General features: G+C 45.4%; 2 protein-coding genes across 3 annotated transcripts in view; both read right to left on the bottom strand.

The window, feature by feature from the left end:
* Positions 1–198, bottom strand: part of SFT2D2 (SFT2 domain containing 2) — a 17,854-nt gene extending 17,656 nt beyond the window's left edge. The window contains exon 1 of one of the 2 annotated variants that reach the window (XM_049633870.1): positions 41–198. In XM_049633870.1, coding sequence (XP_049489827.1) covers positions 41–103 — 63 coding nt within the window. In that variant the 5' untranslated portion in view covers positions 104–198. The remainder of the gene's footprint in view (positions 1–40) is intronic. The other variant, XM_049633869.1, reaches the window with a different exon arrangement.
* Positions 199–17,356: 17,158 nt separating this feature from the next.
* TIPRL (TOR signaling pathway regulator) lies at positions 17,357–49,864 on the bottom strand. The gene is made up of 7 exons (XM_049633867.1): positions 49,652–49,864; positions 42,928–43,107; positions 41,644–41,743; positions 34,562–34,693; positions 24,242–24,337; positions 19,850–19,912; positions 17,357–18,934 (listed from the first exon to the last, which is right to left on the bottom strand). The coding sequence occupies exons 1-7, from the start codon at positions 49,753–49,755 to the stop codon at positions 18,791–18,793; spliced, it is 819 nt and encodes a 272-aa protein (XP_049489824.1). The 5' UTR covers positions 49,756–49,864; the 3' UTR covers positions 17,357–18,790.
* Between the last annotated feature and the right edge of the window lie 22,000 nt (positions 49,865–71,864).

The raw sequence follows: 71,864 nt of genomic DNA, 5'->3' as shown, positions 1-71,864 counted from the left end.
CCTGGAAAGGTTCCCGCTGGCCCGCAGCGGGCGCGCTCACCTCGGCCAGGCCGCCCCGGTCCTCGGTGTCCTGGCCGCTGAGCACCTTCTTCAGCTTGTCCATCCCGGGCCCGGTCAGCGCCGCGCAGCCCCGCTCGGCCGCCTGTTGCGCTCGAGTCGGCGGCTCTTCCGGGTGCCGGGCCCGCCGCCGCCGCCCGCCAACCACGGCGCGCCCCGCCCAGGTACCTGCCCACCTGGCGGCCGCCCGCGCAGGCGCCCCGCGGCTTTTGGGGCGGGGGCTGCGGCCGGGGGTAGGGGGCGGGCCGCTCGGGGGTTAAGGGCCGCCCAGCCTGGCTCTGCGACCAGGCGTCGCCCCGCGAAGCCAGCCGACTCCAACCCGCCGCCCTCGCGGCCCTCGTTCCTTCCGCGTTGATTGAGCACCTACAGCATACGGTGCACAATGCCAGATGTTTGACACACAGATGCAGAACTGGACCGACACCATCCCTGCCTTCAAGGACCTTTAGAGACCCCCCTCCTCTCCTGCCGGAAGAGGAGGGAAGGAAGCACTTGGAGTTGGCTGTGTGACGGGAAGGGGGAGGAAAGCCGAATGTTGGACTTTGCAACGGAGCCAATTTTACTAGTTCTGCAATTAGGCGGGTAGTTTGGTAATGTCCGAGGAACATTCTCCACGAGCGTCTTAAACGTACCTTTCGCTCCCCTTTCTTCCCGGGGCTGCTGATTCATTCTTTTAGTTGGTCGGTCATTCACTCCAAAAAACATTTATTGAATTTCTATGCCAATGAAGAAATACGCAGTTCTGCTCTCCAAGTGGGTAAAGTTCCAGATGCCAGTCTGGATGAATGGATAAAGACTATGTGGCATGTCTGTATAGAATGGAATATTACTCGGTGATCAGAAAGAATGAAATCTTACCATTTGCGACGTGGAAGGAACTAGAGGATATTATGCTAAGTGAAATAAGTCAGTCAGAGAAAGACAAATGTCATATGATTTCACTCATGTGGAATTTAAGAAACAAAACAGGTGAACATAGGGGAAGGGAAGCAAAAGTAAGATAAAAACGGAGAGGGAGACAAACCAGAAGAGACTCTTAAATGCAGAGAACAAACTGAGGATTGCTGGTGGGGTGTTGCTGGGTGGGGTGATGGCCTAACTGGGTGATGGGCATTAAGGAGGGCAATTGGGGGGTGTCTGGGTGGCTCAGATGGTTAAGCAACCGACATCGGCTCAGGTCATGATCTCATGGTTTGTGGGTTCAAGCCCCGCGTTGGGCTCTGTGCTGACAGGTCAGAGCCTGGCGTCTGCTTCCAATTCTGTGTCTCCCTCTCTCTCTGCCCCTCACCTGCTCTCTCTCTCTGTCTCTCTCTTTCTCTCTGAAAAAAATGAATAGACATTAAAAAAATATTTAATATGCAATATATGACAAGGTGTAATGCATGTGTGTTGATATACACACGGGGAGAATTGTTCTTTTTTCTGTAATTACTGATGGTTTTCTGAAATGCAAAGAGTAGGATTTTTTTTAAATATTCTTAGCAATGTTAAATATCTTGGTCTTCCTCAACTCTGTTCATGACGCCCTGACCTGACCCTTCTATGAGCTGCATACATGATCTGGTGATGTGGTCAAGGTACCAGGGGTCACACTGTGAAAACCATGTCTGTGACATCCATACGTCTGAGAACCACTGGTCCCATGGACCCCTCTCAACAACCAGCTCTTCTTGAGCTTTGTTTCCTTTTCCCAAAGTGGGAGTTTCTCAAGGCTGGGTTATCTGCCCTCTCTTCTCTCCCTTTCCACACTCACCTCCGGAAAGCTGATTCCTTTCAGGGTTTACAACACTTTTCTCCAATCCTTTACAGCTTGCAAAGTCCTTTCACTGGCGTCAGAGGATATAGGTTTGAGTCTAGACTCCTCCCTTTATTAGTTTTGGGACCGTGGGACATTTATTTAACCTTTCCAAGACTTGGTTTTTCTCATTTGTAAAAGGAGAGTAATAGTCATACCTACTCCTAGAGTTTTAGGGGGGAGTAGATGAGCTAATGAGTAGAAAATGCTTAGCATATTTTTTTTTCGACAAATGCTGCCAGGACGGTGAATGTCCGCATACAACAGGATGACGTTGGACCTCCTTCTCTCACCATAAGCAAATGGACATCAGCTGGTGAATGGATGAATGAAGTGTGGTAACTCTATACAATGGAATATTATTCTGCAACGAAAAGGAGTGATGTAATGTACACATGCTTCAACATGGATAAACCTTGGAAGCATGTTGCTAAGTGAAGGAAGGCACACATTAAAGGCCACCTGTTCAGATTTCATATATGTGAGAGTTCCATAATGGGCAAATCCAAAGACAAAAAGCAGATGAGTGGTTTCCACAGTCTGGGGACAGAGGGTCACGGGAAGTAATAGCTAATGGATAGAGGGTTCCTCTGGGGGTGATGAAATGTTCTAAAATCAATCGTGGTGATGGTTGCACAACTCTGTGAAAACACCAAAACAAAACAAAACATTGAATTGTACACTTGGAGTGAATTTTATGGTATATACATTTCATGGCAATAAAGCTGCTGAAAACATGCTTAGCACAGTGCCTAATGGGTGTTTCCCAATCCATGAATGTTATTTATTAGAAAATGTAACAGATGTTCACTCTTCTCTTGCCCTAAATGTATCTGAGTTTGAACCCAAAATATTGGACTCCTAATTTATCTACAGAGCAGGGACCCATGTACAAGGTGACTCATCGTGACATTGCTTATAATACCTAAAGATTGGAAACAAGCCAGAAGTCCATCAGTGGGAGGAGTGGTTACGTAAATTATGATACATCCATTCGCAAGAATACAAGGCAGTCGTGAGAAAGAAAAGAATGAGGGGCACCTGGGTGGCTCTGTTAAGCGTCCGACTTCGGCTCAGGTCATGATCTTGCGGTTCGTGAGTTCAAGCCCCGCATCGAGCTCTACGCTGACAGCTCCGAGCCTGGAGCCTGCTTCAGATTCCGTCTCCCTCTCTCTCTACCCCTCCCCTGCTCATGCTCTATCTCTCTCTCAAAAGTAAATAAACATAAACAAAAATTTTTAAGAAAGAGAAGAATGAGGAAGCTTTTTATATATTGATATGAAACTATCTCTGAGATATGTTGTTAGGAGAAAAAAATCAGATCCAAACAAATAGGTAAAAGGTAGATAGGTAGATGCATGACGGATAGGATATGTGTGTAGACATATCTGTATTTACTTACATATACGTAAAATACATCTGGAAGGATAGAAAAACAAAACCAAGAATAAACAAACAAAAATACTGATGTTACTCTTTACCTCCAGGGAGGGAAACCAGGTGACCGTGGGGCAGAGAACTTTTCCCTGTGTATCTACTGACTTTTCAGTTATGAACCTTGCCAATGTATCTGCTATTCAAAATAAATAGAGACACAAAAAGGTTACATACTCTATGATCCCATTTATATGAAATACCTAGAACAGATAAATCTATGGAAACCAAAAGCAGAGTGGTGGTTGCTAGGGGCTGGGGGAGGGATTACTGGGGAGAAACTGGTTAAGGAGATGAAAACATTTGGGAACAAGATAGGGATGTGGCGGCACGATGTTGTGACTGTACTAAATGCAACTGAATTGTTCGCTTTGAAATGGTTCATTGTATTTTATGAAAATTTCACTCAATGAATTATTTTTTGAAAGACAAAGAGGGAGAGGAAAAGGAAAAGCGGGGGGTGGGGGGTGAGGGGGAGACAGGGAAGGGAGGAAGGAAGGGGAGGGAAGGGAAGGGAGAATGTAGAACAGAACAGCAAAACAGAATGGCAGCTGACCTGGAAGGTTTTGAGCCAACAGCTTTGTATGCAGAGGCCTGTGCTAAGTCAGGAATTGGGGGAGGAGACAGTTGTCACAGTGATCCAGTGATCAGGAAGTCGGAGGGAGAAGACCAGACATTGGGAAGGACACCAGAGCCGATGGGTGCCTACCGCCTTCCGTCCTGGGCGCTCCCCTGGTGTCCAGCGCCCATCCTTCACCTTGGGGCTCCTCGATTGCCAAGCTAAGGTTGTTTTTCCCTCTAGCAAAGCATTAGATGGTAGGGGGCTCCTGGAGGAATGTTCTACTCTGTCTGTGCCTCAAGTACTTGTCAACGAGCTGCAGGTTATAAGGAAGTTTAATTTTAGCTGCCATTTCCTTCTTGCCTTTGTTCCCCACATCGCTATGGAGGTGTGATGTTGGGGCTCTTGGAAACTGAGTCTGCAAGGTTTCTGGAGATTAGGCTTTTGATAAGATTGCCCTTTTCTTGTCATTTACTAAGATATTTGTAAACTGATGGAGACCCACGTCCTGGATGACTGTGATCTCTATCCATTAACCATCTGTTTTCTTTCCTTTCCTTGGTCCTTTGGGCAGCCAGGAGTGCCCGAGGAATGTCACACACCTCCCACCTGGGGAGGGCGGGGGGGGGGGGCGCTAGCTTGCACTCTGTCCCCAGCCCACTCCACGCTCCCTCATCACCCACCATCGCATTGCCATTGGAAGGATCCAGAGCACCAATGTCTCCTGCCCACCCCGAGCCTTCCTCAGAGCCACCTTCGAGGCTCGCACTCACCCGCTCCCAGCACCCCCTGCATTTGTGGCCAGTCCCAGCTGGGTGCCTAAGGCTCTGTAGCCCCAGCAGGGCCAGGAAGCTTCTATTAACACTTAACACAAAAGGCTGATTAATCTCCACCCCGGACAGTAGTGACATGGGAGCCAAGGCAAGCTGCACAAGCGACCCCCCCCCCCCACCCAGGTGGGGTCTGTGTGATATTCCTCAGGCCCTCCTGGCTGCCCAAGGACCAAGGAAAGGAAAGAAAACAAATGGTGAACTGATAAAGATCACAGTCCTACAGGACCGGAGTCTCCATCGGTTTGCAACTGTCTGATTGATTTACAAGAAAAAGGGCACTCTCCAGAAACCTATGGACTCCCTTTCCTGGAGCCCTAACCTCATCCTCCCCTCCACTGGGATGTGGGGAAACAAAGGCAAGAAGAGAGTATAGACAAAATTCAATCTCTTTATAACCCGCAGCCCATTGACAAATACTTGAGGCACAGACACTTTAGAACGTTCCTCCAGGAAACCCCCACCTAATGTTAATGTTTTGCCAGAGGGAAAAATAACTTTAGCTCCCCAACGGCAAGGCCCCCAGTACCTTAGGAGTCCTCTTTAGCATATGAAAGTCCTTTGGGAAACCTCTCTCTTTCCTTCCGCCCCCTCCCACCAACTCCAGAGTATAAAACCATCACTCCTGACAACCCAGGGCAGCTCTTTCTGCCCAGCGGTCCTGTCCCTGCGCTCCAATAAAACCACCCTCTGGCACCAAAGACATCTCAAGAATTCTTTCTTGGCCATCAGCTCCAGACCCCCACCACGGCTCCAAAACTGCATCAGTCGGGGTAGCGCCCGAACTTCTCCAGGGACCCCCAGAATTTCCAGCTCCCACAAGCATTCCGGGACTCACTCCTCCCCGGGCCACCAACGTGCCTCTGACGCCCCCACCACCAGGGCAAGAAAACCAACCGTGCAGTGACTGTCCCTGCCAGCCCCTCCCAAGGGGACTGTTGTGTCGGTGCCGCTCTGTCCCCTGCCATGTGAACCTGCTCCATCCCACGCTAATGGCCTGAAGGAAGATCCTCCGCAAGTCTTCCTCTCCGCTCCGTTTCTCCCGCCTCCGTCCCAGTCGCCCCACATCCAGAAGGCGGCACTCGCTTCCACAGTGGCCTCCCTGCCTCGCCACGCTTGCACCTCAAGCCCACCCGGCCACCACCACAGCTGTGGTCACCTTCATGCTCCATATTCATGGGGTCACGCCGGGACTCAGAGGCCCCCACCGGCTTCCCACTGCCTGAAGGCCTCTCCTGGCATTCAAGGCCCCTTTACTTTTTTATTTTTTTTTTTAATGATTATTTATTTTGGGAGACAGAGAGACAGAGTGGGGGAGGGGCAGAGAGAGAGGGAGACAGAGGATCCAAAGCGGGCTCCGCTCTGTCAGCACAGAGCCCCACGCGGGGCTCGAACTCACGAACCATGAGATCGTGACCTGAGCTGAAGTCGGACGCTTAACCGACGGAGCCACCCAGGCGCCCCTGTAAACACTACACTTTAAAATGAAAAGTGAGGGGCGCCTGGGAGGCTCCGTCGGTTAAGCGTCCGACTCTCGATCTCAGCTCAGGTCATGGTCTCAATGTTTGTGAGTTCGAGGCCGGCATCGGGCTCATACTGATGGCACAGAGCCTGCTTGGGATTCTCTCTCTCTCTCCCTCTCTCCACCCCTCCCATGCACGCATGCATGCTCTTTCTCCTTCTTGCCCTCTCACTCTCTCTCTTTCTCTCAGAAATAACTTAAAATGAAAAATTCAGGGGTGCCTGGGTGGTTCGGTTGGGTAAGCGTCTGACTCTTGATCTCAGCTCAGGTCGTGATCTCACAGTTCGTGAGTTCGAGCCCCACATCGGACTTTAGGCTGGTAGTGCGGAGACCGCTTGGGATTCGCCATCTCCCTCGCTCTCCGCCCCTCCCCCTCTTGCTCTCTCTGTCTCTCTCGCTCTCAAAAATAAAGAAATAAACTTAATTTTTTTTTAAATATTAAAAAATGAGGGGTGCATGAGTGGCTCAGTCGGTTAAGCATCCGACTTCGGCTCAGGTCATGATCCCGCGGTTTGTGGGTTCAAGCCCCACGTCGGGCTCTGTGCTGACAGCTCAGGGCCGGGAGCCTGCTTCGGATTCTGTGTCTCCCTCTCTCTCTGCCCCTCCCCCACTCACACTCTGGTCTCTGCCTCTCTCAAAGATAAAATTAAAAACCATTAAGAAAAAACAATTTTCTTTTTTTAATTAAAAAGTGAAACATGCATTATTCCTGCTAAATATGCATGACACTTCGGCTCGGATGTCACTGGCAGGCTCTGAAAGTCCAAGAGGACATCACGTGCGGGTGGTTCCTGCATTTGAACGTGGCCAAAACATCCCAGTAAGAGTCGGGAAGTCTGTCGGTGTCACACACAGTGCCTGGCTTGCAGGTGGCCTGTTCGACAAGCCCGGCAGAGGCCAGCGCGTGAAATCCGCCCCATCTCGCTGTTTCCGAGTCATCTGTGCTCGGGAGGCTGATTCCAGCCTGGCTCCGCGGGCTCGGCTGCATCCTGCTCAAGACCGGCCACCCTGCCCGTGGTAACCCGGCTCTCGCCAAGGAGGGAATCGAGGCTCATCACGCAGTCGGGACGCCTGAGACCCTCCCCGAACCAACCCGCAGGCTGTCACCCCGGCCAGACACGGAGACTCTGCTGTGGCTTCCTTCAACCCACCGTCCGGCCGTGCTGTTTCATGCCACCTGCAGTGAATGTCCTCAGAAGGTTCTCTCGGATGCCCACACACTCTACGGCCCTTGGGAACTTAGGGGCGCTGAGTTGTTGCCCTGCTCACAATCTCCCGCCACGTGGAAAGCTGCACGATGTCTCCCACAAGATACCCGCGTCTAATATCTGGAACCCAAGAAGGAGGCAGAGGGCGAAGACTTCTGGGCGGCTCCGTCGCTTGAGCATCTGACTCCAGCTCAGGTCGTTTCCGAGTTCAAGCTCAAGCGTCCGCTCTCAGCTGTCAGCTTCAGATGCAATGTCCCCCCTTCTCTCTCTCTCTCTCAAAAATAAACATTAAAAAAAAAAAAAAAGGAGGAGGTGAAGGGAGACTTAGACCCAAGAGGAGAAGATAATGTGACCTTGAAGTCACGTGGTCACAAGCCAAGGAATGCTTGAAGCCAGCAGCTGCTAGAAGCCGGAAGAGGTAGGAAAATGTGGTTCCTGAACTCATTCCCCACCTTGACCTCCTGGAAAACACCTCTTCTCTTCCCATCCTCGTCCCCTTGTCTCCCCCCCACACACAGTGCTCCAAAGACAATACGCTTTTTCTCCCATTTGCACGAAGGTCTCGTGCACAGACCCTGTCTTATTTGTCTTTGTATCTCCAGCACCAAGCGCAGAACCTGGGACACATAGCAGGTGCTAAATAGCCTACTCCAGTCACTGCCCTGAAGGTTAGCCATTGTCCTCACTCCCCACGATGCCCCCAGGCTGAGTGAGCGTGTACTCCTGCATAGCTCTTCTGGGCGTCTGTCTCGCCAGGGTGGACAAGCAGGGGGCTCTGGATGAAGTTTTATGTAAGCCTAGTTAAATTGCATCCTCCCCTCGGCACCAACTAAAATCAAAATCGCTTTCAGAGTCTCCAAGGAGTCTGTATCCAGGGAGCTGGGGAGGTAGCCCCAGGACACCGGGTGGTCCTCCTCGGGGCACTGATGGACGACATTAACATAGAAATGACAGGAACTGAGCTATGCATTCCTGGTGATTCAAAAACATTTTTTCTTATGTTTATTTCTGAGACAGAGAGAGACAGAGCATGGGTGGGGGAGGGGCGCGGAATCAGAGAGAGAGGGAGACACGGAATCTGAAACAGGTTCCAGGTTCCGAGCTGTCAGCACAGAGCCCGACGCGGGGCTCGAACCCACAAACCGTGAGATCATGACCTGAGCCGAAGTCAGTCACTCAACTGACTGAGCCACCCAGGCGCCCCACATTCTTGGTGATTTTAAAGAAAAAGGCCTCAAGATATCAAGATTGAATGTCTTAACAGATCTGGAAGGGAAAAAAGGGAGGGACGGAAGGAAAGCCAAGTCCTCAGAGGCTAGAGGTTAATCCCAGAGGCTAGAAAAAGGATTGTCTACCGCAATGTTGACAAACCCCAGCTACACACAGAGCAGATAAGACGGCGTTGTGGCAGGTGCACCCCCATCACAGTTATGAGAGCCTGGGGCTCTGCAACTGTGCGAATCCTGAACTTTGTTCTTTTGTTCTGATCCCTTGCTTACCAAGCAGCCTCCTGCATTATAACCTACTTCCAGGAAGCTGTCAGTCCTCTGTGTCATCGTCACAAGTTAGACCTTGGACTTGTGAAGATCACAGACTGGACTATGAAGGGCTATGCTGCCCTGTGGGCATTTATCTGGGCAGCCAGGCTTCCTCTCTATTTCAGATGAGTGTTCGTGCCTTTTTTCGACTCTTCCACAGAAACCTAATAAATACAGGAGAGAAGGGGCCCTTATTTAGCCAACCAGGTTAGTGGTTCTTATTCTATTTTGGTGTCACAGACCTTTTTGAGAATATGATTGCCATAGAGCCACTCTCCATGTGCCCACGTGCAGAAAAGTCGCCTAAAATTCCAAGGGGCCAGCGTATGGAGACCGGACGTTCAGCCATTGACTATGGATCCCTGAGTGAGAACCCCAGGCTCAAGGGAAAGCAGACACCTACTAGCTTTCTTTTTCTCCAAGTACTAGATTTCTCTGTGTGTTCGCTTGATTTTAGCAATAATGTTTCCAGAATCTCTTTGGGGAGAGGCTTGATCACTGAAAGGTCAGAAAGGCTGCTGAAGGGTAATGGCTTGATATCTAGCTATCGTCTTCATTTATTCTCCCCTCCCTTGTAAGTCCTTTATCAATTTACAGTCCGGCTTGCCGATCAAGGAAGAGTTCTGTGGACAGAAACCAAAGAAACCATTAGCGTCCAGGAGTGCACAGAATTGGGGACAATACGAACAAGACTCTTCTGCCAATCACTGCGGGGCGGGGGGGGACAACGTTTGCAATATGTCGATTTGGAGGTTGCGGTATGGGTGCGGTCATGGCGCCCCGCCTCGTATTCCCTTACCCACCTGAATCCACCTGCACTGTGGCAGACGTCCTCAAGCACCTTCCTGTGTGTGTGTGTGTGTGTGTGTGTGTGTGTGTGTTGAGGGGGGGTGGTGAGGAGGAAGCGACCACCCCAAAACTGGGATGGCCCCAGCTTCCCGTCCTCTGCTGGGAGAATCTGAGCTATGTTCCGCACACTATGTCAGAAGTCTCCAGCAGTATTTTCAAAACTTTTTTTTATTTTACTAAAAAACATTTTTTTAAATGTCTATTTATTTGGGGGAGACCGCACAAACAGGGGAGGGGCAGAGAGAAAGAGGAAGACACAGAATCCGAAGCAGGAGCCAGGCTCTGTGGTGTCAGCACAGAGCCTCACTCAGGGCTCGAGCCCACAAACCGTGAGATGGTGACCTGAGCCGAAGTTGGACGCTCAACCGGCGGAGCCCCCCCAGGCGCCCCAGAAGTCTCCGGCAATATTAAGCCCAGGTGATCACGGAGGGACCCCCGCATTCGGTACCCCCCTCCCCCACTTTGGCCTTTTCTCCTTTATCTCTTTCCCCACTTCCTGACTTGTTCCTTCTGAGATTACCTCCCCAACTACCTGCCTCCTGGTTACTGTCTCGGGACAAGCTCTGCTCTGGAGGGCGTCTAAACGGAGACAGGGTGGGACTGGCCCCGAGGGGCGTTCCTTTCCATCTCACACCCCCGTACCGAGGCCTGTCACTGTGACATTGGTGCTGGCTTCAAATCCACCTGGGTGTTTCCTCTGCCAGTGCCCTAAATACATCATAAATAGGAAACCCCACGCACCTATAGATGTTTACTGCGGATGAGACCAGTCCAGGCAGATTTTCCACAAGCACCGCCTGACGCTGCGGTTCCAACGCAACTCAGGAAAGCCCTCGCACGGGAACAGACCTCACGTTCACCTGAGTGTCGCGTCCCCGTGATGGCTAAGTGTGCCCCCACGGGAAAGACTGGGGGGAGAATCTGGTATGCGGTGAATCCCTGCAGGAAACCAGGCAGGTAAGTAAGCAAAGATTATTTCTGGTTTCTGGAACCTTGTTTTGGTAGACTGAGCGACCCTTCTTCACAAAGTGACTGGGGGAAATGGCTGACAGTCGCAAAACGTGAGGCTTTAAGTCCTCTCACGGGAGCGCTGTTTGGTCCACTGGCGATCCCCTCTTAAGCCACCCATCTGCCACAGACCTGCCCGTCCCACAGCGCCCCCCAGCCACCAGCCCAATTCCGCGAGAGCCTCCTTTGTTGAAATACCTGTCTCCATGTCTGGTGTTCCCGGCCTGGCCTCTGCTGTCACTTACCGATGCCTCCATGCCACCGATGGAAACTCTGTCATCTTACCTTAAAGCATTCAGCACAGGGGACAACTCCTTCTTATTTTATTTTTTGAATGTATTTATTTATTTTGAGAGAGAGAGAGAGAGAGAGAGAGACACCACAAGCGAGGGAGGGGCAGGGAGAGAGGGAGAGAGAACCCCAAGCAGCCTCCGCACTGTCAGCTGCAGAGCTGGAGGCGGGACTTGAGCTCAGGCACTGTGAGATCATGACCCGAGCTGAAACGGAGAGTCGGACGCTCAGCCGACTGAGCCACCCAGGCGCCCCAACAACTCCTTTTTTTAAGAACACTGTGCTCGGGGGGCGCCAGGGTGGCTCAGTCTGTTAAGCGTCCAACTTCGGCTCAGGTCACGATCTCGCGGTCCGTGAGTTCGAGCCCCGCGTCGGGCTCTGGGCTGACGGCTCAGAGCCTGGTGCCTCCTTCCCATTCTGTGTCTCCCTCTCTCTCTGCCCCTCCCCTGTTCATGCTCTGTCTCTCTCTGTCTCAAAAATAAATAAAACGTTAAAAAAAAAAAATTTAAAGAACACTGTGCTCGGGGCGCCTGGGTGGCTCAGTCAGTTGAGCATCCGACTTCGGCTCAGGTCATGATCTCACGGTCCGTGAGTTCGAGCCCCACGTCAGGCTCTGTGCTGACGGCTCGGAGCCTGGAGCCTGCTTCCGATTCTGTGTCTCCCTCTCTCTTCCCCGCTCATGCTCTGTCTCTCAAAAATGAATAAACGTTAAAAAACTTTTTTTTTAAATAAAATAAAAATAAAAACACGGTGCTCTTCCCTTGGCTTCCACGATCCTACACTCCTCTGGTTTCTACCTACCCACTGGTAGGTCTTTCTTTCCTCTCCGCTCAGGGCTCCGGCCAAGGCCTCGTTCATGTCCTTAAAAAAGCCTCTCCAGGTGCTCCCATTCACTGCTGTGACTTTACATGCCACCTGTGTTGGTGATGACCCCAACTCCTTTATCTTCGACGTCTCTGGAGCTGCCCGTTCGTCGCCCGCTAAACCGCACATCAGACACGGCCGCGTAGGTTTCTCACAGGCGTTCCGGACCTGATGTGCTCACGCAGAACGTTTGTTCCCAAGCCTGTCTCCCTGTGTGTGTCCGGCACATTGCAGAGCACCAACATCTCCCCACTCGGGGAGGCAAAAACCTAAACATCCGCCTTCATTCCTCCGTTTCCTTTCTTCCTTCTGCCGAATTTATCAGGAAATCCAATAAAGGCAGCCTTCAAGGTATATTCTGAGTCGGGGCACCGGGGTGGCTCAGCCGGTGCAGCATCTGATTTCGGCTCAAGTCATGATCTCGCAGTTGGTGGGTTCGAGCCCCGCGTCGGGCTCTGTGCTGACAGCTCGAAGCCTGGGGCCTTGTTTCGGATTCTGTGTCTCCCTCTCTCTTTGCCCCCCCCCCCCAGTTGTGCTCTCTCTCTCTCTCTCTCAAAAATAAATAAACAATAAAAATATTGCAAAGTATATCTGAGTCTCGTTTTCTTCCTTGCTGTAACCCTGGTTCAAAAGGCACCGTCACTCAGCTGGCCGGCTGCCGGCCTCCTCGATGTGTTCCCTGCCTCTCCTCCTAACACCTTCAATTCATCCTCATGTCACAGCTAAAGTGAATTTCTTTTTTTTTTTTTTTTTTTAATGTTTATGTATTTATTTCTGGGGGGAGGGGTGAAGAGAGGGAGACCGAGAATCCCGGAAGCAGGCCCCATGCTATCAGCGGAGCTCGAACTCGTGAACCGTGAGCCAAAGTCGGAAGCCCAACCAAATGAGCCCCCCAGGTGCCCCAACGGCTAAAGTGAATTTAAAATGTAAGTCACATCACTTGCCCCCAGGCTTAACTTCTTGTTTCTCATTGCCTCAAACTCCGTCTTCCTTAAAAGAGGACTAGAAACCCGTTCGTGGGTCTCAGCTGGCTGCAACCGGCCCCTTCGGACTCACACTGGGCTCTATCCACTTCCAGGAAAGAGCCAATCTTTCCTGCCCTGAGGACTGTTCTCGTACTGCTCCTCCCTGAGAAAGCCCTTCCCACCCTGAACAAATCCCCTGGTCAGCTTCTTTTCATCCTTCAGGTTGCAAGTTCAATGACATTCCCCAGACTGCCTCTTTTTCTTATGTAAATGGCTCCTCAAATTCTTTGTTTTTTTTTTTTTTAATTCTTTTTTTAACGTTTATTTATTTTTGAGACAGAGAGAGACAGAGCATGAACGGGGGAGGGGCAGAGAGAGAGGGAGACACAGAATCGGAAGCAGGCTCCAGGCTCCGAGCCATCAGCCGAGAGCCCGACGTGGGGCTCGAACCCACGGACCGCGAGATCGTGACCTGAGCTGAAGTCAGACGCTTAACCGACGGAGCCACCCAGGCGCCCCGTAATTCTCTGTGTTTTTAAATTAATGTTTGTTGAGGTGTAATAACAAGGAGATTCGTAGCACATTCCTTCACCTTTCCCCAGTTTCCTTCCCCGCCCTTTGTGCTCAGGGGCCTCCCCCTGCCCTGGCAACCACTGATCCGATTTCTGCCCAACAGGGTTGCCTTTTCCAGAACGTTGCTGTGACGGTTAATTTTATGTCAGCCCGACTGGGACACAGGGTGCCCAGGCAGGCATTGGGTCAGCCTGGTCAGACGTTATCCTGGGTATGTCTGTGGCGGTGTTTCTGAAAGCGATTAGCGGTTTTTTTAAGTTTATTTTTGAGAGAAAGAGAGAGAGAGAGACAGAGCGAGCGAGTGGGGGAGGGGCAGAGAGAGAAGGAGAGAGAGAGAATCCCAAGCAGGCTCTGCACTGTCAGCCCGGAGCTTGATGCGGGGCTCGAACTCCTAACCGGTGAGGTCGCGACCTGGGCCGAAACCAAGAGTCAGACCGAGCCGCCCAGGGCCCCCCAAAGAGACCAACATCTGAGGGGGCTGCCCGGTGCAGCCAGTAGGCCTCCTTCCTGTGGATGGGCCTCACCCAACCGTCTGAAGACCTGAAGAGAACCAAACGCTGCTGGGGAGTGACCTCCTCCTGCCTGTTGAGCCAGAACAAAGGTCTTCTCCGACTTTTGTACTTAAGCTGAAAAACAGTGGCTCTTCTTGAATCTCAAGGCTTTCTCAAGCCTGCCGGCTTTCAGAACAGAAGTCACGCCATTGGCCCTCCTGGGTCCCCAGCTTGCCCACTAAAGCTCTTGGGACCTCGCGGAATCTATGGAGATAGACACACGCACACGTATCTGCCCATCCTATTGGTTCTGTTTCTCTGAAGAACCCCAACACAGCCACAGAAATGAAGTCGGGGGCGCCTGGGTGAGGCCAGTGTGTGGACCCGTTTTATCTAGGAGCTGAAAGGTAAGTGAAAGCTGACATTCGCGAGAAACCGCCAAACTGTTTTTCAAAGCGGTTGAACGGATTTCACGTTCTCCCCAACAGCCTATGAGATTCTGGTTGTTTCACATCCTCACTGACGGTGGTCTCGCCCGTTTTTAAATTGCAGCTGTTGCAACAGGCGTAGCGGCGGTGAGGTTTGGGGGTGATGGTGGGGTTCGCAGCTGACGGCCAAGAAAGAATTCCTGAAGACGTCTTTGGTGCAGAAAAGGTGATTTTATTAATGCACGGGGACAGGATCCACGGGCAGGAAGAGCTGCCCCGGGGTTGCGAAAGAGAGGCTGGTTTTATACCGTGGAGATGGGGGAGCTAAAGCCAAGAGGAAGTTTCTTAAAGGGATTTCCATATGCTAAGGAAGATTCCCAGGATAGTGGAGGCCTAGCTATTTTCAAGCTAAGGTTGTTTTCCCCTCTAGCCAAGCGTTATCATTCAGTAGGGAGTTCCTGGAGTTTAGGCTCTTGAGAAGATATTTGTAAACTGAGGGCGACTCTAGCAGTTTAACCATTTGTTTTGTGTCCTTTCCTTTGTTCCTGGGCAGCCGGACGTGCCTGAGGAATGTTACACTTCTCCCACCTGGGGGCGGGGTCTCCCACCTGGGGGCGGGGTCTTTGCCGGATGTCAGCTCCCTCATCAGTGGTATCTTACTGGTTTTAATTTGCATTTGCCTAATAGGTGATGATTTCGAGCATCTTTTCATACGCGTTTTTACCATCCGCAGCGTTTACCCATTTTCAGTTGGGTTATTGTGTTACAAGAGTTCTTTATGCATTCTAGATACAAGTCCTATGTCCTATATGTGTCTTGGAAATCTTTTCTCCCAGTCTGTGGCTTGTCTGTTGATACGCGTTAAGAGTGTCTTTCAAACAGTGGAAGTTTTTTATCGTAATTTTTTTTAACACCCGTTTGTTTTTGAGACACAGAGAGTGTGAGCCGGGGAGGGCGGAGAGAGAGGGAGACACAGAATCCTAAGCAGGCTCCGGGCTCTGAGCACAGAGGCTGGTGCGGGGCTCTAATCCACGAACCATATAGGATCTGAGCCAAAGTCGGACGCTTAACTGACTGAACCACCCAGGCGTGGACACACGCTACACACACACACACACACACACACACACACACACACGTGCGCGCACAAGCGAGGGAGGGGCAGAGAGGGAGAGAAAAACTTCGAGAAAAATGTCAGCACAGAGCCTAAGGCGGGGTGTCAGTACGGAGCCTGGTGTGGGGCTCAGAGCCGGTCGCGGGGCGCGAGCTCACAAACCATGAGATCTTGACCTGAGCTGAAACCAAGAATCAAAGAGTCAGATGCTTACCCGACTGAGCCACCCGAGTCCCCGCCTGCTAGGACTTTTCACGGGATTACACTAACTATAGATCAGTCCTGGGAGAACTGGCATATTAACATCTTGAGTCTTTAATTTTACAAATGTGGTATTTGTCTCCATTTACTCAGGACTTCCTTAATTTCTCTTATCCTAAGTTATTTGGGATTTCCCAGATACCTTTCTGTTATTGGTTTTTACTAGTTTTAATTCTACATATAAGTTTTTTATGGCCCAGAATATTCTCTACCTCGGTGGATGTTCCCTAAACATTTGAAGACGGTGTGCATTATACTGTTATGTGAATTTCATGCCCACCTCCCCATGGTAGCGGGTCATGTTATCCATGTAGGATCCCGGGCCCAGGTTTTTCTGTCCCTCCTCTGACCTTGGAGGATATTGGCTTGTACTCCTCCTCGGCAGTAATGGTTCTTTGGCTGTGTCCAAAGGCAGAACATTTCCTACTCCCGCACAGGCAAATGGGTTTTGTCTTTATTCCTCCCCTAGAGATGTTGGATTTTTGCCTGAGCCCCAGGGGTGATAGGATTTGCTGCGCCTCCCTGAGCAGCCTAAAGCTTTTGCATCTTCTGGAAACGGGTCTGGGGAAGTGGGCAGGGCTTCATACCTACCTATCCCTCGGCAGTAGCCAATTACGTCCCGAATGCTTGAACCAGCGACGAGGGAGGCGGGGGGCTTTCTGGTCTCCAGCCTGCCCCTGTGTTTCTTGTGAACACTTGGTATAGGCCACTGGGAAAGATCTTGTGTGGGGAAGTCCCCCGATTTGAAACTCTCAGCTATGCCAAATTCTTAAACTCCTTTAAGAACTTAACATTCTAGATTATCTTTAGCTGCTCATATAGTGGCCGCTTCCTTCTTGAGCACTCTTTCTAGAAGGAAATGGGTGCATATCCCATCTCCTGTTGGAGCGCTGATCACTCCCCGGGATTGTGTGCTCCGTCTCCCAACTTCAGCTCTCTGACACGCTCGAGGAAAGCTGGAATTTTGTAGATTATCCAGAAGTTTTTCCTTATGAGGTCACAGTCTCGAGACTTTCTACACCCTGTTCAGAAGCAGAACAGACTACCTCAACTAACGGTGATTTTGTTATTGTCTGCAATCAGTTATTATTTCCGTCATTATACTTATTAAAATTTGTAAATTTGTAATTATTTCTGTTTTGTTTCCCCTACTTAACTTTAAGACCGTGAAAACATACACTCTGTCTCTTCATGATCGTAATCCCTCGCGCCGAGTGCTACATTGCACACCAAGCCCTTAAAACTAAACAAAATGATACTTACGACAGATATTTCTTTTTTCAAAAATCATTAGCCCACCATACAGCAAACACTGGCTGATTAAAACATCCACAGAAGTACCGGGGGGCAGGGGAGGGCAGAGGAAGAGGAAGAAGGAGGGCCCAAAAGCTAAACTGGGAGATTATATTCTGAACTATCTGCTGGATTTTCATTTATCATCTGCCCAGGGAATCTGGCTGTGATGCTGCCCAAGTTCAAAACAAAGCGCAAATGAGACAAGGATACCAAACCCTTCTTTCATGAAGCTTCAGGAACAACTGAAATAAATGAACTAGCAAAAAACATAGATCAGTAATTCCTTATTGTTTATTCTTTTCTTACAAAAAGACACTTGGAACAAATAAATACAAAATGGCATACGTCTTATTTAGCAATGGGCAAATACAGGTTTTTCTGGGTACTGTCCACAGGGATGAACTAAAGGAGCTTCCGGAAGTGCCCTCATCCTATCAGCTTCCCAACCCTCTGTTTAAAAAAAAAAAAAATGTCAATTCTTTTCATTCCTCACAATTTTCAACAATGGAGTCTCAAAATAAGTAACCTAGCCCTGACTCAGAGACAAAGACATCTGATTCAAGGTCAGCACGTATATAATGACGTTGCCCCGAAACTTCAACTAATGAATATTGAGTTTTCATTTCTTGTATCTTGTATGAATAAAGAGTTTATTCTGTTCAAATCTGCATGGCAAATAAAATACAACAGAAAGCTGAGTACAATATATACACTTTTCTGTCCTAAGAGAAAACATTAAATACAGGTATATTTAATATACAGTGAACATGCCATGTATTTTCTTGAAGCCAACAAAATCCCCATTTCCTATACCCTGCAGGTGATGCAGAAGGCAAACGAATACCAAAATCACTTCTGACAAAATGTAGCTAACAAAATTAGCTAGACGGTAATACAAATTCAATATTCAATGGATTTATTCATTCCACGGTTGCATGGAAAAGGAAGTAAAAAACGTCAAGTACAAGTAGAACCACACGTAAGAAAAAGCACCTACGGATGGAGGAGGGACAGCTCTGGGAGCCTGCCTGGGAGAGGCACGCCTCGCTCAGGTGCTTCCAAGGACAGAACACCCTAGTTCGCCGAAACCCTAGGTTACTCAGTTCTGTGTCTGAAATCTTCTCTAAGACGTCAAAAGTCAGTTTAAACATAGAGGGGAGAGATTTTTTTTTAATCTGTGGGTAAAGATCATGAAAGTCTGACACTGATTTTCCTAAAAGGCAACTCACGACTCTCCAGAAGTACGAATAAACATCAAAAAGCCCAAAGTAAAGAGCTAGCAGTACATCAACATGCGTGGTCAGGAATCCCGTGAAACTCACAAGGTGCTGCGGTTCGGTGATTTCCACGAACCTCCTCCCGGGAGAAGACAGAGTTCCGTGACGGATGCGGATTGTGCCCACTGCTCACGAGACGCACACACATCGAGACTCGTGAGCTCCCACTTTGTGACAATTTAGAAATCCAAATTTGGCTCCAGAAAATATAAATCTGGAATAGGACTCTGCAGATAGACCATACAAGTAGCAGCTGAGTGGAACCTGCCTGCAACAATCCTGTATTTACTTTTTTTTTTTTTTTTTCCTTTAAGGCTACAGAAAATCTGCACATAGACAAGGCGATTAATTCTCATAATAAAAATACCCCCTCCAAGGAGCTAAGGTCTCCAGTCAGATTCCATGGTGAGCAGACGTTGTGTGGCACATTCTATTCCACAGGTGTACTTTCTGGTGGGTCTGCAGGCTTAGGATCAATTCTTTCTGGGAACAGTAGCTTCTCACAAACTGCCTCCTTTATTGGTAAATACTGTGATATTTCGTTGGGTTCCGTGAAGAGGGAAGGTGAAACGTGCTGGGAGATACATAAATCGTATTAGTATATATTCAGTCACTGCACTGATACTTTTTGGCAATGCTTTGGTTCAAGCATGCATAAAGCATGACAATTCTAAAATGAGTGGCAATCGACGTCTATGAGGACGTATAGGTGTTTCTAATGAGAACGGGTATCTCGTTACTGGATCATTCGGCCCTGTTACCGAATGACTTCCTCAAAGCTCACAGGGATAGATTATTTATAACGCTCCCACAGATGTATTAAGAATTTAATACATCTTAATCCAATCCCCTTTCCCTGCTGCTTTTGTACCTTGAAAGCACTAGCCTTCAGGTAGAGCCCAGTTACGGGGTCTACGCCAGACTCTTAAGTAACGTTTCTAACCCACGAACGTGCTCCCCCCAGAAGGAAACAAGCGCTAGGGGTGAAAAAGAATAACAAGTTTGCAGAAAGGTGGCACCTGGGAAACAACCCATTACAGAATCCTACAGACTTGGAGAAGCCCTTTACAAGTCCCAGAGGGGCAAGAAAATAAAGGACGTTAGGTGAAAACAAGTTGCGGTACAGAATTACCACACTTTAAGAAAAAAATCAGAAAAGCAGACTAGGTAGAAAGAAGTTACGGGGGGACGAGGCACTAAGTGGAATGAACATCCAATTGGTAACAGTACCAGACCCACCGCCAACCAACTCTGGGTCTGTTTCTCCACCATAAAAAGTGGAAATTAGACTGGATGATGGTGCTGCTACCCATAACAACCCTGTCCTGGTATCTGGGGTGAATTCAGAGAAGTTACGCTCCAGGAGGCTTTATCTTAGAGGTGGGCTTATTAGGTGAATCGCTAGGTCTAGGGAGGCAGATGTGGCTAGAAATACACAAAATGAAACATTAAAAGTCAACTTCTAGAAACTGGTATTCAAACACCGTACCATTAAATTAGCAATTTTGCTCTCTCGTGATGTATATTCTCGTAACATGTAGGTCTTGTCCGCCTATGTGAAAAGATAAAAAAAAAAGGTTGCAATAAATATTTCTATTGTTACCAAATAGTTTCTATTAAACACAACCACCTATGACAACAGAACAGGTTGCAAAAGCAGCATAAAGTCTGATAAGAATATCTTATTCTGTAATGAGATAACTAATCTCACCAAGAATTCTGAATTATTGATTCCAATCTCTATAAATCACAGTGATAGCATATGTAAACAGATTTGATAATTACCAACTAAGAGAAACACAGCCAAAGTTTTACTATGAAAGAAAGTATGTATATTTACAAATGAGATATGCAAGACATTTTAATATTACCGCATGTTTGGAACTATACCTTTTCCTTAAGCTATAGTATCTACTTACATAACCAGGCTACTCTTACATTTAAAAAAACAAAACGAAACAAAAGAAAGCTTTACCAAATTTTATTCTCTCCTATTTCCACAAAATTCTTGTCAAATTGCTTATTTAATAAAACAAGTGTTTGGTACTTCAATTTTTCCCATTTATGACTTTTTACTTATGTATTTAAGTAGTCTCCATGCCCAACATGGGGCTTGAACTCACGACCCTGAGATTAAGAGTCCTCTGCTCTACTGACTGAGCCAGCCAGGCACCCTCCATTTACAACTGTTTAAAATTAGGTGTTAGAGGCTGTTTCAGATTCTGTGTTTCCCTCTCTCTGACCCTCCCCCATTCATGCTCTGTCTCTCTCTGTCTCAAAAATAAATAAACGTTAAAAAAAAAAAAATTAAAATTAGGTGTTAGAGGGGCGCCTGGTGGCTCAGTTAAGCATCTGACTTTGACTCAGGTCATGATCTCACAATATGTGAGTTCGAGCCCCGCGTTGAGCTCTGTGCTGACAGCTCAGAGCCTGCAGCCTGCTTCAGATTCTATGTCTCCCTCTCTCTCTCTCTCTCTCTCTGCCCCTCCCCTGTTTGCGCTCTGTCTCTCTCTCAAAAACAAATAAACATTAAAAAAACTTTTTTAATAAAATTAGGTTTTAAAAAGCAATGTATTACAATTTGTTTTTTGGTGAAACATTATTCAATAAAAGAAAAATCACATAAGATTAAACTCCCTTAAAGTTTTATCCTTTTTTTAATTTTAGAGAGAGAGTGCAAGCCGGGGCCTGGGGCAGAGGGAGAAAGAGAGAATTGCAAGCAGGCTCCACACTCAGTGCAGAGCCTGACATGGGGCTCGATCCCACGACCCTGGGATCATGACCTGAAGCTGAAATCAAGAGGCTCAACTGAGCCACCCAGGCACCCCAACTTTTATTCTTTTCTATCAACAAAAACACATTAATGCTTAAGGAAAAATTAGATGATATAAAAGTATAATATATAAGTACAGCTTCTATAGATAATACTATCTTTAACTTAGAAATCTCTACACAAAATCTTATATAGATTCATACTTGCTTTTTTCTTTTCTTTTTTAAAAAAAAATTTTTTTAAAAATTTTTTTAACATTTATTTATTTATTTATTTTTTTTTTTTTAAATTTTTTTTTCAACGTTTTTTATTTATTTTTGGGACAGAGAGAGACAGAGCATGAACGGGGGAGGGGCAGAGAGAGAGGGAGACACAGAATCGGAAACAGGCTCCAGGCTCCGAGCCATCAGCCCAGAGCCTGACGCGGGGCTCGAACTCACAGACCGCGAGATCGTGACCTGGCTGAAGTCGGACGCCCAACCGACTGCGCCACCCAGGCGCCCCAACATTTATTTATTTTTGAGAAGAGAGAGACAGAGCATGAACGGGGGAGGGTCAGAGAGAGGGAGACACAGAATCTGAAACAGGCTCCAGGCTCTGAGCTGTCAGCACAGAGCCCAACTCGGGGCTCGAACTCACGGACCATGAAATCATGACCTGAGCCGAAGTCGGCCGCTTAACCGACTGAGCCACCCAGGCGCCCCGCTTTTTTCTTTTAAAAATTTTTAATGTTTATTTATTTTTGAGAGAGAGCACAAGTGGGGGAGGGGCAGAGAGAGAGGGGGACAGAGGATCGGAAGCAGGCTCCGTGCTGACAGCAGCCAGACTGATGCAGGGCTTGAACTCACAAACCACGAGATCACAAGCTGAGCCGAGGTGGGACCCTCAACCAACCGAGCCACCCAGGGGCCCCTATACTTGCTTTTTAAAATTCAACACTGAGGGGCACCTAGGTGGCTCAGCTGGTTAAGCGTCGAACTCTTGGATTTTGACTCAGGTCACGATCCCAGGGTTGTGAGACCAGCCCCACAATGGAACCTGCTCGGGATTCTCTCTTTCCTTCTGTCACTCCCCGGCTCGTGCATGCACGTGCACTCTCAAAAATAGATGAACGAATGTTTAAAATTCAACACTGAGATGCAGATCTTTACGTATCAGTTAAATATAACTTCTGCTATTCATGTTAATGGATCTATACTTTTCTACTATATGGATATAAATTAAACAATTTAAATCAGTGCCCATTCAGTGGGCATTAAGCTCCTTCTCTCCTTTTTGCTATTATAAACAACAGCATTGCCATGAACATTCATATATATATATATATGTATGTGTATATACATTTATATATAGATACACATACGTGTGTATATATATACATTATATATATTATATTATACATTCTACATTACATATATTACATAATGTATATATGTACATATGTACATATGTGTATATACATATTATATATGTATTATATATATAATGTGTATATACATAATGTATATATATGTATATACATATATATACTGTATATATATACTGTATATATAATGTATATATATAATGTATATATATGTATATATACATTACATATATATATAAATGTACAACTGCCTGATTAATATTTGCAGATTACTGTATAAGAATGATTTTAGGATAAATTCCTAAGAAATACTGTTGACTTAAAGCATAAGCATTTTTAAAACTTAGATTTCATCTTTTCTGAAGGAGAAAAATGCAGTCTATCTTTAGTACTTCGCTACCACTTATTAAAAGAAAAAGATCGCAAAAAAAAAAAAAGAAAAAGAAAAAAGAAAAAGATCACAGTTACCATGTTATTTCAAGGAAAAAAACCCCACCCGTCTATAAGTGCAGGATTTGGGAAAACACCAATCCAACCTCACCCTACTGGGTACAAATCTCACTTCTGCCACCCAATAACTGTGTAACTTGGGTAAGTTACTTACTCTGTCTTTGCTGTAGTTGCCACAGTTATAAACAGCAATGATAACGGGACTTATTTCACAGGGTGGTTGTGAGAGTTCACTGTTCCTAGGACTGCCCAACTGGTACTGGTGTTCCCTTCGCTAAGTCACCATTCTACATGATCACAGATCTGAGGGTACAAATCCATTCCACAAGGACAGGCTGCTATAAGCTATTAGAAGACTTTTCATGCCTTCAATTTAAGCCTCCTCCTTTTTTTAACTTTTCTGAAAACCTGTATGTTAACAGTTCCTTCAGAGGTGAGTACAGAGCTTTCAAACTTTAGAACAACTATCAAAATGATTATGTAATACAAATTTCAGTAGGTCATGTAATTGTTGTTTTGTTTTCTTTGAAGTTTATTTGAGAGAGAAAGACCATGATCGGGAAAGGGGCAGAGAGAGAGGGAGAGAGAGAATTCCAAACATGTTCTGTGCTGTCAGCACAGAGCTCGATGAGGGGCTCGATCCCACGAACCGCGAGATCATGACCTGAGCTGAAATCAAAAGTCAGACGCTTGACTAAATGAACCACTCAGGTGCCCCCTCGTGATTGGTATTTTTAATATCAAGACATTATATAAACAATACATATGATACACAAAGGTAAGAGTTAAGGGACAGGTTTGTTTTTTTTTTTAAGTTTATTTTGAGAGAGAGGGCGAGCAGGGGAGGGGCAGAGAGAGAGAGAAAGAGAATCCCAAGCAGAGTCTGCACTGTCAGCACAGAGCCCAATGCAGGGCTCGATCTCACAAACCTTGAGATAATGACCTGAGCCCAGATCAAGACCTGGATGCTTAACTGAGTCACCCAGGCACCCCAGGGACAGGTTTCTTAAACACAGCTTAAGTACACATGAAGTTTTTAAAAAAGCATCAGACATCCTCTACTGGGGAAGAACACTGGGGAGCATCTTTCAGAAAACATTTTCAGCTACCAGAACTTTCAGAAAGGAAGATGTGATGCGGTCAATAGTGAACGTAGAACACCCAATCTTCAAGGTTAGAAGGACTGCCATAAATTATAAAGCATTATTTCATTTCAAATTCTCAGACAGACAGTGAAAGAACACGAACGAGCCCAACATCAACTAGTACATTCATTAAATAAGAAGAGATACCTCATGGTAAAGTCTTGTGTCATTCATTCTGATAAGTACTCCATCGATTCTCAAGAAAAATCGCAACAGCAGGAAAAAACTAGAAGGCATTACTCTCTGAAAAAAAAAATAGTACGTTAATATTTTAATGAAAACTAAATGTTATTACTTTGCTGAGAAAATAAATTTTTTTAAAAGGCATCAGAGAAAAGCTGAATTAGCAGTATACAGAAATCTCTGAACTAAAGGTTCTTTGTCATAGCACCAACTTAGTCCTGTTCTATTCTATTCTATTCTATTCTATTCTATTCTATTCTATTCTATTCTAAATATCCTGGCTTCAGTTTCCTACAATAGAAAAATATTTTTTAGGTCAAAAGATAATTGAGGTTAAAAAGACTTAACGCTTACCTAAGTAATATGAAAATTACAATGTTCACTTTAAAAACTGACAGTACTTGGGGCGCCTGGGTGGCTCAGTCGGGATGGGCGTCCGACTTCGGCCCAGGCCATGATCCCACGGTTCGTGGGTTCGAGCCCCGCGTCGGGCCCTGTGCTGACAGCTCAGAGCCTGGAGCCTGAATTCTGTGTCTCCCTCTCTCTCTGCCCCTTCCCTACTCGCGCTCTGTCGCTCTCTCTCAAAAATAAGTAAACATTGAAAAAAAAATGTTAAAAACTGACAGTACGTACCATTAATGTCAACACCAGTAATACCAAAAGGAAAGAATAACCTATTTCTTTGTTTTTACTCATCTCTACTCACTTTACATTAAATAAAGGCGAGAACTTAAACGAAATGTTCTAATTCAGTGCAATCGATTAAGTATTATTTCATACTGCCGAAGACTGGTTTATCAGATCATTATAACATGTTCTTGGCATCTTTCGTCTATGCCACATCTACACATTTCTGTTTTCCAAGCGTAAACCAGGGAAAAAAGACAGAGACAGTGAGAGAGTAAGAAGGTGGGTCCTGGTGGCAGGGAGGGAGGGGTTGGATATTGTGGGGCCTTTAGATCTTTAAAAGGAATATGCTTGTGGGCACTTGGCTGTCTTAGTTGGTAAAGCATATGATTCTTGATCTTGGGGTCATGAGTTCAAGCCCCACATTGGGGGTAGAGATTACTAAAAATAAAATAAAATAAAATAAAATAAAATAAAATATAGACCATTTCTTAAAATACAATACAATAAAATAAAATATAGACCATTTCTTAAAAAAAAAAAAAAAAAAAGCTTGACCATTTACTAAATAAACACTCGTCGTCTACTAAGTGTCCAGTTCTAACTATAAGTAGATCTTGGATTTATACAAAAAGATACAATCCCAGTGGTCAAGAAGTTTATCAAAGAGGGAAACAGAGAAAAAAAAAAATGATGTGGTAGATATAGTAACAGAGGTATGCACAAGGTTCAGTAAGCACTCAGAGAAAGTCCCGAAGTTGGCTGAAGAAAGTTAGAGAAGGCAACGGAAAGCTGACCATGGAAAGAAGAGCTGGGGGCGAGAAGGAGAATTCCAAAAAGAGGAAACAGCATGTATAACAAGTACCGAGGCACGGAATAGAAGATACACGCAGGGAACTGAGTGAGTTGTAGAAGCACAGGGCAACATTAATGAAGAGCAAAGAAATAACACGATAACCCACTAACAACAGTGGCTTTACTACCTAGAGAGTCACCAGCCACAGGCCAAGCTCTCCTGCCCTAGGACCTTTACGAGCCCTGTTCCCTGACCTAATGCCTACTGGCCTCAGATCTCGGTGTAAATATCACTTGTACACAGAAGCTTCTCCTACCATTCTATGACCACAGGCTTCTGTTATTCTCTCTCCATTCCCTTATAAACGAAAAGATTTGTAACTACAGCCGTTCACGTGTTAACTTGCTTAAAGCCCATCTGCCCCCACTTAGACCGCAGGCTCCATAACTGCGAACATCTGCTCTGGTCATCACTTTGTCCCTGCTGTCTAGACAAGCAGCGAGCACACGGTGGGTGCTCGTCAGCGACTCCCTGTAGGAAAGAGAGGCTGGAGCTCTCTTTGCCGGAGAAAAGGCCCACAGTCACACTGCCTTCGGGTGGGATTATCAGCAACAGACTTCAAAGCAAAACCCAGAATAAAGAAGGGCTGGAGGAAGAACCTGACCTAGACAAGTTGCTACGTCACAGCCAGCTGACTGGGAAGCAGCGTTACTTGACAGAGCGCTCTTTGTAATTGCTGGAAAGACTCACTGGCCACATTTCCCCACATTTCCAAGTGGGTTATCGACAGTTATACTGGGCACAACACAGGAAGCGAGCTGAAGTAACGTTTCAGGGTGGCGGAGGGCAGAGCAGGAGTCAGAAGACCCAAGTGCTCGTCCTAATTCCGCAATTTAACTGTGTATCTTAAGGCGGCAGTTCTCTCACAGGGGATGTTTGGAAATTTCTGAGGGTGTTTTTTGTCGTCACAATGATATTAGGCAGTTAAAGACCAGAGACGTTAGATGTTCTGTAACGCACAGGACCATCCTATACAACAAAGTCCAATCCTGCATCCACAAAACTTCCAAAGATCTTCTCTGGCATTCATGTGGGGAAAAAGATAACAATAGCAATAAACACAAACAAATACATACATACATAAATAAGCCAACAATTTATACTGACCTCACCTTAGACCCTAACTCCATTTTACATACAAATACAAAACACACTGAATTTCCGGGCACGCAATTACTTTGCAAATCAAGGAAAGATTCTACTTTATTTCATTTGGAACTTTACTAAAGGGTTGTTCACCAGTTTTGAAAAATTACATCACCAATGGCAGTCTTGATTGTGTTATCTGAGTCACTGACTGCTACCTGGCACCCCTATCAGCCTTCACTTGTAGCTGTCACATTCACAGTGATTCAATATGCAAATGTAAGTATAGGACTGCTTCATTATGACTTTAGTGCAGTCATATTATGCATATTTCATACGTACATACTGAAATACATCGTTTATTCTAAATCAGTTTCCTTTTATTTCTCTTTTATAATTAGGACACGATGTTGGTTTACTGGAAAGAAGGTGGGTTATAGTATCTATGAAATTCATTTCACGGTAGTAAAAGGGAGGGGGTGTTAACAGTATTTGGTTAGGAAAAAAAAAAAAAAAGGAGCAACGAGGGGAAGTAGGTTGAGAACCAGTAACTCAGATCAAGATCCTAAACCACCTAAAGTCTCCTTCATCTATAAAACTAGGGGGTGTGAAGAAACCGTTTCTTAGACCCTGTCTCCGTAAAACACAACCATTCTATAAGACTACTTCAACAAAAGCCACCTCAGCACAGGCTTTGTGGAATTTTTTGTACCACAGAGATGAGATACGTGCCTACCTGATATACTTGGATTCTTAGGTAAAACATGGAAGCAGAAGGTAGACCACATTCACTCCTGACTACTCAGAATGGAACTAACCACCCAATGGAAAAAAGACAGTCTCTTTAGCAAATGGTGCTGGGAGAACACCTGGACAGCAACAGGCCGAAGAAAGAAACTAGACCACTTTCTTACACCAGACACAAAAAGAAATTCAAAATGGATGAAAGACCTCAATCTGGGATAGGAAGCCATCAAAATCCTACAGGAGAAAACAGGCAGCAACCGCTTTGAACTCGGCTACCACAACTGCTTACTTGACGTGTCTCCAGAGGCAAGGGAAGTAAAAATGAACTATTGGGACCTCATCAAGATAAAAAGCTTCCACACGGCAAAGGAAACAATCAACAAAACTGAAAGGCAACCAAGGGAATGGGAGAAGATATTTGCAAATGGCATATCAGAGAAAGGGTTAGTATCTAAAATCTGTACACAACTTAGCAAACTCAACACCCAAAAAAAACAAATAATCCAGTGAAGAAATGGGCAGGAGACATGAATAGACACTGTTCCAAAGAAGACATCCAGATGGCCAACAGACACATGAAAAGATGCTCAACGTCACTCATCATCAGGGAAATACAAATCAAAACCACAATGGGATACCCCCTCATACCTGTCAGAATGGCTAAAATTAGCAACTCAGGAAACAACAGATGTTGACGAGGATGCAGAAAAAAGGGAACCCTTTTGCACTGTTGGTGGGAATGCAAACTTTGTGCAGCCACTCTGGACAACAGTATGGAGGTTCCTCAAAAAATTAAAAATAGAACTACTCTACAACCCAGCAATTACACTACTAGGAATTTATGCAAAGGATACAAACATGCTGATTCAAAGGGGCACATGCACCCCAATGTTTATAGCAGCACTGTCAACAATAGCCAAAGTATGGAAAGAGCCCAAATGTCCATATACTGATGAATGGATAAAGAAGATGTGGTATACAATGGAATACTACTTGGTGATAAAACAGAATGAAATCTTGCCATTTGCAACAATGCGGATGGAACCAGAGGGTATTATGCTAAGTGACGTAAGTCGGCCAGAGGAAGACAAATATCATATGATTTCCCTCATATGGAATTTGAGAAACTCACCAGGTGAACACAGGGGAAGGGAAGGAAAAATAAGATAAAAACAGAGAGGGAGGCGAACTATAAGAGACTCTTAAATACGGAGAACAGACTGAGGGTTGCTGGAAGGTGTTGGGTGGGAGGATGGGTTAAATGGGGGATGGGCGTGAAGGAGGGCACTTGCTGGGATGAGCACTGGGTGTCTTACATAAGAGATGAATCACTGGGTTCTAATCCTGAAGCCGACACTACACTGTATGTTAAATGCATTAAATGAATTAAAAAAAAAAAAAAAAGAATGGAACTAACCATTAGCTGGTTACATAACATCACTGCCAGTATTTGGGAGATAGGAAATGTATTTTCTCTGAAAGTTAAAACCTTGCGTATCAGCATGAAAATAGCTTTTCTTTAGATCTTAGAGTAGTCCTATAAACTATAAATCATACCAAGCACAGTAGATTATAACACAAAATCCTAGCCTAAAAACATAGCTGAAAGAAGCTACCTTAGAAACACAAAACAAAAATTAATTCCTAGAATACCTCATAATTAGATATAGGTAATGCCACCCACACAAAATTATCAAAACTCATAATAAACTCACTGAACTAAATCGAAAAACCTCATGGTGCACAGAGCTCCACTCTTTCTCCCTGGGGAACTGTGTCACAAGGAAACCATTATTATTTTTTGAATTAAAATGGTCTAGGTTTAGAATTTAAATTTTAAGGTGGTAAAAATACTTCAAAACCTGAAACAAACTAAGTAAGTTAAAAGCAACTTAAAAGGCTCCATCCAACAATAACAGGAATCTAAAGTTACTTTGGGGGCGCCTGGGTGGCTCAGTGAGTTAAGCGTCTGACTTCAGCTCAGGTCATGATCTCATGGTTCGTTGAGTTTGAGCCCCTTAGCAGTCGGGCCCTGTCCTGACAGCTCAGAGCCTGGAGCCTGCTTCAGGTCCTATGTCTCCCCCTCTCTCTGCCACCCCCGGCTCGTGCTCTCTTTCGCAAAAATAAATAGACGTTAAAAAAAAATTTAAAGGGGCGCCTGGGGCTCAGTCGGTTAAGCAGCCAATTCTTGACTTCAGCTCAGGTCATGATCTCCTAGTGAGTGAGCTCGAGCCCCACATCAGGCTCTGCACTGACAGAATGGAGCCTGCTTGGGATTTTCTCTTTCTGCCCCTCCCCTGCTTGCACTCTCTCAAAATAAATAAACTTAAAAAAATTTTTTTAAATAAGTAAGTTACTTTGTTTATGTAAGTAGTTTCCACATTACAGTATCATTTCTTTACAGGGTGCTTTATAATTATTATGGAAACCAAGAAACCAAGAAATCAAGCATTCATAAGCAACTAGCTTCACAAATTCTAAAATAAGAACTTTTTAGTAGTTTTCTGGCCAAGATTAAAATACCAAGTGGGGCTCGAACCCATGGGCCATGAGATCATGACCTGAGCCAAAGCCGGATGTTCAACAGACTGAGCCACCCAGGCGCCCCCTTTATGATGTTCTTAATAAATAACATTCTTTTCTCTAGCTTACTTTATTGTAAGAATACGGTATATAATATATATAACGTACAAAAAATGTGTAATCAACTGTTAACGTTATCAGTAAGACTTCCAGTCAACAGTAGACTATTAGAAGTTAAGTTTTTGGGGAATTAAAAGTGACACAACGAGGGGGCGCCTGGGTGGCTCAGTCGGTTAAGTGGCCGACTTTGGCTCAGGTCATGATCTCATGGTCCGTGAGTTCGAGCCCCGAGTCGGGCTCTGTGCTGACAGCTCGGAGCCTGGAGCCTGTTTCAGATTCTGTGTCTCCCTCTCTCTGTTCCTCCCCCGTTCATGCTCCGTCTCTCTCTCTCTCCTTCAAAAAAATAAAAATAAAAACATAAAAAAAAAAAAAGTTACACAACGATTTTCAACTGTGGACAGAGGGTTGCTGGTTGCCCTAATTCCCTCACTATTCGAGAGTCAACGGTGTATTCCATACCCACAGTCAAACACCTAGCCATAAGGAAAGATATAAGGTACTCCTTAAACATTTACGCTTATTTTTAGAAGTTCCTTGGAGAGCTCTGTTAAAACTAAAAATGATCTGAGACGGTTCAGATTTTATTTGAGAGCAACTGGGAAACACATAGACTTTAAATCAGAAAAAGTTCTATGTCAAAAAGGCCAGGTGAAGGGCATCGAGTGAGCTTTATGTGCAAAGTACCTAGCAAGGGCTCTGGAAATGATCGTCACACTTGGTCACACTTTGTCACACTTCGTTCTACATTTCATCACACTTCGTTCTCAGGCCTTTTCTGACCTCTTCTCTCCATTCCCACGTGCGTCTACCCAACTTTCCAGTCAGATAGCTAAGGGTACCACGGTCAGACAAGAAATATTCTTTGTCCCATAGTGCAGAGACAACTAAATCTCTAATCTGTTTAGGTAATTCTGATAAAACTCCAGCTTTGGGAATCACTGGATGAGAGGTAAGCTTATCTACACACAGACCCCCTTTCCTCCCATCACCACAGAAGCATCTCTCCTGTCTAAGGCTAATCCTCCCTCCCACGATCTGGATCCTAGAAGATTATGAGCAAAGACAAACTGATCCACTGTGTGACTGATCTTAGGCAAGTTACTTAATATCTCTGACCCTCCGTTTCCTCTCACTGAGCAGAATTTTCTGGAGGATTAAATGACATGATATAAATAAGCTATATGTGAAATGATAGAAAATACATATATAGGTCTCTGCTTCTAGTTCCTGACAGAGGGCTTCTGAAACCCTTATAAATTTCTAAGTGAGAAAGGCACTTAGGAACATCTTCGGTTCTAATGAGGCGATTCTGGGGGGGCTCCTGGGTGGGGGCTGGTCCCCAGAAAGACCAGGCCATGATTAGAAGCTTGGAATTTCCAGCTCCACCCCTCATTTTCCAGAGAGAAGAGAGGGGTCGGAAACGGGAGTTAATAATTGATCATGCCTTGTGAGGGAGCCTCCATAAAATCCTAGTAGGATGGGGTTCAGAGACTTTCCAGGTTGGTGAACACATCTATATACTAGGAGGGTAATGCACCCCAACTCCAAGGGGGCAGAACTCCTGCACCTGGGACCATCCCACACCTCCCCCTATATCTCTCTCATCTGGGTGTTCATCCATACCTCTGTTACCATACCCTTTAATAAACTGGTGAGCATAAGACAAAGAATATTTCTTGTCTGACTATCCATAGTACATTTGGCTACGTTCCCCTGAGGTCTACGAGCTGTTGTCGCAAATAATTAAATCCAAGGAGAGGAGGTCACGGGAACCTCCAATTTGTAGCCAAGATGGACAGAAGTTGTGGGGAACGTAGGGACCTATGACCCCTGGTGGCTGGCGCCGAAGACGTAGGGCGAGGGATGGCGGTCTCGTGGGCTTGAGCCCTTAACCTAGGAGATCTGACACTATCCCCAAGACGATAGTGAGGCCAGTGTCCCAGAATTCTGGGTGTCGGTAAAAGTACCACACACATCTGATGTCGGAAACATTTTGAGCGTTAAGAGTAAAGGAGAGACACAGGAGGAGAAGACTGGAGTTCTTCCAACCCAGGGTCCCACAGTAAATTTTTCCTCCCGGTAAAGGCTCAAAGCCTTCCTCTTCCCTCCCCTCTTCCTCCTCCTCCAAAACCTCACACCATTCATTTTCTCCCCTCTCTACAAGGGACTGCTTCCTGTGAGCACCTGATCAACGCTAGTCTTCCCCATGTTAAAAAAGCAAAAAGCACATGCTCACGCACACCTGTCAACCGCGTGTCCTCTCTTAGGCGTGTCCCTGTGTCTTCTCCATCTAGGAAGCTTTTTGGAAGTCTGGTCTACTCTGTCTCCACCTCCACATCTTTCCTTTACTTCCTAACCATGTAACTTAAACTGCACTTGCAGAGGTGAATCCCGGTATCTTAGTTGCTATAACCAATAAGTTTTTTAGTCTGGTGGACACCATCACATTCTAAGATCTCCTTACAGCACGACGCTGCCCCTTCACGTCCTTCTTCTTGCAAAGCTGTGCCTCCTTAGCTTCCCAGGCACCACGTTCCTGGTTTCTCACCCGCATTTATATTTACCAGGCTAGTCTGTGCTTAGAGAAGCAACTTCATTTATCCACACCGCACTGCTGGGAACTATGGCATTTATTTAGGGCAATATGTGTTTCACTGTCAGAAAGAAACGCTATCCGAATGAAATTCTTCCAGGCATCCTTAAAATGCAACCCTATCCCACGTCACTTTTAAAAGTAACACGAGGTAAAAGAAAGAACGTGATAGGATGACACTTCTCTTCAGTTATCTAATGCTAGAATAACGACACAGACGAGATAGCACAAGGAAAACTTTGTTGCTAATTAGTTTCATGACCTTAGGTAAATGAACCCTTTGGGCCTTGTCTATAAAATACAGAAGCTAGACTAAGTGATTCTCTACCAATTCATCGTAATTCCAAAATGCTATGGTTGTACAGAAAAACATGGCTTTAAAATATATTGCTGTTTTGATTTGTTGTGGACAAAACAATAATTTCAATCCCAACACTGACAACCATTATGCTCCACGAGCTATTTCTAACATTTTTTTTTAATGTTTATTTATGTTTGAGAGATAGAGAGAGAGTGCGAGCAGGGGAGGGGCAGAGAGAGAGGGAGACACAGAGTTTGAAGCAGGCTCCCGGCTCTGGGCTGTCAGCACAGAGCCCGACATGGGGCTCGAATCCACAATCGGTGAGATCGTGACCTGAGCAAACGTCGGGACGCCCAACCGAGCCACCCAGGTGCCCCATCTAAGAGCTATTTCTGATGCTAGGGTCCTGTCTTTGAGAGACCTTCTAGTAAGTTCTATACTTGAGGGGTTAAGAAAAAGTGCTCCTGGGGGTCTGGAAGAGGAATACTGAACTCTTCCCCGGGGGAGCTGTGGTGCATCTTACAGAGGAGGTGACATTTTGGCTGGGCCTTGAGGGATAAGGCACGTAATACAAAGTTTCAGTAGATGTCCCGTGAAGTGTTAGAAACACAATTCTGACCTAATAGTAAACACATATGAGTCAATGCGAATGAGCTATTTATTACCCTTCTTAAACACGTTCCACCTATAACACTGTAAACGGAAGTACCTTCCACTGATAGAAGAGAGTACAAACGGAGAAGGGGGTTTTACACTTGTCGTTTCTGTCACCTCTGTGCTGGCGAAGGACGTGCAGTTTCTGGAGCACCCAAATTCTGACCCCCCAAGGTGCCGTCTGCAGATCCTTTCGATATAATTTTTAACTCAAGAGTGAAAATTAATCCATAATTTTCATTCTAATTAAATAATCAGCAAAAAAAAAACAAAAACAAAAACAAAAACTACAAAGCAGTCAGGCAGCTCTTGAAAGAAAATGTTCTACTAAAGCCTTAGGAATATACTAAGATTTTATGAACTTTATAATGGATAGTAAGACGTACTCTAGACCCACGTGATACTTTACATGATATCATGTTAAGACACTGTGATTCTAAGTGAGCTTTATATCTCTAACCAACGGGAAGAAGGGAAGAAAGAAGTTAATTTAGTTTTACTTAATTTATTATTATTATTTATTTGAGAGAGACAGAGAGTGCTGCACGTGGGGTGGGGAGGGCAGAAGAAGAGAAAGAGAGAGAGAGAGAGAGAGAGAGAGAGAGAGAGAGAGAGAGAGAATCTCAAGCAGGCTCAACACTCAGCGCGGAGCCCAATGGGGGGCTTGATCCCAAGACGCTGGGATCATGCCCTGAGCTGAAATCAAGAGTTGGACGCTCAACGGACTCAGCCACCCAAGCGCCCCTGGAAGAAAGACGTTCATTTTATAATACTCACAATTTTCACACTCAGGCTTGAAACTCCATGATCATGAAGTTCATCCTCAAACAGGAGAACTTCTTCAAAAAACTTAATCTGTTCTCTGGCTTTCAGTTTCTCCGTATCTATATGGTCTGTTGTAGGTACGACCTGAAAGAAAAAATTTCGGAAGGAACACATGAAAATTGAAGGAGCTGGAGACACAGGAGAACAGTCTTCCCACCGGTCTTTTCTGCATGGCCAAAGCACACAGCTCTACACCTGGGTGTCCTCAGTAGACACAAAAGATGAGGTATGTGCCTTGTCCCTCAAACGCTGACAACACTACAGGTGGCTGATACTGTAGCCTTATAAGACAGAGTCAAAATTCTTCAGCTTTCATATAAGTCAAGTTAAAATCAAGTGTTCTTGGGGCGCCTGGGTGGCTCAGTTGGTTAAGCTCAGGTCATGATCTCGCAGTCCGTGAGTTTGAGCCCCACGTCGGGCTCTGTGCTGACAGCTCAGAGCCTGGAGCCTGCTTCGGATTCTGTCTCTCCCTCTCTCTCTGACCCTCCCCCGTTCATGCTCTGTCTCTCTGTGTCTCAAAAATAAATAAACATTAAAAAAAATTTTTTTTTTAAAAATCAAGTGTTCAGTTGTGATTATGAGAAAAATCAATCCTCTGAACATTAGTCAGCGTGATGGACGACTGCTATCATAGACACCCAGAGCGGTTTTGTGCGGTGAAAGTCTACTTGGAAAAAACATCAGTATGGAACTTACAAAAAATTCCCATTAGAGTCTTGCTATGTATTTTAGATTCGCAGCCTAGCTCCCCCAAGCCTACAAAACAGTGTTTTAAATACTGAGGTAAATTAAGAACTTTCTGAGAAATTCTGAGGGAAGAACTCCTAGCATTCTGGGCTTCTGAGGATGCTGGCCAGTTTTTCACTGTGTTATTTCGCAGCTCACGGACACAGAGATTCACAACCCAGCAAGAGCGTAACCAATGCTAATAAGGCAGGTCCTATCGGTAGCTCACTAAATCGGTAGCTCACATCATTCTTTACTCCATCCAATTTCACTACAAAATGTTGAGCTTTTCCATTCTTTGACATAGTTGTATCATAAATTAACACAACGGGGGCGCCTGGGTGGCTCAGTCAGTTGAGCGTCCGACTTCGGCTCAGGTCATGATCTCGCAGTCTGTGAGTTTGAGCCCCGCGTCGGGTTCTGTGCTGAGAGCTCGGAGCCTGGAGCCTGCTTCGGATTCTGTGTCTCCCTCTCTCTGCCCCTTCTCCGCTCATGCTCTGTCTCTCTCTGTCTCTCAAAAATGAATAAACGTTAAAAAAAAATTTTTTTTAATATTTGGAAGAGAAAATAATTAGATAAAACATGGGTTAAGGATATTGATTATATTTAATTTATCTATACTATCTTCTTCATTTACAAGGACAAGTATATTTAAAACACATTTGCTCTTTCTCTTTTCTCTTTCTCAACTCTTTTCATGTTCTCACTAAACTCAGGCATCTGAAAAGGGGAAAAAAACCAAAACCAACAGCTAAATTTAAAATGTAACAAGTACTTCTGACTCCTAGTATTGTCAGAATGAGTAACCCAGACAAACCCTCTTGCTTAAAAGCTGGACGAAGAAACAAAAATTTCTGAAAAGCATCAAACGGTCAAGATCCTGAAGAATTCCTGAACTGAGATCTGCCAAGAGCACTGGAACCCAGAAAAAGTGAAAGTGAGCCTGTAGTTGGCTGGCTTTGGCCTTGACGCATCTGTAATGGCCGCTCCAGGGGAGAGGCTGGGGTCTGCTAGTTCCTGGCCCCATCACTGCTCAGTGCTAAGGACAGGGACGTTGGAGATTTCCCCGCGCCCCTCCTGAATTGGGGATGGCACCCTAGGGGGCCACACTGGTGTCACAGCTTATGTTACAGGCCCAGAAACCTCAAACACGGGTCCCAGACCAGAGGTTAGCAAATTAAGACCCGAAAGCCAGATGTGTCCAGATGTGGCCCTATCACCCATTTTTGCGTGAACTGGGAACTAAGAATCATTTTTACATTTTTTCAATTGGAAAAAAAAAAAAAAGAATATTCCAGAGCACATGAAATTCAAATTCATGACATGAAATTCTACGTAAGAATTCACATAGATCTCACACTGTGGAACGCACGTTTCCACGTCCCTAAGTAAAATGTTACCGAAACAAAGCTGTGCCCGTTTGTTTACTTCCTGTCCATGGCTACGTTCAACTACAACAGCACAGCTGGGCAGCTGCTCGTAAACCCTCCCGCCCTCAGAGCCTCAAGTATTTCCTACCTTTACAGAAAGTTTGTACAACTATGTCTCTGGCTCTGAATACCCTCGGCTGCCTGTCAGAACTGCCTTCTGGGGAAAAAACATCATCATCCTGGGACTCAAAACTAAGGAGGTCAGGTCCATCAGGAGCCTGCACACCATAAACCAGAACCAACAGAAGAACAGGCCAATAGGACAAGACCCAAGGGACCCCAGATACTGGAAATGAGGCCCGAGCTGTTCAGCAACAACGCACGCTAGATTCAAGGAAATCAAAGCTAAGACTGAAAAATGCCATAATATACTAGGAAATGTTTTTTGAAAAAGAAGTGTGATCAGGAAGGGTCCCGCTGGAGGGTGGTTGCAATGTTCTATTTTTTTTTTCCTGAGTGGCTACATTTCACAAATCATTACACTGTAACTTCATGTTTTCGGAGTTGTTTGACAACCGTTAAAAGGCTTACAAAAAATATGGAACACCGCATTCTTGACACCTGACAAGAAAAATGAGCCCGAGTTACATCCTTCGAAGAAGTCCTCCCTCACGTCAGATGGAGGTTTATGATAAGGAAGTCACTTGATTTATAGGTGTTTTTAAATTTACCATATAAAGTCAACTAATGCTAAATACTAAGAACCCTATTTTAAATTTGTTTCAAAAATGTCCTCTTTAAATATTACTGAAAGCAGTAATACATGTATGTACACATTGAGATATATATTTGCCATTTATTTTTTTTTAAATGTTTTTATTTATTTTTGAGACAGGGAGAGACAGAGCATGAACAGGGGAGGGTCAGAGAGAGAGAGACACAGAATCCGAAGCAGGCTCCAGGCTCTGAGCTGTCAGCACAGAGCCCGACATGGGGCTCGAACTCACGGACCGTGAGATCGTGACCTGAGCCGAAGTCGGCCGCTTAACCGACTGAGCCACCCAGGCGCCCCTATATTTGCCATTTAATATATATATATATAAAGTAAGGACAAGAAAGTTTTTTTCTTTTCTTTTTTTTTTTTTTTTAAAGTTTATTTACTCATTTTTGAGGAAGAGAGAGAGAGCAAGCATGCACACGAGCAGGGAAGGGGCAGAGAGACGGGGAGAGTGAATCCCGAGCAGGCTCCATGCCGCCAGCACAGCTCAAAGCCCGACGTGGGGCTTGAACCCCCAAAGCATGAGATCATGACCTGAGCCTAGATGGACAGTCTGACGCTTCACCCACTGAGTCACCCAGGTGTCCTAGGATGCCTTAATAAAATTGCCTTTATGCACCCCCCCCCCAAAAAAAAAAGTACCAATTGTCAGTTTTTCAAGATGAAAAAGTTCCGGAAACTGGCTGCACAACAATATGAATATGCTTATTTACCACTAAATATATTTAGAAATTAAGATGGTAAGTTTTGTTGTTTTTTACCACAGTAAAAAAAAAAAAAAAGTTCAAAACATTAAATCACACTGAAGGAGTTGGCAAATGTTCCAACATGCTTTAAAAAAAATGCTTTTTAAATGCGTGGACATTACACATATTTTATTCCAAAAAAGCAATATCATTAGAAGAGGCAGTCTTCTACTCTATTCTCCTACACTGTCAGTTTACGTATTTAACCGAAAAGAAGAAAATGGCCACATTTTGCCAGGTACCTTTTAGGCATCTGACCTCCTAACATTCCTTAAAAACATTTTTTTTAATGTTTATTTATTTTTGAGAGAGACAGAGACAGAATGCGAGTGGGTTAGCTATTAGCACAGAGCCCGACGCGGGGCTTGAACTCACAAGCTGTGAGATCTGACCTGAGCCGAAGTCGGACGCTCAACTGACTGAGCCACCCAGGCGCCCTATGACCTCCTAACATTCTTATACCATAATCTTTGAGATGTTCCTACGGTGGCCCAGCCAATACATAGCAAAGCTGGATTTGAAAGCAGCCAGCACAACTCTATGACTGGCTTTCTTCTCTTAAATTATGCTACAACTCATGAGTAAGAGGTAAAACAACTCAAAAAAGAGTGAGAAAGCACTACACACACACACACACACACACACACACACACACACACACACACCAGCAGCTCCCAGCAATTAAAAGGCAAGAATTTAAGTGCAAAAGAAAAGGTGTCATTCTAATGCCTCATTCTGACATTCTTACTGTTCATATAAGATATATGCTCCTACACAGGCATATATTTCCTATATACACTAGGGCTTTTGATTTCAGAAAGGGTGTAAGCATTAAATAATTTAAAACCCCAAGTAATATTATAGATCAAAAAAACCCTTAGGTATTAAGAAAGTCAAATGCAAAAAATGTGCCCATGGAGTGATCTTCCACATACAACATGCTTAACAATAAGCTACAGCATTGGTATTGTGTTATCAAGAGATACATACTTTAAGATCTTGAACCTATTTCTTCATCCACGAAACGAGGATAAGAAGGCCTATCCTACAAGGTTATTTTGAAGATTAAGCAACAAAGTTTTAACACTTTTGCCTAGAAAACAGGTACTCAAGGGGCGCCTGGGTGGCTCAGTCGGTTAAGCATCCGACTTCGGCTCAGGTCAGGATCTCATGGTTCGTGAGTGTGAGCCCCGCGTCGGGCTCTGTGCTGACAGCTCAGAGCCTGGAGCCTGCTTTGGATTCTGTGTCTCCCTCTCTCTCTGTCCCTCCCTTGCTCATGCTCTGTCTCTGTCTCTGTCTCTGTCTCTCTCTCTCTCTCAAAAATAAACATTAAAAAAATTAAAAAAAAAAAGATACTCAATTTTTTAAGAAAGCAAAGGAACGTACTTACAACTCTGTTTAGACCATAAAGCAAGAATAAATATTTAGATACTATATCTATATATCTACTTCTAGTCTTGGTATTTCAATAATATTACTTTAGTTCCCCTGACATTTGAGATATATTATTAATAACAGCAGCTACCATTTATTGAGATCTTGCTGTATAACAGACACTGTGCTAAACACTTTACATATGTAATCTTATTTACTTCCCACAACTGCTATTATCCAGTTTACCAAAGTGAGAAACAGTATTCAGCAAGATTAAATTGCTTTTCCAAGTTGAGCGATGGTGCTGGGATCTGAACCCAGGCCTGCCAAAGCCTGAACTCCAGTAAGCAGGTGATCACACCGCTATTTGTCAACAACGCCTCAGAACAAATTGCATTACAGGCGGAAGCGTCAGGAAGAGGACTGAACACACGCTTTTCGCCTCCCACTACTCTCCTTTTCCTGTTTCTACTGCCGTGGTTCTAGCTCCTCGGTCACAGCTAATGCTACTTCATAACCTAGGGGAGGCTTTTTAGAAGTCATCATTCCTGCACAGGGTTAAAACAAGTTCCCATTTCTTCACTCCCGGCAATGAAATCTCAAATGGACTGTGTTCTTTACAAAGTTTTTCAATCAGGAGTGAGACAGAAAGGAGAACGTTCATCAGTGAAGTATTAAGGGGCTGACATAACCTTGCTCCCCACAGACTGTAAAGGAGGGATTTTTGTCTGTTCTCTGCTGTATCCATGGCTCCTAGGATTGGTGCCTGGCACAGAGAAGAGCTCAAGAGCGAGTCAGTGAGTGAATGAATACATGTTCTCTCAAAAAATGTGTGTATTTGTCTCAGAAGCAGCACAGAAAAATAGGTAAAGCTTGGATTATAAGAGTGGCAAAAACTGAGAACTGAATTCCTGCTTTAAGTTCTGTCTTCCCAAGACTAAAAATCTCTGTAGAGACCAGAAGCCCATACACAACTCATCTCCTTAACACTTCTGCCTAAGCACCAACACATGATATAGGGTCTCCAATAAATATTTCATTTACGGTAAAATAATTTTGTTCTCCATAATGTTATCTCTGATCATCAGAGACATGCAACCTAAGCCAGATTTTCACTTCAGTCATACGGTCTGATTTCGAAATGTAGCTAAGCTCCCAATACGACACCAACCAAATCCACTTTCCCAGCATCATTCACCGCGAAGCAAATCTCTTCCTAAGTAGGACTCACACAGATGCAACTTCGCATTATTAATACGGGGCTTTCGAATTCACCTAGAGCTTTCCCACAGATTATCTCCTATCAAAACTCTGATGTGAGGTAAATATGTCTGTTTACCCAAATTACTAATAAATTGAGACTCAGATTCGGTAACTGGCCTGGAATCATACCAGGTTCACACATAGTGCAGGAAGGCCAAAAACATAAGCGGTCTGAACAAAGGTCCTATCTGCCCACCTACCTGTTCATCTGGAAAACCGTAAGCTATTAACTAGCAGGTTCTGTCTCAATCACCCAATTAACCACACCAAGAACAGATGCACATTTGAATGCTTTTTTTTTTTTTTTTCATGTTTATTGTTGAGAGACTGAGACAGAGCGTGAGCAGGGGAGGGGCAGAGAGAGAGGGAGACACAGAATCCAAAGCAGGCTCCAGGCTCTGAGCTGTCGGCACAGAGGCCGACACGGGGCTCGAACCCAGGAGCTGTAAGATCATGACCTGAGCGGAAGTCAGACGCTTAAGCGACTGAGCCGCCCCAGGTGCCCCTTGAATGCTTCTTGACAGTGATAACGATAACATTAAGGCGGTTTGCCATGGTTACTTTTGAGAATAAAAATTGTTTCACTGTGGCCTTCTTATTTTCGGCTTATAATCAATTAGCAAAACCCCTTCACATTAGGTTCTGAAGCTTCCCCTCACTAGAAAGAAAGTGGGATGAAAGTAATAGCAAAAATAATCCATTACTAGAAAGTTCTAATGCTGAGACTGTCCAAGACAGCTAGTGACTTTATCATAAAAGCAAAAAATAAAGATTTACCTTTAACTTAAGTGATTCTCCAAGTAACGTTCCCTTATAATCCGTTGTGTAGGTCCAATCGTATGGTTTAACAACTTCCTTGGAGTGTTCGCCCTCCGTCCTCAAATATTAAAATGAGAAGGATCAGATTCAGTGATGCAGAATATAGGCTGTCTGTATTCATATATCACACCAAGTTACATTCTACAAATAATGCAAACATCCTAATACATACATACATATACTTGTCATAATTCACTAATACAAGATCCTTCTTGGTTTGTCTGCATATTTACAGTTATTAAACTCGTCATATGCTGATGTGGTCTCTCCAATTAGTTAGTATACTCCTTGAGGACACAGTTTAAAGGTGTTATTGGGGCACCTGGGTGGCTCAGTCGGTTAAGCGTCCGACTTCAGCTCAGGTCAAGATCTTAGGGTCCATGAGTCCGTGAGTTCGAGCCCTGCGTCGGGCTCTGGGCTGATGGCTCGGAGCCTGGCGCCTGCTTCCGATTCTGTGTCTCCCTCTCTCTCTGCCCCTCCCCCGTTCATGCTCTGTCTCTCTCTGTCTCAAAAATAAATAAACGTTAAAAAAAAAATTAAAAAAAATAATAAATAAAGGCGTTATTATACTTCTTGGTATCTTGCAAGGTACCTAGTTAGTATACGATAGGCACAAAGTAAATAACTGCCGATTTGATTATCAAAGAAAACACGTTTTTCTTTATTTTAATGCTCCTCACATTTACAGTTCAAATCATCAGTAAACATTTTTCTTCAAAAACAGGAACAGTGAAGTACACAGCCTACTGTGTCTTCACCAAGGAACACTGAAAGCTCAAAAATGTAAACCTTGCATGGCTCAACTCAACCGTAATTCAATTTAACCCAACAAGTATTTAAAAGGTAGGGTAACTAATCTCCGTTTTATGGATGGGAAAAATGACTTCTAGAATGATCCAACTATTAAGTTAATGGTAATACCTGTGCTTCACTCTCATAAAATACACATATCATGACAGAAGATTTCTGTCAACTCTTCTTTTTCATTTTTTTTTAATGTTTATTTATTTTTGAGAGAGAGAAAGAGAGAGAGTGCAAGCAGGAGACGGGCAGAGAGAGGGGGACACACTGAATCCAAAGCAGGCTCCAGGCTCTGGGCTGTCAGCTCAGAGCCCGAGGTGGGGCTCCAACTCACGAACCGCAAGATCATGACCTGAGCCGAAGTCAGATGCCTAACCGACTGAGACACCCAGGCGCCCCACTCTTCTTTTTCACTTAACCCATAAATGTTGAGATTCTTACCTGCTTTCCTGCCACTCTTCGGCACAGGCTACTTTAAGCATTCCTTGATAGTTGTTTACACATCTTAAGGCATCCGTAGCGTTGAACTCAATCCCAAAGCCAGAGCCGTGCTGGATTCTTAAAACATTGTCTCCAAACATCATTTCAGGCAGAGATGGCATATGTAATTCATCGGCTAACCTACGCAAAACCAAAAGTCAGGTAATATTTCCAATATGTGTATAATTATAAAGTGTGCAACAGAGGCAAAAATTTAAATGTGCCCTGAGTAAAGTTCTAAGGGACCCCAAAGAAGGCACGGGACTTTAGTGCAAGTGTTCTATGACAGCCACTTTAGCAGATCAGAAGGTTTTCTTTTCGATTTTCTATTTTTTTAAGACTTCTGGATTTTTTTTTTAATGTTTTTTTTTTTTAATTTATTTTTGATACAGAGAGAGAGAGAGAGAGAGAGAGAGAGCATGAACAGGGGAAGGGCAGAGAGAGAGGGAGACACAGAATCCGAAGCAGGCTCCAGGCTCTGAGCTGTCAGCACAGAGCCCGACGCGGGGCTCAAACCCACAAACCGTGAGATCATGACCCGAGCCGAAGTTGGACGCTCAACCGACTGAGCCACCCAGGCGCCCCTGGATTTTTTTTTTAAATGTTTATTTTATATATATAAAAATAAATATTTTAGTATTTATTTTTGAGAGAGTGAGCATGAGCATGAGAGAGGGGGAGAAAGAGGATCCAAAGCAGAGGGCTCCATGCTGACAGCAGAGTGCCCGACACGGGGCTCAAACTCATGAACCCTGAGATCAGGACCTGAGCCGAAGTGGGCCACTTAACCGACTGAACCACCCAGGTGCCCCGAGACTTCTGCATTTTTGAACAGTTACACAGCTATTATTGTTAGATAAGGTAAAATAACACTATATTAAAGAATATATTCTTACATAAATCCAATAAAAGATCACACATATCCTAAGACCACAATTACCCTCTTTCTAATTGCTTTAGATTTATTTCCAATCAGACATACCAATCAAGTCTTGCATACATATTAAAAACAAACAAGCCAAGAAAACTACATGAACAAATTAAACAATGGAAAAAAATACTGATTCCTACTAGAAACATCTATTTCATTCCTGGGTCATCAAAGGCCCACCACTTTCAAGAATAAATATGGGTTCCAATCCTCCTATGACTGTCTAGGAGATGACCTAACATACCACAGTCTCATGTTTCCATAAGCTTCATGTTTCTGGTAGACTTTTTGTTCTTACACAATTATATTAATTAAAGTTACGAAGAAAATATAGCAATTAAAGATGCTGTCTCTTGTAGGAAAACAACTTTTCCAGTATAATTCTCAACTTGTCACGTTTTATTTTTTTTAATGTTTTATTTTATATTACAGACAGAGAGAGAGAGACAAAGCGTGAGCAGGGGAGGGGCAGAGAGATGGAGACAGAATCCGAAGCAGGCTCCAGGGTCCAAGCTGAGACAACTCAACACAGAGCCCGACGCAGGGCTCGAACTCACAAGCAGTGAGATCATGACGCTTAACCAACTGAGCCACCCAGGTCCCCTGCCTTGTCACAAGTTTTAAAAGGTGGTAATGAAGAAGGCAAAAGCACCAAGGCTGATGAGGGAAACCAGCACTTGCTTACATGGATTTCTGGAAGGATTGTGTAAATCTACAGTCTATCCCCTGGGGCACCAATTAGGGAGAAAGTACCGGGAATTTCATCAAATTTATTTTCTGACTCCAAAGAGCAGCAATGGGAAATCTGTAATAAAAAAATAATCTCCAAAGCAGAAAAGAGCTATACACATTGACATTCAAAACCATCTTATTTATAATAGTAAGAAAGAAATACTTGGAATGTCCAAATATAAGGAAATAAACCATAATGTAAACTTCGGTCTATCCATACGATGAATGAAACATTATAGAATCATTAAAAATGTTTAACAAGAAAATATAATAATGTAGAAAAATGTTTATGACACAATAGTAATAATAGTAATAATAATAATAAAAATAGTAATAAAAATAATAATAATAATAGTAATACATCTGTGTGTATGTATGTGTGCACCTATCAGTGATTTAATATTTTAAGCTGCACATCTTTAAGATATCTAATAATGTTAATTGTTCATCATAAATTTAAGTAAAATGTATTCATTATCAGGAAATAGAAAATATTGGGATGCCTGAGTGGTTCAATGGGTTAAATGTCCGACTTTTTTTTTTTTTTTAAGCATTTATTTATTTTTGAGAGACAGAGCACGCGTGGGGTAGAGGCAGAGAGAGGAGACACAGAATCCGAAGCAGGTTCCAGGCTCTGAGCGAGCTGTCAGCACAAAGAGCCCGATGTGGCGTTCGAACCATGAGATTATGACCTGAGCTGAAGTCTGATGCTCAACTGACTGAGCCACCCAGGCGCCCGAAGCGTATGACTCTTGATCTTAGCTCAGGTCTTGATCTCGGGGCCGTGAGTTCAAGCCCCCACGTTGGGCTTTGTGCTGGGTGTGAAGCCTGCTTAAAAAAAAAAAAAAGGAAATAGAAAATATCAAGTACTAGAGAGATTAACACACCTATGTTCATAGCAGCACTATTCACAATTGCCAACATGTGGAAACCACCTAACGTCCACTCACAGATGTACGGATAAAGGAAACATGGTTTATCCACACAACGGAACACAATGCAACCTTAAAAAAAAAGAAGGAAATTCTGCGATATGCAACAACGTGGATGAGCCTTGAGGGCCTCATAAACCAGTCCCAGAAAGACAGACACTGCATGATTCTACTTAAATGATGTATCTAAAAGAGTCACATTTACAGAATCACAAAATGGAATTGTGGGGGCGCCTGAGTGGCTCAGTCGGTTAAGCGTCCGACTTCAGCTCAGGTCACGATCTCACGGTCCGTGAGTTCGAGCCCCACGTCGGGCTCTGTGCTATCAGTTCAGAGCCTGGAGCCTGCTTCGGATTCTGTGTCTCCCTCGCTCTCTGCCCCTCCCCACTCACGTTCTGTCTCTATCAAAAAATGAATAAACGTTAAAAAAAAATTTTTTTTAAAAAGCGGAACGGTGGTTACTAAAGGTTGGGGGGGTGGGGAAAGAAGTTACTAATCGACAGACACAAATTTTCAGTCAAGCAAGAGGAATAAGCTCTAGAAATCTGCTGTACCTGTAGTTAATAATAAAGTATTGTAAACTTAAAAACGTGTAAAGAGGGGAACTACAAAAGACCCTGAATAGCCAAAGCAATCTTGAGAAAGAAGAACAAAGATAGAGGTATGATGCTCCCTGATTTCAACAAAGCTATAGTAATCAAAACAGTACAGTGCTGGCTCAAAAACAGACACACTGATCAATGGAACAGACTAGAGAGGCCAGAAATAAGCCCACACTTATATGGTCAATTCATCAAAGGAGGCAAGACTATACGAAGAGGAAAAAACAGTCTCTTCAATAAGTGGTGTAGGGAACACTGGAAAATTACATGCAAAACAATGAAACTGAGCATTGCTTGGGTGGACCCGTTGATTGAAAATCCGACTCTTGATTTTGGCTTAGGTCATGATCCCAGCGTCATGAAATCCAGCCCTATGTCGGGCTCCATGCACTGAGCATAGCACTTGCTTGCTTGAGATTCTGAATCTCTCTCCCTCTCCCTAACTCATGCACACACACGCTCTCTCTCTAAAATATAAACAAACAAAGAAAAAGAATGAAACTGAACCACTTTCTTACACCATACACAAAAATAAAATCAAAATTCAAAATAGATTAAAGACAATTTCATTGTAAGCCCAGAAACTATAAAACTCCTAGAAGGAAATATTGGGCAATAAACTCCTTGACATCAGTCTTAGCAATATTTTTTGGATCCGTCTCCTCAAGCAAGGGCAACAAAAACAATAAATAAATGGGACTCCATAAAACTAAAAAGCTTTTACAGAGCGAAAGAAACCATCAACAAAATGAAAAGGCAATTTACCCAACGGGAAAAGATATTTGCAAATGAAATAACCAATAAGGGATGAATATCCAAAATATGTAAAGAACTCACACAACTCAATAAAAAAAAAAAAAAAAAAAAAACCACCCAAACAATCTAATTAAAAATGGGCAGAGCAGCTAAAAAATAAAAATAAAAATGGGCAGAGCAGCTGAATAGACATTTCTCCAAAAAAGACATACGGACACATGAAAAGATGCTCAACATTACTAATCATCAGGAAAACGCAAATCAAAACCCTATTGAGATATCCGCCTATCAGAATGGCTAAAATTAAAAAGACAAGAAATAACAAGTGTTAACAAGGATGTGGAGAAAAGGGAACCCTCATATACTGTTGATGGCAATACAAAATGGTGCAGTCATTTTGCAGTCTATGGAAAAGACTATGGAGGTTCCTCCAAAAATTGAAACTAGAACTACCATACGATCCAGCAATTGTACTTGTGGGTATTTATTTGAACAAAACCAAAACACCAATTTGCAAAGATATATGTACCCCAATGTTCACTGCAGCATTATTTACAATAGCCAAGATATGAAAGCAACTGGTGTCCATCGAAGGATAAATGGATAAAGATATAAATATAGACAGATATATACACACACATACTTCAAGAAAAAAAAGTGCAAACTCCCAAGGGGGGAAAAAAATTTATTACAAACATAGATCTCATGTTAAGTATTTCTACTACAATAAAGCAAAATTTAAAAAAATTTTGTTTAATGTTTATTCATTGTTGAGAGAGAGAGGGAGGGAGAGAGAGGGAGAGAGAGAGAGAGAGAGAGAGAGACAGGGGAGAGTGCATGGAGGAGGGGCAGAGAAAAGAGGGGACAGAGGATCCAAACTGACAGCAGAGAGCCGGGTGCATGTGAGGCTCGAACTCACAAACCATGAGATCATGACCTGAGCCCAAGTCTGACCAGGCCACCGAGGGGCCCCTACACAAAGATTTAAAAAAAAAAAAAAAAAAAAAATTAAATACTTCAAAGATTAAATAAGATGAAGACTGAATGTATTAGGACAAAAATTCCATAAAAAAGCACTCAATTAAATAAATTTTAACTACTTAATGGAATAACGCACACATGAAATAAGACATGATTCTGAATTTTCCCCAATATACCTGAAAAAAAAATCTAGGGGTCTTACAAAATACTCCGGTTATGTACATAAAATAATTAGTCACTAATTTACACTGCTAAACCATCGTTTCATGACTGTCTTCCCTGGTGACTTCCTCTGCCTGAATCTTAAAATACCCTAGGGTTCCCTAGGATACCATCCCATAACCTTTCTTTTTCTTCAGGATGACTTCTACATGATCCTAGGTCACGCCCAAGGCTCCAGATGTCAACTATAAGCTGATGATTCCCAAATCTAAACCCACCGACAGTCATTTTTTGGAGTTCCAAGACAAATGCCCACCACTCTAGGACCCCCACGCGACTCACACTTCAACCATCTCAACTCATCCTCTAGCCAACAACTGCCCCCATCTGGTCCTCCTCCTGTGCCCACCGTGTTCAATGGCGAGGCTTCCCATTCCTATTCCCAAGCCAGAAATCTTCTCATCGGCATAGATTTCTCCTCTCTCCTCCCTCCTCCTGTCAAGTGGCCATCCAGGCACCTAATCTCCTGAAACCTCTCCTCTCCTCTGCCCTTTCTAACTGGTCTCCTTACCCAGTCCTGTGGCCTTCCGATCCATCCTCCGCATCCCACACCACCCCCCCCCAACCCCCGAGAAATCTTTCCGAGTGCACATCTGCCCAGGTCACTCCTTCGTACAAAAGGACACCGGCGGGAGCCCCCATACAATACCAACTCCTCAGCCTGGCATACAAATTCCCTCAGTAGCTCCACTCCCCTGGGGCCCTCCCATTTCCCACTACTCCCGCTCTGGTACCTCTCGCTCCAACCAGGCAGAAACGGTTCTTCGAACAAATGGAGGCCCGCACTCTCCCCGGCCTCCCGGCTTTACACGTGTCCCCTGACAGCCCCAAACTCTGTCCAGATCCTGTTCAGGCATCACAAACGCCTCCCGGCTCGCCCCATGCCTGGCCTCCCGGCTACACACACGCGACCACCCCCACCCCGTGCCTCTGATTTTCATCAAGATCCACTCGGGCATCCGAATTTCCCGGACGCCTTGTCCCCTCTCAACGATCTCAAATAACCTCGCGTACACGTCTCTATCCGTTATTCACCCGGCATTACAATGGCCTCTCCGTCTCTCTCCTAAGACGGTCAATTCCTGCAAGAGGCTCTTTCATCTGCCGTATCTCAAGCGCCTGGCACAGCACCTGACGCGCTCAAAATCCAAGCACATGTATCATCCCCGCTATCGACCCCCAAGAAAACCGGGCCCAGCCACTCAGGAAGCAACGGTCTAAAGGTGTGGCAGGCTGGGGCACGTAGGGACCTGCGGCGAGGGCGAAGTCCACCGGAACAGTCAAGCGCCGCTCAAACCCGGGCGGAGTGACAGTTGCACGAAGGCAGCGCCTGGCGAACCCCCCACCGCAGGGCGGGAGGTGGCGACAGGATTCTCTCCCGATGTCATTTCGAAGGTCCCGTCCTCAGGGACGGAGCCTCCGCCCCGGGGAGGGTTGGGGCTGCGTGCAGCTCGCCCTGCCTCCCGCCCAGGCCCAGCTCCCCGGCCCGCGCCCCGCGCCGCGTCGCGTCCCGAGTCCCGGAGCCTCACTTCTCCACATCCGCTGACTTCATGATGTGGGTTTTGGCCGCCGTCAGCTTCCAGGGCCCGAAGGAGAAGTCCTGGTGGCTGCTCTGGAAGCCGTGGATCATCATGGCCGAGGCAGCGCCGGCGCGGGCCTCGCGGAACAGGCTGGAGCAGCGGCGGCAGCGGCGGCGGCCGACACCGGTTCCTCCGCCTCCGTCCAGCCCAGCCCCCTCGGCTTCCGAGCCGTCCATGCCCAGCCCCTTCCCGCCCCGCCCCCTGCCGGCCGACCCGGACGCAGGCCCTCCTTTCCGCCTACCCCGCCCTTTCGATTTTTGCTTCCGGGACCAGACGCCAATGTTGCGTGACCCACGTCTGACGTCACGATGCACCGGAAAACAGCATAGGGGAGAAAACGCTGAGGGGCGGGGCTTCGGCGGCAGTGGGTGTGGTCAGGGACGCACCGCCCCCGTCCCCGGACTCATGGGATCGTCGTCCGATACTTGCTGGTACCGATGGGAGTACTTAACGGAATGCCGGAGGTGGAGAAAGCGAGTTCTACAAGGCCTTTCCGGACCTCGCAAAGCAGTGTGATTACCTTGCATTTTGGCGAATCGTTGTGCAAAGGAGAGGCCCCTATATTCTTCTGTTGAGGCCACAGAACAGAAATCCTTGTAATTTAGGAGGTCCTGCACCAAGCGTTACATGACTTAGAAGTGGACACGTAACTACTTTTAACTAAGACAGACTCCTGTCAAAAATTTCATCCTTCGGACAGGTCAAGGCTCTCCTGGTCCAGGCCCCTGATATGGTGGAAGCAATACCGGAGAGACCGGTGCTAAATCCACTTCTGCGGTGCTGTTTTGTGCATCCTTGGGCAAATCCCTTAACTGATGATTTGGGGTTCAGTTGCCGCAAAACAGCATGGCTTGGTGTTAGGACATTTCCCAAATCTGTCTTTCCGGTCTCGTTTCCAGAAACTCCCTCTTAGCCCTACCCATCTGCACTCAGCCTTACTTCTAAGCCCTTATTCTTGCTGTTCTCTTAAACCTATTAAGCGTATTCAGACCTATCCCGTTTCAGACTCAACCTGGCACCTTTTAAAAATATAGATTCTCCAGCCCCTGGGCCTCACCCTAGCCAAGGAATGATTTGCCTTGATCAGATACGTCTTCAAAAGGCTTTTCCTAAACCCTGGAGCTGGATGTACTTACTTCTTTCTCTGGGCCAACATGTTGATTTAAATCAACTTCAGTGTCCACTCATCCAAATGATTGTCAAAATGCAAGCACTGCTATTTGCCAACCATTCATTTTATTACAAAAATAGCACTCTCACCCTGTCTTACAACAGAGCTTGACAATGGAATTCCTAGACATGATTTCAGCGATACAAGGCAGGACTGCCTTCCCCTTGAAATGTGTGTTATCTATCTATCTATCTATCCATTTATCTATCCAATTTCATCTAAAATTTCAAATACTCCTAGATAGGGCAACGGGCCACTGATTTGCTTAATCGGTCATTTACATCTTAGTCTAAATGATTTTATTATAGCATCTTCTGTAAGCTGGCCTTGACAGAGAAGTACCAGGCCACACTATCCAGACCTGAGTCAGTGCTTTCCCACCTACCCTTCCAAAACATTTGTCCTCCTCCCAGATTTTCCTAGGCAAGATATGATGAAGACTGCCTATTAGAAGGAGTTTTTAATTTAAATTTAAAATCTAACATTTTAACCCGTTGTCTCTATGGCCTCCAATTCAGCAACTTATTAGAGTTTTTAAGACTAAAATTCTTGAGAGTACAAAGAAACAAATCTTTAAAGGTACAATTTAAAGCACTCACACATTAGAGGAGTGCCTGGATTGCTTAACTGGTTAAGCATTCGACTCTTGGTTTCAGTGCAGGTCATAATCTCACGGTTCATGAGTTCAAGCCCCCAGTTGGGCTCTGTGCTGACAGTGCGGAGCCTGCTTGGGATTCTCTCTCTCCTGCTCTCTCTGCCCCTGTCCTGCTCATGCTTTCTCTCTCTGTCTCTCAAAATAAATAAATAAACTTAAAGAAAGATAAAGCACTCACACATTAGAAAGAGAGATATTTAGGCATTAACTGGGTACTGTCCGTCCCCATTCAAGTATTATCATGCAAAAACTATCTGCTTTATAAAGCTGGTTCTAGGGAAGGCATAATACCTGGGACTCGATTCTTCAGCTAAATTGGACAAAGGATGTTTGAACCGCAAAATCAAGCCATCTACCACACAAGTTTGTCAAGATTCAGTTCTGAGAACAACCAACGGGTTATTCTAGAAATTTGCTCATTACACAGGCTTTTTGGGGCACTGAACTGTGGTGACAGAATCTGTTTTAGGCCTAAGGACACAGCAGGAAATAAGACAGGCAATATCCCTTTCGTCTTAGAGCTTTGATGATAATGGAGAAGACAGGTAATAAGTAAGTAAACAAATATGATTTATAATTTCATAAATGGATAAGTTCTGTGCAGAACATTAAGCAACTTAGGTAGAAACAGTTAAGTTGTGTGTGTGTGTGGGGGGGGGGTACAGAGAGCAGACTGTACAGATGGAGTGATCAGACGAGCCCATTACTGGGAGTATCTAGGAGATGAGTCGAAAAATGTGGGCATGGGCCAAATTGAGAAGGAACTTGAATGTCATGCTGAAGAACCTGGGACTTTTTCCAATGGGTGATTAGGGGCCACTGCCTCCGTGAGATAGTGTGATGGCCTAAACTTGTGTCTTCAAAGTGAGATCCATGCACACATATCCTCATACTGCAAAATGCATTGGAGGGGAGGAAGAAAATATTAACACTTCTATTTATATTTATCTCCCGCCTTTTTTAGTTCTGTTTTTGTGCATGTTTCATAATGTATATAATATATCACATATTCATGTGTATTTTATTTGCAAACAAATATTGGGATGTGTGCTAGATTTTTTACAGATATTAATGTCAAGTGATCAAATGACCTTGTGGACCATCGACCTACTTGAAGGCAGTAGTCGAGGGGTTAGAGAGGCGAGGACAGATATGGGAGAGGGCTAGGTGACTAATTGGATGTTAGAGAAGCATCCAGTCTGTGGCCTGGATATCACAACACCGTAATCAGGATGCCTGTCAACTAACCTGTGTATTCTGCGATGACAAAGAAAGACAGGGACCCCCAAGAGAAAAGACACGATCATATAAAAAGAGAGGAAAAGGAATTTTCTGAGGAAGAGCCTGTGGAAACGAAGTCCGACTTGCTTTGTTCCCCCATATGCGAAATTCCAGATGATGCACATGGGCACGGAATGCTAAGATCTGTGTGAGGCGGGGGCGTTTCTAGAAGAAAGATCGTGGTCATTAAACAGTAGATATTGTTCAAGTATGTATATGGCATCAGTTATAATTTGATTTAACTGTCTCTTCTATTTCAGAGTGATTCCCTTCTGCTCTGCAAGAGAGCATGCAGAAAGATGAACCTTAAAACTGCAAACAATTTGGCCACGTTGCCCATCTACAAGGCTGCCCAGCTTCTCCTTCGTTCTAGGGGTTCAGGGTCTGTGAACTGACTCCGATCTGGGAATTAGGGAGCAGCTGTGGCTTCCGTGGCGATCCCAGTTTGTTTGTTTCACTATACTCGGGGTTGTGTTGGTAGTACACGTCAAGGGGAACCTTAAGGTATCGCTCATCTATTTCTGGCCTCGGGACCCACTGTCAGTTACCCCCGCATTCCCAAGATCTCTGTGGGTCAACCCGTTCTGATGATCACTCTGTCTTTGCTGCCTATTATAGTCACCGTACTCACCTTGCCTCTGGCCGGTTAAGTACCGCTATTTGGTTTTTGCCATCTTGGACATCGCTACGTCCTCACGGAAATCATGGAGTCCACTCTTAATGGCACATCTCCTATCTCCATCCCTGCCTTGCAGAAGCCAGCCAACGAAACACCTCTCAAGGATGGCGGTGCCCCTTCCGTCAGTGTATTTCTGGGTAAAGGGCATGGACTCTAGTCCTCTCGGGACATAATTAGGAGGCGGATGAGCAGGTGACGTGAGCGAAATCCATGCCAACGTGCTTGTCCCCTACGTCTTTGCATTACTTCTCCGTTAAACGAAAGAAACTCGGGATCTCTAGTTCCGGCATCACGGGTCATGGTTGAGATCAAGTTGCAGTGAGCCTACTGAACGAACGAGTCCCAGCTGCTCACACCAGCACATCGAATCCACAGACCGGCGCATTCGGCTCTCTGTAAAATTACATTCCTCCTTCGCTGGACCAGCATCCTCAGCATGGAAATACAGATTTCCTGGAATCTGGCTGCTGGTTTCCTGGAATCTTGCCAACGTAAGTTACCAAATTATTGCGATTCGTTTGCTGTTTACAAGTTCTAGATGTGACTTTGCATCTTGCCCTCTGGATGCCCTGACAGTGAATATAGCTAAGGATCCAGAAGCCACGAGAAGGGGTAGGTGTTGGGCGCAGAGGGAACTGGCACCCTCTTGCCAGGTGTCTGCCTCAAAGGAGGTCATCCTAGAGCCTTGAAGCAAACCAGGACCATCTTAAAGACAGGAAGGGGGCTAGCGATTGAGGGAACAGGGTATTTAAAGTTTTCTCAAATCTCACTGCCTCAGTGCTAAACGTCCCACTCGGGCGTCGAATATATGTTCTAAAGTCCCCAAAGAGGCCTGTGAGCTACGGGCACCTGGGTGGCTCGGTCATTTACGCATCTGACTTTAGCTCAGGTCACGATCTCATGGGGTGTGAGTTTGAGCCCCATGTTGGGCTGTCTGCTGGAGCCTGCTTCAGATCCTCTGTCTCTCTCTCTCTCTCTCTCTGCACCACTCTCTCTCTCTCTCTCTCAACAATAAATAAACATTAAAAAAAAAAAGAGGCTTGCAGGTCGTCTACCTGCAAGGCCATCACTGTGGCTCATTTTGTGCTATTGTAGCTTCATAGCTCTAACAGGCCAGAGATACTTATAACAGGTGACCATAGACACTCCCTGAATTTCTTGCTTACAGTGCACGAGGCCAAGGATTTAAGCTGTATATTCTATTCCCGTTTAATGTTCCCCCTGAAATTTCCAACATGCGTACTTCCCAAAGCCTATTAGTTTATACGACTACCCTCCTCTCAGACAACATAAGGATCTTGGCATGCTTTCATCCTGACCGCTCATCTCACTTTATGTATATTATTTTCCTCCTGTGCTTTAAAAAAAAAAAAAAAAAATCCATTCTCTGGCTCCCTGTTTTCACTAGCTGCCTAAACTGATTTTTTTTTTTCAAAAACCCTCAAAAGGAATTGTACTTGTATCAAAACCAAACAGAGGAGGTGGCGGTCGGGACCCTTTGGTCCCTTCCGACGTGGGCAAGGAGAAGAAAAGTTCTTATGAAAGGTGGAGATGGGGCGCCTGGGTGGCTCGGTCGGTTGGGCCTCCGACTCCGGCTCAGGTCATGATCTTGTGGTCTGTGAGTTCGAGCCCCGCATCGGGCTCTGTGCTGACAGCTTGGAGCCTGGAGCCTGCTTCGGATTCTGTGTCTCCCTCTCTCTCTGCCTTCCACCGTTCACGCTCTCTCTCTCTCAAAAATAAACATTAAAAAAAGAAAGGTGGAGAGGAGCAGCAGACATGTGAGATGTTTTGTAAGCCCCCGCAGCACAGAGAGCAGCTCACAGTGGGTTAGCCTAGGGCCTAGAAGTGTCTCCTGACTTAAATGCCTGTAGAGAATATTAAACACAAAGCACATTCCCTAAGGGAGCATCTTAGTCACGTTACTCTTGGTTGACAGTAACAGAAACCCTCTTCAAACTAGCTTTAGCAAAGTAGTCTATTCTACGTGTTTAAGAAGCTTCCTGGTAGACATCTTGATAGCCATTTCTTGGTTCACGTTTTAAATTTCCAGAAGGGAGAATCTGACTGGCTCAGCTCGAGTCCCGTGTTCAGCATAGCCCAGTCAGCATGACTAAATGGGGCCACGTTAGTACAAGCCTCTCGACTTTGGAGACAATGGTTCTCAGAGATAGATATACACCCCCCACCCCCAGTGTTTGTAACAGTGGGCTTTGGGCTGATTAGGGGAGAAACAGAAGGGTTTTTAAGTATGTGTTATAGTTAGTAAAGGCAAGCCCCACTGGGGACAGAAAATATTGGCAGAATGGGATATGAAAAAAGAAGTTGCAAGAGAAGTTATGAAATTTTACCTCTACGTACGTTACAGTTTTCTGTGACCCAAAACAGACCTGATGTCTCATCAACACTTTGGCAAGGTTTGGGGACCCGCAAAAGGATGGAATAAAGGTGTGGACCAGGTTATTCTGAAAGTCAACAATAAAACTATGTAGGCTCACCAAATTTGCAAAACGGGGGGGTATCTACTTACAGGTCAGTCTTCTAGTCTTCAATAGTTACTGCTATAACCCGATATACGCCCATTTGGATTAGGAGAAACCCAATCGATGAGAATGAACACTCCTCCTTAGGCCTCTGAGGCATTTCTTTGAATTTACCCAGGGCCGATGTGACTTTTCACCTGCCTGGAGAGCTGCTGAGCGCCAGGAAGCAGCTGGCCATCCAGAGAGCTGGGGGTCCCTAGCTGTGTTGAGACCCTCTCAGAGCACTCGAATGGCTGATAGTGGTGACCATGTTGGGAATCAGTAGCACTGTTTGTGTTAATTTTTTGGTCTTTGATGTTCACGTTGGGCATCGCGGTTTTGTTTTTTTTTTTTAATCTTTTTAACGTTTATTTATTTTTGAGACAGAGAGAGACAGAGCATGAACGGGGGAGGGTCAGAGAGAGGGAGACACAGAATCCGAAACAGGCTCCAGGCTCTGAGCTGTCAGCACAGAGCCCGACACGGGGCTCAAACTCACAGACTGCGAGATCATGACCTGAGCCGAAGTCAGCTGCTTAACCGACTGAGCCACCCAGGCACCCCGGGCATCGCAGTTTTAATTACACAAACGTTGTAGCGCTTTGTTGGGTCATGCATATGATAGAGGGACCCGTTGTGACTGTTAGCTTCAGGCACATGGCATGCCACAGTGGCAGAAAAGCTGACAGACCATAAATGACGCTATTTTAGGATCTGTTATAAAGGGAAACAGGGGTACTATCTCTTTGTGACAATAATGTGAACTTTTGGAGTCACTGGTCCATTTCATAGAGAATTGGTGGTGTTTCAGTACATAGGTGGGCATTTGGGGACTCGGGAAAATATACACATACAGAAGACCTTGATTCGAACGTTATCTGGAAAGGTTGTGAGGAAAATTACCGGATGATTCTTCAATAAGACAGATTACAGATTTCGAAAGTGTTTTTATAGCACTAGACTCTGGTACAGGTAGATGCGTGTGTGTGCCTTAATTCGGGTAACAAATACAAAGTTATAAAACTCCAGAGAGTTTTATATGCACAGATTTTTATGCACAGTTTTATATGCACAGTTTTTTATGCACAAATTTACTCGGGGAACTACACCGTATGCTAATGTCCGAAGGCAGGAATGAGCAAGTGAACCAGGGATTCTAAGGCCGCCGGCCGAGAAACACGGATTAAAAACAAAACGAGTAGGGGCGCCTGGCTGGCTAAGTCAGAGAAGCATGCGACCCTTGATCTCGGGGTTGTGAGATCGAGCCCCATGCGGGGTGTAGAGATGGCTTAAAATAAGTAAATAAGTAAGTAAGTCAATAAAATAAAATAAAAAACACAACAACAAAATGAGTATCCGTGCTCTTTTTGCTCTCAGGAATCCATGCTCTTTTTGTCCAGGGATGCTGTATGGCCAAAATATTTTTCTTTCTTTTTCCCCGCTTCTTTTGTAGCCAGAACAAGGATAAAAGAAACTGAGGCAAGCTACAGGCCGGGAACTTGAATGGCTAAAACAGGCTTTCTTTCTGAAAGCATAAGCTCAACGTAAATTCAGACCCTGGAGGCAGGGATGAGCTGGTGGAGGCGGGGTGGGGGGCAACAGGGCTGAGATCTGGGGGGATCCTCAGTTGGAATCAGGCCTCTTCCTTGGTGGACACATGCGGACACCTAGCACAGAGCCTCGCAAAGGCCCTTGCTCGGTAAGCGGTCCATCGGCATAAATAAATGCAGCCGCAGCAGTGGAGAAAGGCCCAGGGCACGCGGGTCGCTCAGAGCGTCGCTCGTTCTCAAGTGTGGTCCTGAGGCCACGTGCACCCCGGAACCACTTAATCCGCCATCTCTAAGAGTGGGATCTGATTCCAGAGGGGTACTTCGTTTTTAGCAAGCCCTCCACACTAGTCTTAGGTACGTGAAACTCAGAATCTTCAGAACACAGCAACCCCGGAGGCAGCTTTCACCCAGAAAGAGAGAGCACTGGGCTGTTGGGAGAAAATGTGATGTCCCTACAAATTGCTGGTCACGGTGTTTTTCTTCTGCCGGGAGGGGTGTGTCGGCGTGTATGCACCCCTGTGCGCTTGGAAGGGGTGGAGCCTGATGCTAAAAATAGTGATGACCGTAATTATCAAGTTTTGGACACCTATTCTGTGTCAGACCCTGGGATAAGTTACTTACAAAATGAGTTCATTTAATTCTTTTTTTTTTTTTTAAGTGTATGTATTTTGGAAGAGGGAGGGGCAGAGAGAGAAAGAGAGAGAGAGAGAGAGAGAGAGAGAGCGAGAGAGAGATCCAGAGCAGGCTCCGCACTGTCAGCACAGAGCCTGACACGGGGCTCGAACCCGCGAGCGGTGAGATCGTGACCCGAGCCAAAATCAAGAGTCGGATGTTGGACGGAGGGAGTCACCCGCGCATCCCCGTTTCATTCTTCACATGAATAGGGGCGCCTGGGTGGCTCCTTCGGTTAAACACCGACTTCAGCTCAGGTCATGATCTCGCGGTTTGCGAGTTCGAGCCCCGCGTAGGGTTCTGTGCTGACGTCTCGGAGCCTGGAGCCTGCCTCGGATGCTGTGTCTCCCTCTCTCTCTGCTCCTTCCCCACTCGTGCTCTGTCTCTCAAAAATAAATAAACATTAGAAGAAAAATTTATTCTTAACATGAATAAAATTTAACTTACGCTCTTCTTTTACGTTAAAAACATAGTATGATCTCAGCTTCAGCTAAGCGTATTTGTGAGACACCTGATGTAGACCGTGACCCATGTCCCACCAACCTATGCGTAGGGCATCCTAATTTCAGCAAAGGGGCTACAGGTAACTGAAACTGTTCCCGGGGGCCGCCGGGCCAGGATTCTGGATGGGTAGACTATCTGCTGAGCACTGAGGTCCCCTGGGTAATGGCAGGACTTAGCAGGGACAGGCAATGGAAGGCCAGTTGCCAAGTCTCTCAGACAGGCCTGGAGACGACAGAGCGGAGGACGGTGGGAGAACGATAAAGTGGGGTGATTTGGCCTCAGAGGGTAGGGGGTTCAGGGAGTGTTGGAAAAGCAATGGTTCTGAAGCACCACCGTCGAGTAAGGAGACTGAAACCCACCACCATATACGGGGTCGGGAAGAATGAGCCGCCCAGCTCACGAGGGCTACGGGGGACGCAGAGTCCTCACGGAAAGATTTCAGTTAAGGACGCTGAAAGGAGCAGTCTATACACAGCTTAAAAACGTACGTAAGAATTTGTTTTTCATGGATATCGGTGAACAGCACCCCCATCTCCTTCCTTCCCCTCTCCTTTGCTCTCTCTCTCATTCTCTCTCTGTCTCTCTCTTTCCCACCCCTGGGCCTTTGCACAAACCCCTCTGGCCTGAGAATGTCCGTCCTCCCGCCCCATCTGGCTCACTCATCATAAATTCCTTCAGACGCAGGCCCCGGTGTTCTGTCTTTGAGAAAATCTTCCCTCCCCACCTATCCTGTCAGAATGAAATGTTTCTTTCATGCTGTCACCGAACCTTCTCTTCAGCATCATCAAAGCTCTTCTCTCATCACATAGCAACGGTCCGCTTTTTCCTCTGCTTCTCTCCACATAGTATAAGCCAGTGATTTTCAAACGTTAGTGTGCAACAGAGTTACTTAGAGGGTTTATTACCACTCCGTCGAGGGAACTCGAAGACTCTGCATTTCCAGTAAGTTCCAACGTGATACTGCTGCTGCTGGTCCAGGTGACGCACGTCAAGAACCTGCGTGGGAGGGGCGCCTGGGTGGCTCAGTCGGTTAAGCGTCCGACTTCGGCTCAGGTCACGATCTCGCGGTCCGTGAGTTCGAGCCCCGCATCAGGCTCTGGGCAGATGGCTCAGAGCCTGGAGCCTATTTCCAATTCTGTGTCTCCCTCTCTCTCTGCCCCTCCCCCGTTCATGCTCTGTCTCTCTCTGTCTCAAAAATAAACGTTAAAAAAAAAAAATTTAAATTAAAAAAAAAAAAAAAAAGAACCTGCGTGGGAGAAGCTGTGGGTTCATCTTCCCCAATTCCCTAGCACAGTGCCTGGCACATGATAAACCTTCCACGGATATTTGTTGAATAAATAAATCCAGAAAGCACACATGGATTTTCAACGGTATATTAAGCAACCTTTGTGCCTGGTTGATCATAGCCTCCACCCCCTTTCCTCTACTCCTACCCTTAACATCAACCCCCGATGAGCAGGGAGTCCCTTAAAGCGTCCCCTGTTTTCCTGAGGCAGGTCAGATCACCGTGGAACCTTGCACACCTTCTCCAGTTAAAGCTCACTTTCTCTGTGTCTCATTATCTCAGTACTCATTAGGTAACTAACAAAATTATCTGATAAACTAATCGAAACAAGCACACTAGTGATTTAGTACTAGTGATTGGCATGTTCCTCCAGCTTATTTACCAATATATGTTTTTTTTTTAATTTTTTTTAACGTTTATTTATTTTGAGACAGAGAGAGACAGAGCATGAACGGGGGAGGGGCAGAGAGAGAGGGAGACACAGAACCGGAAGCAGGCTCCAGGCTCTGAGCCATCAGCCCAGAGCCCGACGCGGGGCTCGAACCCACAGAACGTGAGATCGTGACCTGAGCTGAAGTCGGACGCTTAACCGACTGAGCCACCCAGGCGCCCCCCAATTTATGTTTTAACAGAGTGCTTCAATGCCTTTTTGCGAGGCATGTAAAAGTATTTAAAAAAAAAAAAAAAAAGTCTGGGCCTGTGACTGGACTTACTCACGGATTCAGACGCTTTTACCAAGAGCCAACCGCGGTGCGGGCACCTGCTAGGTCCTGAGGATTGACAGATGAGAAAGACAAGGTATGTATGCTTAGGAATGTCCATCTACACCTAGAAGACAGACACATAGACAGTGTCCCCAATGCCAATAGACACGTGTGGGAAGCGCTACGAAAATACAGAGAGAGGGGCCGCTGACCAGACTGGAATGATTGCAGGGTTCTCATGTGAAAGCAGACCCCCAAAAAGGCTATGAATCCCCCATGGAGAAGCCAAAAAAGAAGGAACAGTGTGATGTCTTAGGTGGAGCACAGCGAGTTTGGGAAGAGGCTAGACCATATCGACATTCCTTATTCCTGCTCAAAAACCATTACGTGGCTTTTTTTTTTCGTGGTCATGCTATAGATAAGCAGTAATAAAAAGTTTCGTCTCATTAGGATAAATAATTTTTTTTTTTTGAGAAAGAGAGAGAGGAAGGGAGAGGGAGAGAGAACGCGAGCAGGGAAGGGGCAGAGAGAGAGGGAGAGAAAGTCCCAAGCAGGCTCCGCACTCGCAATGCGGAGCTTGACGCAGCGCTCGATCCCATGACCCTGGGATCGTGACTTGAGCGGAAATCAAGAGTCGGACCCTCAACCAACTGAGACACCCAGGTGCCCCTAGGATAAATAATTTTATAACATATTTCAAAAGAAATTTCTGAAAATCCGATTATGCTAAGATCTCAAAAATGAAAAAAAAAATGAAACCACATTTCTAATAAAATAATATGGAAGGCCTTTACATTTCGTGGCACTTTCCCTGAGCTAGTTCTAATGGGAGGAATGGACCCAAGAATCTTCTAAGTGTCAGGAAGAGCCAGCTTAGAACTCATTTTGCCTTGCAGAATCCACACGGTGAAGAGTACCTTTGACACACATATGGGACAACTGGGGCTGGGGCTGCATAAACACAGATAAAATGGCCCAGTGATACAACTATTCCACTCTGTTCAATTTCCTGGGAGTCTCAATCGAAAGAATCAGCAATAAAATACTTGCTTTGGGGGCGCCTGGGTGGCTCAGTCGGTTAAGCGTCCAACTTCGACTCAGGTCACGATCTCACATTCTGTGGGTTCGAGCCCCGCGTCGGGCTCTGTGCTGATGGCTCAGAGCCTGGAGCCTGCTTCAGATTCTGTGTCTCCCTCTCTCTCTGCCCCTCCCCCATTCATGCTCCATCTCTCTCTGTCTCAAAAATAAATAAACGTTAAAAAAAAAATTTAAATACTTGCTTTGTATCATAACAGTGTGATTCTACCTTCCAAATGAGCCACACTGAACCAAACTATAGCTCTACCGGGCTGTCTTTAGGTCACAAACTCTCCTTCCTACTTCCTTTGGTCCATTTATTTCCCTCCGACTCTTCTTGGCTCCCGATTCAAAATAGCTTCCAATTCCTCACTGATTTACCCGTTCAGTTGAAGCTATTATCAAAACTCCTCAGTTTTGAGCTCTTCAAGGGCAGGGACCTTTGTCTTACTCATGTGTGTGTCCTCAGAGCCTGTTTGGAACCGTGAGTGACACAGCAGTCATTCAGCAAACCATTCAAGGGAGCGGACAGATGATCCAGGGCTTGGGCAACAGTGGGAAGGGCCAGGCTGGGGACTGGATGGACTCCCAGGGTCAAGGCAAGGATTGGGATGGATTCCAGAGATAGTTGGTGGGAGGAAGCCCAGGGAGACAGGGACCGCCTCGGGAGAAATCCAACAGTAGACGAGGAGAGAAACCACCCAGACAGAAGCATCCCGTTGGTGGGACCATCTGGGTGGAAGATGCAGTCACAGATCTGAGGACCAAGACTGGGACTCCAGCTCCACAGCATTGAGAGGGGAAGTCAGAAGCCCGTCCACCGACAGGTGTTGTAACAAACAAAGAATGGGCTCAGAGCATCAGACCCATAGGGAGAAAAGAGGGCTCCATCACTCAAGAGAGAGGTTTCGTCACAGAGCAACAAGGGAAGAACTTAGTCCCTGGGCTGAGATGGCTCTTTCCTCACTGTCATGGGTATCATCTCGTCAAGTCTGTCAAGTCCGTTTGTGAGAGTCTCCGTTCCTTACAACCAAAGAGCTCAGTGGAAACAAGAACCTGCTTGCAACATCTCCTGGAGTACCGCTAGCCACGGCCCTTCATCCCCCAATTTTCACATAGAATGTACAAGGGAGGCCAGGTTCTGTGCAGGGGAGGGAGCAGAATGAGAGAATAAGGGAATTCTGGCTTTGAGGAATTCAAAAAGGAGGGGAGGAGCCTGCCAGGGGTGAGAATATAAATATTTCAACAAGGTAAGTGGGTTGGGAGAGAGGACACAGAAAACCCACGGGAGTTTTCTCCTATGGAGAGTTGACTGCATCCAAATTTATTTTTAATTTTTTTTTTGATGTTTATTTATTTTTGAGAGAGAGAGAGAGACAGAGCGTGAGCAGGGGGAGGAGCAGAGAGAGAGGGAGACACAGAATCCGAAGCAGGCCCCAGGCTCTGAGCTGTTGGCACAGCGCCCGACGCGGGGGCTCGAACTCTCCAACCGTGAGATCGTGACCTCAGCCGAAGTCGGACGCTCTACCGACGGAGCCACCCAGGCGCCCCCATCCAAATTTATTTTTAAAAAAGAAACGTTGCCAGGGCGCCTGGGTGGCTCAGTCAGTTGAGCGTCCGACTTCGGCTCAGGTCATGGTCTCACAGTCTGTGAGTTCGAGCCCCATATCGAGCTCTGTGCTGACGGCTCAGAGCCTGGAGCCTGCTTCCGATTCTGTGTCTCCCTCTCTCTCTGCCCCTTCCCTGCTCATGCTCTGTCTCTCTCTGTCTCAAAAATAAATAAAAACATTCAGAAAAAAAAAATTAAAAACAATAAATAAATAGCAGGGTATTTGAAACCAAGGGTGGTTACTTCAGCTTGGCTGTGAACTAGGCGCGTTGGGAAGTGACCGAATGTAGACATCTATTTCCTCCTTACACGATGAAAGAAATCTTTGAGGGCTAGAAGAGGTGGGCTTTTGGGAAAGTGAAGCAAAAAACACCGTGTGATGTAATGCAAAGACCACAGGAGTTGGGATCGTCGGCCTGTTCGTTTCCTGAATCTGCTACTGCCTTGCGGTGCCATAAGGCCTTGAGATAATGTTTGGAATCTGTATTTTTGTAACCTCATAGTGGTAATAATAATAACGACGACGACCGAATGACTTCCCTTAGCTTCCTCACAAATGTGGGACCCTTCCTAAACCATTAACGGCCATGCAAATATCAGTTACTATAATGAGTCAAACGTTCAACCACGCAGGTCTGTTTTCCTGATTGTGACGCAAACGTGGAAAGAAAGATGCAGGCAACTATTACTTGACCCTAACACGGAATTCTGGAAATCCCAATGATTTTTGGCTCTTTGTTCTGAGTAATTCTGAAGCCACTCAGGTGACCGAGCAGGGGTAAAGTGGGGACTGGTGAGGAGCATCTGCCCAGAGTCCTAAGGGTCCATGCCACAGATCGCACCCCAATCCTGTCAGCCATCTTTCAAATATTGTGTTATTTTATGTATTCCAACATACACGAGCTTGGTTTGTGCTGGGTTGGGAAAAGAGGCTAATGATACAGACCACGACGCCCAGGAAGCGCCACTTCGGACTAAATGACAGAGGGGGAATCTAGGTTTGAAAGAAAGGGGAAGGAGGAATCGCTTGCCTCAGGGCACACCCAGTCAAGAGAGCATCCATGTTGTATCTTCTGTATTCTAGGCACTGTTCTCTGTAGACAATACTGAAGTAAAGGACATCACCTCTGACCTTAGGAAGCAGATAGCGTATTGGGGAACGTGACACATCTCCATAGAAAAAAGACATACGCTCCCTTTTCACACCACCAGCTGGGATGGCAGCCGTCTCCTACCCCAGATCATGTCCTCCCTCCAGGGCCAGATGGTGATGCCCCACGATGGCCATGGGGCAACCAGAAAACAAAGCCCACGCTGCCCAGAAGCTTCTGGAGGTTCCTCGTCCACCACGTCAAGGAGCTGGAAGTGCTCCTGTGGTGCAGGAGATCTCGCTGTTCTCGGATTGCTCTCGGATTGTTTCCTCCCAGAAGCCCCAAGCCAAAGCCATTGTGGAAAGGGCAGCCCAGCCGGCCCCCAGAGTCACCAGCTCAATCCCAGCCTATATGGCGTGGAAAGTGAATACGACAGATGCTCATGTGCACATTTTCTTTGCGGTAAGTACAACCTTGACCACTCTGGGGGCAGGAAAAAAAAAAACAAAACCATGGACACAATTTGCTTACGTGAGCTGTGGGGGGTGGGGGCAAGACCTTGTCTTCTTCCCCTCGGTGTACCTGCCACTCGGAGGGTGTCTAAGAAATGTCAGATGAGTGAAAGGAGAATGGAGCGCGATCGAGAAATGCCTCAGGAGTCCAGAGAAAGGAATGTTGCCTCGTGGTCAAGGAAGGCATAAATGGACCGTGCTTCCGTTAGGACTTGAATGGTGAAGTAGGATTCAAACAGCAGAAGAGGAAAAATGACTCTAAGCGCTAAAGCGTCATGTCCAGAGGCCAAGAGCCCAGAACGCCCACGGGAATGAAAGAAGGGGCGATAACAGTGACCAGTTATAGACGGTGTAGACACACGCTCCCTCTCAACCTTCACCTGCCACAACTCTGGGAGCTACCCGCTATTATGCCCATTCTACAGAGGAGGAAGCTGAGGGTAAGGGTCAAACAGCCTACCTCCCCAGTATCACACAGTAATAAAGCAAATAAGAAAAAGAATACAAATACGGAAGGTACTTGCAACACTAGAGATAGCCCCTGCCTTTTCTTCAAATCAGGTTAAATTCAACTCAGAACCTCAGCCAAGTGCCGTCCTCACCCCAGTGCAATCCACCCCTGTCCTTAGGCTGATGCAAAGGTCTTAGGGTTCTGGATCATACGCAGGGGAAAATGCTTGAGGAGGCCTCTCTGGTCTTGGCCCACGTGCTCACCCCTGCGATGCCCACAAGTCCAGCCTGCAGCTTCCTGGAGTGCCGGAGCCCCGCTGCCTGTGCTCAGCCCCCCTGAGAGTTCTGTCGCGTGGGGATCCTGCCCTGTCCCAGGTTGCAGGACGTATGGAGGGCGTGGGGAGGGAGGTCCGTGCCACTCATGGTTCCCCTAATTCTCCGTATCCTTCTCCGTTGGCAGAAGTCTCGATGTCTCTGTTTTTGCCTATCTCCCACTTCCCCTCCCCTCCCCTCCCCTTCCCCCACCAAACGATGCAAACATCCCCTGAAACAGGAAACCCTTTTAGGGGGCACCCGGGTGGCTCAGTGGGTTAAGCATCCGACTCTCGATTTCAGCTCAGGTCATGATCTCACAGTTCGGAAGATCAAGCCCCAAGTGGGGCTCTGCGCTGTCAGCTTGGAATTCTCTCTCTCTCTCTCTCTCTCCAAATACATAAATAAAAAAAGAAGCCCTTTTAGAGCAGGGAAGGGAAATACTGAGAGTACAGCACAAATAGCTTTTTCTCTTGGACAGTTCCACAGGAGTAAAAATAAAAAAAATTCCAATTAATATTGCAATTAATTAATCGACCACAAAGCTACCTTTTTTTAAAGTTTGCTGTGTGAGGGGACTACATTAAGCCCTTTACCCACAGGTACAATTATTATCCCTACTTTATAGTCAAAGAAACCAGAGCTTAGAGAAGTCAAAGTGTCTTACTTAAGATTGCAAGGCTCCTTAAGTGATAGAATCGAAAGCCAAACTCAAGAACGTCTGGCTGGAAAGTCTAAACTCTTTTATACGCCTTTTAAGGGAAGCAATTCTTCCCAGCTGGAGTCCAGAGCAGAGGTTTATTTTTTCCTTCTCTTAAAAAGAAAACCCACACAATTACAGATTCTGCATTAAGTAGCAAATTTAGGAAGAAACTTACTCTTGGTCTCATTAAAACTCCCATCAATTTTCATCTGTCTTTGTCATCTTCTAGAACTTTGCATTTGCATACTTAATTATTTTTTTTTACTTTTTTTTTTTAATGTTTATTTACTATTGAGAGACAGAGAGAGACAGAGCACGAGCCGGGGGTGGCAGAGAGAGGAGGAGACACAGAATCCGAAGGAGGCTCCAGGCTCTGAGCTGTCAGCACAGAGCCTGACGTGGGGCTCGAACCCACAAATGGTGAGCTCATGACCTGAGCTGAAGTTGGACACTCAACTGACCGAGCCACCCAGGTGCCCCTGGTGTTTTTATTTCTATGGAATAGATTCCCAGGAGTAGGATTTCTGAGTCAAAGGGCATACAATTATTATAACTGAATAGATATTGCCAGATTGCTTTTCAATGCCTATACAAACACACACTTTACCAGCATTGTAGGAAAGTACAGGCCATAGTTCCAAATGCTAGTCTGAGACCGCCTCACAAATTGACCATTTAGTAGGCATCGGGAGGGACCCAGGAATCTCTATTTTTTTCAAAGATCTCCATGTGATTTTAATAGGTACTAAGATTTGGAAGTCACAGGTTTGTCCCTGTAGGATTTACCCCATGGGAGAAATAAGGGGCAGAGATCAGGAAAGCCATTTGATGGGGGGACTCCCTTTAACAAAGGACTTTCAATGAAAACTTTTCACATTATCACCAAATAAAATTATAAGCAACAGGGGTGCTTGGGTGGCTCAGTCATGTAAGCATTCCACTTCAGCCCAGGTCATGGTCTCTGGGTTCCTGAGTTCGAGCCCTGCGTTGGGCTCTGTGCTGACAGCTCAGAGCCTGGAGCCTGCTTCAGATTCTATGTCTCCCTCCCTCTCTGCCCCTCTTCCTCTCTCTCCCTCTCTCTCTCTGAAAAATAAATAAACATTAAAACATTAAAAAAATAATAAAATTATAAGCAACAGAAAACTTGACAGGACTGGAGAAAGAAAATATTAATAATTCAACCTTAAATATATGTCTCATTATCTGTCCACCCCACTGGTAATACTTATCTTTTAATAAATTTTTGTTGTGAGCACAAGTATATGGTAGAACGTTGCGTCTCTGATGGAATATTTTAAATTCAATTAAGTCTATAGCTTATGTATAACACATGACCGTCATTCAAACAGTAATCAGAACAATTCTTTCAGCAATACTATTTTGCTACAAAAAATTCTAACCTTTATATCAAAAATACCCTAATGTTTTAATTTTTCTGTAGAGAAACAAAATATGATCTTGTATTGGATAAAAGTATTAGATTTGTTTGCTAAAAGTAAATACTGAATATACCATATGTTTTATATTCCCATGTTGGCATTTCCTCATTCTTTCCCTTTTCTTCTCTTTTCTATTATTTTCTCCTTGCCCTCCTCCCAATCTCTCCCTCCCCATCTCCCCCCTCCAACCCATTCTTCACCCTAAGTCCGCACGCCAGGACGGCTGGGGCTGCTGCAGTTCCAACATTGACCACTAGGGGCCCTCTGCTCCCCTGGCCTGTGGGCAGAGAAAAATGCCTTTTCTCTTTTCCAACTTTTTTTTAAACTTTTTTTTTGAATGTTTATTTATTTTTGAGACAAAGAGACAGAACTTGCGTGGGGGAGGGGTAGAGAGAGGGAGACACAGAATCCGAAGCAGGCCCCAGGCTCTGAGCTGTCAGCGCAGAGCCCGACGCTGGGCTTGAACACAGGAACAGTGAGATCGCAACCTGAGCCGAAGTCGGACGCCCAACCGACCGAACCACCCAGGCGCCCCATCGTTTCCAACTTTCTTAATGGAAATAAGTCTCCCGGGGGTTTTCAAAAGGATATCCCCCAGACGAACCAAGGGAAAACAAAGAGAAATTTTAAGAAGACGCTCCAAACAGCAAATACAGCTTCCAGGTTTAAGACGACCCAAACCTAGTCTTAGCTCTCGATTGATACGGCTGATAGGCTCCAGCCTCGGTTCCGTTTCTTCCCCCCTCTGAGGGAACACAAAGCAACAGTAAGTTACATTGGCCACGACAGGAGAGTTAGCAGGAAGGAAACCGACTGCCCCTCAACACTTCGTTCTTAACCATCTCTCTCGGCATGACCTTGGGGGGGATTCTCCCAGCTCCTCTTGCTTTTCCTTGCTGGGGAGCTTTTGCTCTGCAACCGTCCTGATGTCTCACCTTCCCTCCACTTCCTGGCCCTCCGGCGCCAGCCTCCTGGGTGTTTTTCTTGAGCCCACTCAGAGGTCTCTATGGCTCTTAGCATTGGGAGCCTTACCTTCAACGTCTCCCCTTGCTAGTATCTGATCTGACTCCCTGTGGAGTCAGGACTCGCAGCAAGGCTGGGGCTGAGTCGGGATCCGAACCCAGCTCTTCCAACTTTCAAACTGCAGACTGCCATTTATACCACGGGCCATCCTTCAAAGGGCCATGCATGAGGCGATCTACGTATTATATGCATAATGCATATAGTAACAGCGGCAATAGAATAGAAAGGTATGCATATAAACATGTTTGCGATCGGAAAAGATCTTGAGTTTTAAGCCTGAACAAATCAAGTGTAAGAACACAAATGTATCTTTGCCTTCTCAGCTGGTTCAGAACGTCGCTGAAAAAATACTGATTTTCTCTGCCCGGCGAGTGTACAGGTTTTCAAGAGCTCCCATTTTTAACCTGACGGGTTCCTTCCCACGTACTCTGGATTTGGAGATTTCATTGCTGGCCAGAGCCAATCGCTAACAGGCACCTCGAAATTAGCACGGCAGCAAACTGACAAGTCAACAGCGTAAAGAAAGCCTCTTCAGGGTAAAATCATAAGGTGGGTAGAACGCAGTGGTAGTGTTCCGGGCTTTTCTCTTCCACTAAGTCAGTAATTGTTGCTTGAAGGTTAACATGGCAATTTTTTTTTTTTTTTTTACTCATTTTTCCTGCGGAACATCCACCTGCTTCGTAAGATTCATGCGAGAATACTTCCTAAATGGTTCTGTAGACTTCCATTGCATCCCATTTTTTGGCATATTAAGATTAAATGGATCAGTTGCTCATCAACCATTCACCTAATGATTTCAGTATCCGTTGATGACTGGTGCCTACCACCCTGATTCCCTTAACAGTGGCAAAGGAGCGATTTTAAAATTCTATTCTTTCTTCTGCATTTATTGGCTGGAATTTTTCCATCAAAAAGAACTTTTCCTTCACTTCCCTTTTGGTTACACGGGCATGCAATTCTTATAGAAAAGGTGGAATGAATATTTGATTCCTTCTGTTTATTAATTTTTTAGAGAAATTAGTTGGTTACTTAGCAATCACCAGTGGTGACCACTAGATTTAACTACAAAAGCAGAGTTTTATTTATTGGGTATTTTCCATCCACTGCAGTTATTCTTTTTTGATGCTCAGATTGTCCCTTCACTTCGGCTCTTGCGTCTTCTTAAATTTTTTTTAACGTTTATTTTTGAGAGAGAGAGTGAGCACGAGCAGGGGAGGGGCAGAGAGAGAGGGAGACAGAAGTTGCGGGGTCTGAACCCACGAGCCATGAGATCATGACCTGAGCCAAAGTCGGATGCTTAACCGCCTGAGCCACCCAGGTGCCCTGACTCTTGTGTCGTTTTGAAATTACTTCATTCATCTTTGAAATCTCTCTTCGTTTTTGGTACAAGATGTTCTAGATCCATTTTACACGTGTTCTGGTCCAGGGCAATAATCAGCCATTTCTGGAAGGAGACTTAGTTCCTCTCTATGAGAAATGGTATTTTGAGACCAGGTCTGGTTGCTAAGGGTGCTCATTGCTTCTGGGATGTCATTTTTTCCTGCTTTAGTGGCTAGAGTTAGGAAACACAGGCTTTTTAAGAGGAAACAAATCATGAGACCATATTGACATTTCCAATGCAAATTACTTTTTTGCAGGTTTTTGTTTAACCTCCTCAGTTTTACCCTTCATCTCCTTTTTTCATCACTCAAAATCTCAGGTCCCACACCGTAAACACGGTTGTTTGTTTGCTTTCTCTTACACAGTATCTATCATTGTTTCAAACAACAGTAACGAACTGTCACTGACGTAAGGTGACTGAATGAGATTAGGATTTTTCAGAGGTTCTTTTTGTCTGTAGAACATACCCCACTGGAGAAGTACAGTTAAAATGCTATATTCCAGGGGCACCTGGGTGGCTCAGTCGTTTAAGTGTCCCACTTCTGCTCAGGTCATGATCTCACGGTTCGTGGGTTCGAGCCCCACGTAGGGCTCTGTGCTGACAGCTCAGAGCCTGGAGCCAGCTTCGTATTCTGTGTCTCCCTCTCTGTCTGCCTCTTCCCCGCTCACTTTCTCTCTCTCTTAAAAATAAATAAACATTAAAAAAAATTGAAATGCAATATTCCAAACTCACTTGAAATTTTTTCTCTGTGTTGCTGTGACCAAATTCAAAGAAGGCTTCACAAAGATGACTGGCCCTAATCCCCAAACCTGAAAATGAGAGGTCACTCTTGTGATTATGTGATGTTATATGGCAGAGTTGGCTTTATTTTTTTAAGTTTTATTTATTTATTTTGAGGGAGGGAGGGAGAGAGAGAGTGAGAGAGAACAGGGGAGGAGCAGAGAGAGAGGGGGAGAGAATCCCAAGCAGGCTCTACACTTACAGTGGGGCTTGATCTCAGGAACTGCGAGATCATGACCTGAGCCAAAATCAAGATGCTTAACTGACTGAGCCACCCAGGCACCCCCTTAGGGTCTTTTTTTTTTTTTTTTTTTAATGTTCATTTATTTTTGAGAGAGAGAGAGAGGGAGAGAGAGAGTGCGATCAGGGGAGGACCAGAGAGAGAGGGAGACACAGAATCCGAAGGCAGTTGACATATGTCCTTTTTGTGAACTCTATTCAACCTTCGCCTCTTTTTAGTGAAGTGTTTAGCACTTTGCTTCTAAATTGTTAACAGCTCTGTACAAGGCAGAGCTACCCTAGCCTGTGCTGGTTGTTTTCTGATGGGGACCTTTCAGCCGTCTAAGTGTCCTGCTTTGTGCGCCCAGCACCCTGACTCCCGCGTGAGCTGGCTTCTGGCTGAGTTTGGCCAGCGAGAGGTTCTGGCAGGAGAACGGAGGGTGCTGTCTCCCACTCCCTCCCATCTTCAGCAGTGACGACACCTCCCTTGGTAAAGCTCTGGAGCCCTTCCTTCTCCAAAGTTCAGCTCCCGGTGGGCTCCTCTAA

This window comes from Panthera uncia, chromosome F1 (genome assembly GCF_023721935.1).
Source record: "Panthera uncia isolate 11264 chromosome F1, Puncia_PCG_1.0, whole genome shotgun sequence".
Lineage (NCBI taxonomy): Eukaryota > Metazoa > Chordata > Mammalia > Carnivora > Felidae > Panthera > Panthera uncia.
This window is presented reverse-complemented; position numbering and strand designations above follow the sequence as displayed.

What these genes read in the sequence shown, in the direction of transcription:
- TIPRL (XM_049633867.1), bottom strand. Translation starts at nt 49,755, where the DNA reads ATGATGATCCACGGCTTCCAGAGCAGCCACCAGGACTTCTCCTTCGGG. An exon ending in GAGAATCACTTAAGTTAAAG is followed by an intron (nt 34,694 to 41,643) that starts GTAAATCTTTAT and finishes TTTTTCTTTCAG; the next exon opens with GTCGTACCTACAACAGACCA. An exon ending in ACACAAGACTTTACCATGAG is followed by an intron (nt 19,913 to 24,241) that starts GTATCTCTTCTT and finishes CTTTTCACATAG; the next exon opens with GCGGACAAGACCTACATGTT.